This window comes from Apium graveolens, chromosome 5 (assembly GCF_009905375.1).
Source record: "Apium graveolens cultivar Ventura chromosome 5, ASM990537v1, whole genome shotgun sequence".
NCBI classification, from domain to species: domain Eukaryota; kingdom Viridiplantae; phylum Streptophyta; class Magnoliopsida; order Apiales; family Apiaceae; genus Apium; species Apium graveolens.
This window is the reverse complement of record NC_133651.1, coordinates 126349807-126421895: the sequence shown is the minus strand read 5'-3', so window position 1 is coordinate 126421895 and position 72089 is coordinate 126349807. Positions and strand designations below refer to the sequence as shown.

General features: G+C 34.8%; 3 protein-coding genes and 1 pseudogene across 3 annotated transcripts; all 4 read left to right on the top strand.

Annotated features, from left to right (window-relative positions):
- The first annotated feature begins 39938 nt into the window (after positions 1-39938).
- On the top strand, positions 39939-45008 carry LOC141724468 (putative inactive receptor-like protein kinase At3g56050; annotated as a pseudogene).
- On the top strand, positions 44366-44884 carry LOC141660369 (pistil-specific extensin-like protein). Its single transcript, XM_074467348.1, has one exon. It carries the CDS (start codon positions 44366-44368, stop codon positions 44882-44884), a length of 519 nt encoding a protein of 172 aa, XP_074323449.1.
- A 542-nt stretch (positions 45009-45550) lies between the features above and the next one.
- LOC141724467 (uncharacterized) lies at positions 45551-49970 on the top strand. The gene is made up of 4 exons (XM_074526625.1): positions 45551-46124; positions 47150-47638; positions 48312-48821; positions 49575-49970. Exons 1-4 carry the CDS (start codon positions 45645-45647, stop codon positions 49656-49658), a joined length of 1563 nt encoding a protein of 520 aa, XP_074382726.1. The 5' UTR covers positions 45551-45644; the 3' UTR covers positions 49659-49970.
- Positions 49971-50918: 948 nt separating this feature from the next.
- On the top strand, positions 50919-63095 carry LOC141724466 (UTP--glucose-1-phosphate uridylyltransferase 3, chloroplastic). The gene is made up of 17 exons (XM_074526624.1): positions 50919-51692; positions 52768-52948; positions 53036-53185; positions 53294-53455; positions 53575-53747; positions 53839-53905; positions 54726-54892; positions 56242-56400; positions 57562-57653; positions 57758-57852; positions 58410-58487; positions 58690-58785; positions 59261-59335; positions 59430-59521; positions 59634-59796; positions 61723-61783; positions 62689-63095. The coding sequence occupies exons 1-17, from the start codon at positions 51022-51024 to the stop codon at positions 62799-62801; spliced, it is 2595 nt and encodes an 864-aa protein (XP_074382725.1). The 5' UTR covers positions 50919-51021; the 3' UTR covers positions 62802-63095.
- The last annotated feature ends 8994 nt before the right edge of the window (positions 63096-72089 follow it).

The window sequence follows — 72089 nt, the reverse complement described above, 5'->3', positions numbered from 1 at the left end:
TTGAAGCTCCATCGGAACTTCACTTCATTCAGGATTTTCTCGCTAATTCTGATATTGGGTACGCTCTGACCCAACCTGATGCAGTCTCTGGAACTCAAGTGCCGGAGTTCTGGAGAAGTGGAGTATATAATGATGGTGGTGCTCAAGGGTCCCCAAGTATTATCTTTTCATCAGGGAAGGATGAGCATGTCGTGACATTGGCCACGGTTCGACAAGCACTGCAGCTGCCTGAGAACTGCATTTACTCTACTGTTGAGGAGCCAATTCTTCAAAATATGATGGCCAGTCTGGGGTATGAAAAGACATTGGCAAAGCCGGGTCAATTGAAGAGACCTTACATAATGAGGGAATGGAGTTTCTTCTTTGACTGCATTACCAAGGCTTTTGCAAACAAATGTTCTAACTTCGATGCAATCCCCATATTCAGTCAACAAATCGGTTATGCTCTCATTAATTAAACTAATTTTGATTACGCAAGTGTTGTTTTAGGTTTCATTGGGGATAGGATGACAGAAGACAAAGATATTGTTTATTTTGCTAGATTCTGTCAGCTTATTTATAGTTTTTGTTGTGAGGATAAGCCTCAATCAGCTAGTGAATTAATTCCATCATTCAGACTAGCTAAAAGAGCTTTTAATGACTTCCTATCTATTGATAATAAGAAGGCTGTGTTAAGATCCCTCCGAGTTCCTTTATCTGTCAAACAAGCCTTAATAATCTATGATCCAGTTAAATACACTGCACTATATCCTGATGTCCAACCATCAGAACCTCAACCATCAGCACCTACCACCTCTACACAAACACATCAGACTTCTCAACCATCAGCACAAACAACCAGACCTTCATCTTCCAAAACTTCTAAGAGGACAAAGTCTGTTCCTCAACCTCCACAAAAGAGAAGGAAGATGATTCTCAGAGATGAGTCTGAGAGTGAAGAGGAAATAATTGAAGCATGAGTTCATGCATCTGAACCTGTGATAATTGAAGCTGAGAATGTTACTTCTCAGAAAGAAAAAGCAGCTCAAAGTTCTGATACTTTGAAAAGGAAATCTGTAAATTCTGATGCTGCTGAAGCAACTCCTTCATTGGCAAGGAGATTGAAGAAAATGAAGGCTAGGAGGTATTTGGCTAAGGCTATATCAGAAGATACTGAAGAAGCTGAGGAAGGGGATCAGGAATCTCTAATCTCACAAGAACCAATTATCATTGAAGCCTTCCAGCTCAAGCCAAAAAAACTGCTAATGACACAGTTGTTACCCCTCCCGTCTCTCCTATTAAAGCTACAGATGATGCTAAAGAACAAACTGATAATTTTGAAAGAGATATTCATAATTTGAATATACCTGAAGTTCTTTATCTGGAAGCTCCATCTACATCTAAGGCACCAGCTCTGGAGATAAATTCTGCTGATCAGAATTTAGATGATGTTATTCCTGAATCTCCAGTTGCTTCACACACTGTTGAGCTATCAGAACAGAATGAGTCTTCCTCAAGTTCTGATGATAGTGTTTCTGTTGAGACTCCAGTACCTACTCTGGGCAAGGAAGAATTGGTGAAGAAAATTGTTGAAAAGGAAGCACCTATTCCTTGGGAGGATACTCACAGAGGTGTTGAGTGGACCAAGAAGTGGAATGAATCATATTTTATTCCATGTTCTAAAATTCTGACAGAGCATATTGTAAAAGCTGATGAGTTGCTCACAAATGCTGATTTCAAGACACAACTCAAGATCACAGCTATGTCTACAAAATATCTTCAAGGTCTACATACTTCTACTCATCAAAAGGTTGATACACTCAGGGAATAAGGTGATAAGTTCAATCTACAGATCAAGCTTGACAAGAACAGGTATATCAGACCTATTTCTGAAAAAGTTGCAACCATTGAGAAAACTCAAGAGAAGCAACAGGCCCAGATTGCTGAGGTTCTGGCTAATCAAGCTTCTCAGAAAGCTCAATTGGATGAAATCCAATCTTCAGTTGAACTTCTTCTTTCTCTCTTATTTTCTGATGATGCCAAAAAGGGGGAGAAGGTAGTTAAGTCCAAGTGCTCACCTACTCAAGAACTGAAGAAAAAGGAGGATAAAGGTGATGACCAGGGAAACTCTGGAAAGAGCAGGGGTCAAAGAAAAGTTCAAGGAAAATCTTCTATTCAGAACAAGACAAGTTCTGATACTGTGAATGCTCAAAGATTGAAGTCAAGTGGTGATAAGCAAAGTCTGATGTCAAGTTCTGATATTCTGATTAAGTCAGGATCTGAAGACTCTCGGAAGTTTTTAGAAACTCTGAAGTTAAAGGGGAAGCAGACTATTGTTTATTACAAAGATCCTAAAATCCGGACACTTGATGAGGAAATAGCAAGAAGATTATTTTTGAAACACAATCCAGGAATGGATTTAGAAACTCTCAAGGAGGAAGAAGCTAGATTTGTTGCTGAGAAGACAAATCCTAAGTCTAAAGCTTTTAATGAAAAGAAACCTCTAAGGCCTAAAGAAAAAGGCATTGTGATCAAGGAAAAGTCAAATTCTGAAACTTCAAAGTTCAAGACTAGATCACAGACTGAGAGTGATCCCAAAGACAAAGGGAAAGGAAAATTTTATGAACCAACCAAGTCACTGGACTTGAAAACTTCTCAAGATCTGATGAAACCAGTGTGTAAAATGGTTCAAGTAACTGATGATAATCTTGTTGAAGATGAAACTATTCAAATTCTGAAAAGAAGAAAGATAATTGAAGATTCTAAAACAACCTTTGACACTGCTCAAGTTGTTATTCAGAATAAAGGATAGGAAGGTACAGAAGAAACAGCAAATTCTGATCAAGCTATCAAGACATCAACTACTGACAATGCTAAAGTTGATTTGGATAAAATGATAATTGCTGATAAGAAGAAGCTGTTATGGAAGAAAGCTACTCCAGTTGAACCAAAATCCAATTTCATGATTAATCAACTTGCTACATTTGGGTTGAAAGCCAAGAAACCTAGAGATAGAGCTGGATTAGGTTCTGACAAAGGGAAGATTCAAACAGGAGTAGAGGTTACTCTAAGAGATCCTTTCATATTGATAGACAAACCATATGAACAAATTAAACAAAGGCACCTTGACAAGGTGTTGTCTGCTCAAGTTGTGATAGATGCTCATGATAAGGAGAATCTAAAAGAGAAATTGATCTTATTTCTCAATGATGGAAGGACTTATAGATTAGTTGATACTAATGTATTAAAGAAGTCTATTAGAGAACTTCAACATATTCACTATCTTCTGGAAGTAAAATCTGATGTTACAAGAAGATGGTCAGAATATATTTTGAAGGCTATAAGAGATCTATTCAGAATCTCTGGTACAAATACTTCTCATTACAGTCCAATGATTACTGAAGGTGATGGAAGAGAAATTCCTATGCTGAAGAATTCTGCTAAAGTGGAAGTTATTCTGAAAGGAAGATGCTTATGTTATAATGAAAACTCTTCACATCCTAAGGTTATCAGACTTGGTGATGGACTTGAAAGAACATCCATTCAAGCTCTCAGAACAGCCATTTATCAAATTGTTGATAGTAAGGAAGAAGAACTAATGCAGATCAAAGCACAATTAGCTGAAGTTTTGAAGAAAGCTGAAGATAATCTAATAAATGATTTTGTTAAGAATCATTATGGATTCAGATTGATTCAGTGATGTTGGTAAAGTTGGATGTTTTGTAAGTTGTAATTAATAGTCTTATTAAACTCTTATTGCATTTAAACTTAAATGTTTTTGACATCATCAAATCTATTAACTTGTATATTCTTGCATAATTTACAAGTTGGGGGAGATTGTTGGATATATTTGAGATGTCATGTCTATTACGTTTCATATTTAGTTTTCAGATCTTAACTAACAGGAAATATCAGTTCTTACTGGAATCAAGACTTACTGGAAGTCAGGATTTAAGGATATCAGGACTTAGATTATTAGAAGATAATATTAGAAGATGGATATCAGAACTTAAGTACTAGAGGACTAACAGTTAAGGAAGGAAGATGATTTACAGGAAAGAAGATCGAGACTAATACAAGAAGAAGATATGCATGGAAAGAGTTAGAGGACTACAAGAATTATATAAGATATCTGGTTGATATATTTTACGAGACAGAATTATATTTCATATCAATTAGAAGTTACCTTGTAACCGTGTGTCTATATAAACACATATATAGGTTTACTCTAAAAGAGTTACGATCATCGAGAAGAAAACAAGCAGCTCTCGTGATATTTGTTCATCACTGAGAGAGAACAGTTCCATTGTAACAGAGTTTATTATATCAAATACATTTGTTTTCTGTTACTTGTGCTTTAAATCGATTTGATTGTATTCTATACTGTATTCAACCCCCTTCTACAGTGTTGTGTGACCTAACAAGTGGTATCAGAGCTTCTCTGATAACACACATACAGTAAAGATCCAAAACAATCATGTCTGAAGAAGCAGAAAATCCAACCAAGCCCACCAAAACTGAAGAAACTCCAAAGACTCAAACCCATTGTCGATATGAGACTATTAGGGTTCCCATGATGAGACCTTATGAGTATCCCATGTGGAAAGTGAAGATGGCTATATTTCTGGAAGCTACAGATCCAGAATATCTTGACAGAATTTATGAAGGACCGCATAAGCCAACCAAGCTCTCTGTTGTAGTTGCAGATCAGCCAGCAAAGACCATACCAAAGGAGAAAACTGAATACGCAGCTAAAGATATCTCATCTATTGCCAAGGATGCAAAGGTAAGGCATTTGCTGCATAGTGCCATTGATAATGTCATGTCAAATAGGGTAATTCAATGCAAGACTGCAAAGGAGATATGGGATGCTTTGGAAACAAGGTGTCAGGGAATTGATGCAATCAAGAAAAGAAAAGAATACAAAACAAAAATAAAATAAAATAAAAAGGAAAAATAAAATAAAGGAAAAAAAATAAACAAATAAACACACGTGTACATGTTGTTCATGTTGTGTAATTTTTAGTTAAGTACATATACATGTACTTGAAGTAAACCTAGTCGCCACAGGCTTCCCCCTGGTCGCCATAGGCCTTTTGTATTAGTTTTGTTTTACTAACTTCTTTACTAATACTACTAGTCGCCACAGAGAAGCTGTACTTGATTGCCACAGAGTGCTTCTCTCCTCAGCCACACATTATTGGATATTAAGTCTACATTTTGCAGCAGAAGGAGCCAGCCATTAATTTTTGAATTAAAATATGTTCATCTTCTCTCCCAAGAGAGTAGTGAAAATGGCAACAAAGATTTACAGAGAAGCTCAAGCTTTTTATATATCCGTTTAACTTCTCACCGGAGTAATGTTATAATGCCCGATTTAATTCTTGTATTTTCATAGGGGCATTATAATCGTTACCCGGTAATTAAATCCTAGTTCAAATAAAAGCTAGATCATTGTATAGGATTTGATTTGTAGATCTTTGTAGAAGCTAGGAACTTTGTTGTTCTTAGATTGTAGCCGGTTAATTTATTTACCGGAGTGTAGCAACACCCTCGAGGATTTATATACGAATATATATTTTCTTGAATATCTTGTGTTCCTTGTTTTTATCATTCCAAACACTATTCCTCTCAAGAACACGCAACCACTAATCGAGCACTAAATCTATATCCGCTAAAGATTCGATTTTTTTTTAATTTAGTGATTATCGTATTCAACACCCCCTTCTATGATAATTAGGGACCTAACAATTGGTATCAGAGATTACTGATTGTTATACAAATCAGGATCCTTAAAAATAATTTATTTTATTAATTTTTCATTTACATAAATTTATTTGGTAAATTTAATGTAGAAAATTTATTTCATAAATTTAATTTAAATAAGTTTATTATGAACTTAATTTAAATAATTTTTTTTATAACTTTAACTAAACTAATTTACTACTTAAATTTTAGTAAATAAAGATTTTTAATTTTAATTTTTTTTATTATTCGAATTGTACCTTATTTTTAAGCTGCCATTTTGCTGCCAATTCAATGATGTTCAAATTACTAACCATTGTGGCTGCCAACTGTGTGCTGTGCGCGAAGGAATTAAAAGAAAAAAAGGTGTACAGGTTCAAATGTGGCACCATTTCTTGGTTTATTTAATTTGGCAGCTCTGGTTGAAATTGCATACACGCGCGGATAAAGAGCGTCAGTGTTGTCCATCTACGCGTGAAAGACACGCGCCTGTATACCTGCAAACACTCACGAGGCATTAACAAAAAAAAAATCGGACAACTTGTTTACTGATCACGCGCAGGAAAAGAATTGTACGCGCATATTTGTTTGTCACCTGCCTGCCAATTACGCGCATGTGGTCACCATACAATTATTTTTAACTAGGTAGTCGGCTGTCTCTTGTCGCCACATAAACTGTATTACTTGCCGCCACACACTCGTCGCCACACACTGTAAAAGACGGCGCACGTTACAGGAAGTCGCCACAGAAATTCTATTGCAATCTGTACTCCCCTGTAGAAAACTGGGTCACTTAAAAAAAAAATTGCCCCTAACTTCTCTTTTCTGATTTATTTATTTTTTCTATAAAATTTAAATTTCTTTAATTTAAATTTTTTCTTAGATAATAATTTACATTTTATTTAATTTTTAAAAAAACTTGAAATTCTTGAAAATTAGATTTTACGTAAATATTTATTTTTGATTAATTTATTTTCTAAGAAAATTAAAAATTATTGGAAATTTAAATCTTTCTCAAATATTAAATTAAGGGTAATCAAAGTATTAGTAGACTCAGGATTCCTCCGGGCTTTTAAAGTGGATTTTAAACTTTTGAAGAAAACGAAGACCATGTGTTATTCAGACGGAAAATTCCCGAACATGGAAATTGTAGATAATGGTTTTCTTACTCCAAAGGAACTGATTTCAAGACCCATAGACGAAAATTGTGGATCTTCCTCAAAGGCTTACTCCATAGGATACCATTGGGTTTTCAGACGCAGGATTTGAATGAAATTTCAACGGGTATAAGTTTTCTCGAAGATTTTAAGACAACTCTAATGATTTCAGATTATACAGTCACACAGTGGTTTGTATCAATGCTACATTTATCCGGGAATCACAAAGATCAGAAAGGCATGAATTGAGGAGGTCAGAGAGAATAGTGGGGACATACAAACATCTCAGTTACATGCAGTATAGTTGGAACCTGAGGACAAAATGTAAGAGTTACTGATAGCTGAATCAGAGGAAGCTCAGGTAGAAGTACTTGAGGGACTAGACGTTAGGGCAGTGTTTCACTTGTCAGGGAAGTTTAGTTGCATCAGATTCACAAGGAGTACATAAGATATATCAAAGTATCAAGCCTATCTATTCTGAAGCAGAGATTCTTACAGATGCAGTTTAAGGGGTGATTACAAGACTGAGAATGGGACATAAACAAGATTTGATAGCTACATGTATGACAAGCAATATGTGTCAAGTAACTATCAAGGGTTTTGCTACAACAAAACAGGAAGCTTGGCAAACAAGGATGAGTAGGGATTCAGTTGAAGAGCTGAGACAAAGGTGGAATGTTTTCTTAGGGAAGCAGCCAGTCAAAACTTATAGTGCACGGGAAAGAGTTGGGATTGATCAGATGACGAGAATCATGAATATCTTGCTTTCATAGCAATCTCTGAAGATGATCCAACTCACATATCTCAGGTTTTAATTTCTTGAACCACTGTAATATTTTTTTTTCAATATTCAATACATGATAAGATCTTAGTGTTTAAATGTTTAACAACTCGCACAAGCATGATAGCATCACACATAGATAATGCTGAACTAGTTCACTAGATTATTTTTCTGGTAACTAGGATTGATGCTTAACTTGTGCATGTTACTTTAGATAATCTTAAATATGTGTTTGAATACTTGTTGAACATGATTAATTGCTTTAGTGAGATATATTTTCCAGTATATAAGACCTTTGTTTATACTTATCTCATGTATCCTATTACAATGTGATTTATTCATTTGATCTGAATTATTTGTTAAGATGTATTAGTTATAATTGGATTGAGATAGCTAGATGAGATTCTTCAACAAGATTGGACTAGATAGAATTACTAATTTATTTGTTAATTCTGTTTGTTCCATATCATGCATGTCTTGTTTAATTCTTATGTGAAATGTTTCTGAATGTATGCCATGTATTCTTGATACAGTGCTTGCTTAATAATAGTAAAGCATCTTTAGGATTACAATAGGGAAAAGGCTGCTAGTCCTCCTTATGTAAGGTTGGAACCATTTTTCCCTAGCCTAGAGACAAATTTGTCAAAGGTATTAAAATGGAGAAAATGGTCAGTCAAAGATAAGAATTAGCATGATAAGGTTGCAGTTGTTGTTATCTCTGTTTATAATAATATCTTTAATCCATATGGACCCAAACTGATAGTTGGGTACCAATAACTGTTAATCCATTTGTGAGTGCAGGACATAACATGTTAATTGGTTCATATGTATTCTTGGTAATTCATACTCAAGGCATATGATCAAAGAAAGAGCTTCACAATCAAATGTGATCAACAGAAGCTCTTCCGTCAGTAATCTTTGGAGATGAAAACAAAGGTTTTCATTACGGGACAAACTATACAGAAAAGGGATGTCATCATGGACTCAACAATTGCTATCACTGATAACAACTAATCATTGGAGTAACTGATAATAGTTGAAGCAACTTCCTTGCTGGAGAATCAAGGCACGAATCCTCTTATCAAACAATTCTGCAACAAAGGACAAAATGTCAATTCAATAAAGGATTTGTGTCTCATCTGAAGCAGGAAGGTTGAGAAGCTTGCTCTTCTTAGAGTAAGGAAAGGATATGCTCGTGGCTATAATATAAGGAAAGGTGAAGTCAATGGTTTCTACTATAAAGCTTCATATGACAAAAGTTTAGCTATGGCATTAGAAGCTCTCACCCTTGAACATCAACTCAAGGAACTCTTTTATGAAAAGGGATTAGTGAGAGGAATGCCTCATCTGGAATTTAGAAATGAAAAATGTGAGGCATGTCAGGAAGAGAAGTCAAAGACAACATCACATCAAAGTAAAGGTATACCTTAGTGATGATTGATGACTACTCTTAACACAAAGTTGTTGTTCGTGCGTTTTCAAGACAAGACATCACATATGGTGATTGATCATATCAAAGAAGATCAAACTGGAAGCAACTGTAAAAGAAATGATCTTGTGGTCAGATAATGGAACTGAATTCAAGAAGCAGTTCTAATTAATATCTGTAACATTAAGAACATTTTGAGACAAATTCAGCACTGGGAGCTCCGTGTCATAATGGAGTGGTACAAAGAAAGAACCGGAACTTGATTAAAGCAACAAGGACAATGTCAAGCTAATCAATACTTTCTAAATACCAAAGGGCTGAAGCAGTCAACACAGTTTACAGCAAGTAAGATCAAGCCTTGATCAGGATGGATACATGAAGACCACTAATGAGTTAATGGCCAATAAAAGCAAACACTGGATAACCTGAAAGTGTTTGGAGAGAATGTTCTACAGAAGCAAACAATAAAAGGTTTTTAGCTGTTTGAAGATCTTGGCATTTGCAGCTAAGACTTGTAAGGATATTCTTCATGGCTACTCAGTGGAGTTTACAACCTACAGGGAATTTGTGGTTGATCAACAGAAGATTATTGAAAGTCTAAATGCATAGTTCAACAACTCCATGCTCTAAGCTGTTACAAGAGAAATTTATGGTACTGATGATTCATATCCAAGCAGTGGAATGGCAGTGTATAACACAACTCATTATTTCAATGAAGCCAGTCAACAAAAGTAAGGATTTCCAGGAAATCCCAGCAACAGCTTAGGGGGAGTAATAGAAGGATCAACTAGTCAGACACTACACCACATTAAATATCAAGAGGACACTACAAGAACATATCTGCTGAGACAAAGGGTTTGATGTCAATATTATTCCCAGAGTCTAGTTCTTAAGTGATTCAAATGGTGGAGTAATGATTAGCAGGGCTACTGAGTATGAATAATTATTTCTCTAGTTTTCTATTTGAAGAAGAAACTAAGAAAGTTACAGAAGCTCTGATAGATCCAGATTGATTGGGTGATTACAAAGCAAGATGAACTCAATCAGTCAACAAGCAGATTGTAGGGAAGCTGGTATTCAAACCAAATGATAATATTGTAATCGGTACAAGGATAACAGAAGTCAAACTGGATGACAATGGCTTTGTTACGAGGGACAAGCCCCAACTGGATGCTAGGTTATTATCAGGAAGCAGTATCTAACAGATAGCACCAGTGACGAGACTTGAGGATATTATGACATATCAGGCACCTGATGCACATTACACTTGGAATTGGACTCTAGTAGATGTGTACAAGTGCACTCCTGGTTGGTGAGTCAAAAGAGGAAGTCAATGTAAAACAGTTCATGGACTTTGCAGTAGTAGATCAATTGGACTCTGTATATCTCTCCTTCACAAGCTCACTTCAGGATGGTATGAACTGGTATCTTACTCAAGAAATAGTCAAGGACATGGTATGGCACTCTAACTGAAGTTACAGTTAAATATGAATTGGTAGAGTCGTTATATTAAACTCTCTTTATCACTAGGAACAAATATAGTGTTATATATGTGTAGTGATATAATGTTCTCAAGATGCCAATATGTAGAAGCTTGGAGTTGAATAAAGTTGTTCTATGAAAAATGTTCTAAGTCGAGATATCAACAAGTCACAGATCAAGTTATATCAATAAGTCATTCAAGAAGTACAGAATGACTTATCGAGAAGTCCAAAATGGCTTATAGAGAAAGTCTCAAAGATGTCGACAAGTCAAATGAAGATATAGAGAACTGGAGATATCGACAAGTCATTCCTGCATGTAGAGAACTCAGAGATATCGACAAGTCAAATAACAATGTGAAAAATTGGAGATATCAACAAATCAATTTCTCATATAGAGATCTCAGATTATCGAAAAGTCATTTCTACATGTAGAGATCTAAGACATATTGGTGAGTCATTTCACATGCAAGGATCCAGAGACCTCGACAAGTCAAGTATACCTATAGAGAACTCAGAGATCTCGATAAGTCATTAAACTTATCGAGATGTCACTTCTCTATAATACAAGCTGGAGATCTCGACATAATTCTCAAACACAGAATGCAGACAAATTCAAGATTCAAAATTATCAGTCAACAAACGATTTATTCACTATATTGAAAAGTCTACAAAGTAGCTGGAAAAATACAAGAACAAGGGCCAAGATTAACTGAATAAAGGGTGGTCACAGACCTGCAAGAGTATGCACATATTTTATAAGTTAGAAATGGAAATAGAAAAAGGTTAGTTTAGAAAGTAGTTTAGTACATTTTAGTGTAAGTCTTGTAAACCTGTGCTGCTAGTCTATAAAGCATGCACGGATCCTTAGTTCACTAGTAACAAACATATCTAGATTTTCTTGTATTCTCTCAAGAAATAAGCTGAGTTCTGATTTTCTTAAGAACACAGAATTTGTAGCCTGACCAACTTAATTAATATAAATTAAGTGAGTTTTGAAAATATTGTGCTTGTTGATTATTTCTGTAAACATAATATCTCTACAATATCTTAACTACTTTGTTCACCTATAATCCAAACAAGTTTAAAAAGGCTAAAAAATTCAATAAACACATTCACCCCATACGTGTTGCATTCAATATCTAATAGTTACAGCCATTATAGCCATTTTTCCTATATTTTACTTTGTTAAAACAAAATATACAATAATATCAAAATTTAAACAATGTGTGTGTAATTTTTTAATATAGGTTAATTCTTAAAAACCAGTTTTATACTTTAATTTATATTCATACAGAATCAGAAGAAAGGTGTTAATTTTTATTTTTACAATTTTTTTTAAAAATACTAGTAATTAATTTAATTTATAAATTGTATTGACATTAACGATTTAAGATAATATCCTGTTAGGTCACATACACTGTAGAAGGGGGTTGAATACAGTGTTTGTCACAATCAAATCGAATATAAGAACTCAAGTAACAGAAAAATAGATTTTATTCAACACAATAAACTTTGTTACAATATGGAACTTTCCTCTCTCAGTGATGAACAAATTATCACGAGAGCTGCTAGGGTTACAATGAATAATATCTTCAATTATGATAACACTTATAGTGTAAACCCTATGCATGTGTTTATATACTACACAGTTACAAGATAATGTTCTAATTGATATGGAATATAATTCTACTTCCTAAAATATATCAACTAGTTATCTTTTCTTCCAAGTATTCTATTCTTCATAGAATTATTTCTTCATGCATATTTCTTTCTGTCTTAGTCTCGATCTTCTTTCCTTTCAATCAGCCGCCTGCCTTATCTAAAAGTCTCCATAAGTCCTGATATTATCTCCTGATAAATAACTTCTGATAACTTAAGTTCTGATAACTTAAGTTCTGTCTTCAGTATAAGTGCTGATTTCCAGTTAAGTACCGATTTGTCCTGTTAAGTAAGATCTGAAAACTAAACACAAATCATATTACACATGACATCATAAATATATCTAACAATCTCCCCCAACTTATAAATTAGCATAATATACAAGTTCAACAGATATTTGATGATGTCAAAAACATTAAGTACAATTGCATGAGAATTTGACTAGATAACTACAACTTACAGTCCTTTTAGCTTTACCATCTTAAGGTTTGATAACAGCTTCAGTCTGTATACACTTCAGAATTTAAGCAGTTGTAGATCTTTGACTTGGCTTCAATTTCTGATCTCTTTGATGTCAGGAGTTGTTCTGAGATAATTCTTCAAATGACATCTCTCAGCATATTCAAGTTCATTGACCATCCTCCTTTTAGCATTTATCAATTCAGCTGTATCTTCACCAGTTTGAAAAATAGCTGCTCTAAGATCATTTATCTTAGCTTTTCTTATCTCCTGATCTAGTCTAATCAGATATGCCTTGTCAGACTTTAAATTGAATTCCACAGCCTTATAACCCAGAAAAGTAGTTATGACCTTAGCAGAGTTAGGCTTCATATCGACAATATCACCTTTGTGATCTCTGAACTTGGGACAGTATGTGTTGTCAGACTTTACAGAATAAAGCTTCTTCTGTCTTTGAATTTGTGACTTTAAATAACCTGCAGGACTATCTGTTAATCTATCTTTCACTTGAAGTAGGAATAGAACATGTTCCAGTTCCTCAAAATACTTCAGTGGTATAGCATTCTGCCTAATACGGTATACCCTTCCATCTGTCATAAAATATAACAAGATATGTTCTTTCGAAAAGGTATGGTAAACCATTTGTACAGATTCAAGTTGATTCAATCTTTCAGGAGTTGCTCCAACACCTGGTTCACTTAAGGAAGTTGGATCATTGGTAGTGTTATGTACTCTTCTTTCATCAGAACTACCCAATCCAGATTTATCTCTCGCTTCCTTTCCTGTAACAACTCTTGCTTCAAAACCACTTGTTACAGTCTTCAAAGATTGAGTCTGTTTAGATTTGGTGAATCCTGGTAGGAGTATCTTTGAAGGTTTAACATGAGCAATGTCAGAGGTTTCCTTTTCCTTAACTTCTGATATCAAGACAACTTGAGCTATGTCAGAGGTTGCTTGCTTCACTGTCATATCAGAACTTACTACATCTTGACTCTGAACAACATGAACCATGTCAGAGGTTGTTTGAAAAATCTTCTTTTGCATCAGTGTAAAACTAGCATCTTCTTCATTATCAGTTATTTCTTCATCCATGACTGGCATATAAACCTTTACAGGTTCATCAACTTTTTCTTTTCCCTTGGACCTTGGATCAATTTCCACTTGTGATTTGGCTTTGGTTGCCTCAGAATTTGTTCTTTCCTTTATCACAATACCCTTAGGCTTTAGAAATTTCTTTTCAACAACAGAAGCTTTAGATTTTGTCTTGATACCTTCTGTTTTGAGTCTAGCTTCTTCTTCCTTTAGACTCTCAAAGTCCATTCCTGGATTTTCTTTAAGAAATAACTCCTTTAAAATTTCTTCATCAAGTTCCAAATATTCACCAGAACTTATCCTTTTACCAGTATCAGAACTTATTCTTCTCCCAGTATCAGAACTTGTTCCTTGACTTGTAATTCTAGCTTTACTTGATGAAAATCCTTTGCCTTGACCTTGACCTCTACCCTTGTTAGAGTTTCCCTGGTCATCATTTCCATCATCCTTTCCCTTCAGTGTATGAATAGATTTGCATTTGGACTTAATCACTTTCTCCCCCTTTTGGCATCAGCAGGTAAAAGAAGAGAGACAAGCAATTTCACTGAGGATTTGATCTCATTGAGTTGATTTTGGTGAGAAGCTTGATTCTTTAAAATTTCTTCAATCTGAGTTTGTTGCTTCTCCTGAGTTTTCTCAATATAGGCAATTTTGTCAAAGGCTGGCTTGAAAAATCTGTTCTTTTCAAGTTTCACATTCATATCTTGTTGGATCAAGGTTTCCTGAATTTTGTTCACCTTGGCATGAGTTGTTGAGTGTTGACCTTGAAGGTGCCTAGTACTCAATGCAGTAACTCTCAGCTGTGCCTTGAAATCATCATTTATCAGCATTTCATCAGCTTTTGCTAGATGCTCAGCAAGAATCTTTTCAGAAGGAACAAAACTAACTGAGTTCCATTCCTTAGTCCACTCCTTTCCTCTAGGAGTTTCACTCCAAGGTATTGGTGCTTCCTTAACAAACTTCTTGATTAGATCAACTATATTAACTGTTTGTTGAGGTGCATGTCCTGATGGACCAGCTGCATCAGTATTTAGATTGGTAGCAGCGTCACCAGTAGTTTCCTCATTGGCAGCATCAGAACTTGCAGATCCTGCAGTATCAGCATCCTCTGATAAAATAGCAGTATGTGAGGCTATAGAGGCTTCAACATCATCCTCTAAATTCTGATCTGCAATCAGGTTCTGATCAACATCCAAAATTGATGTTGTTGGTGGAGTGAGTTGAATTGGTGGAGCTTCAAGTACAAAATCTCAGGCACAATCAAGTTATGAATATCAATTTCAGCAATTGTACCTGGTTCTTCAGCAAGTACTGGATCAACTATAGGTGACATAGGAGGTGTAGGTATTCTTTCTTGAGCAGTTTCTGGTTGTGCAGAAGGAAGTGATTCAATAACAATTGGTTCTGTTGAGATCAGAGATTCTTGATCCCCTTCCTTAGCTGCTTCCACTACATCCTCTGAATCTGACTCAATTATGTCCCTGTGAGCTCTTTGTTTCTTCAATTTCTTCAAAGGTGGAGACACTGTAGGAGCTTTATCATCTGAATTTAACTTTCTAAGCCTTTTGAGGGGCCTATAACTCCCAGTTACAGTATCTTTCTTAGAAGAAACCTTCTCAGCTTCTACAACAACAGGTTCTGGTGTGGAAACCTGTTCCTTAGTTGTTTTCTCAAATCAACAGAATTTAATCAAAACATTCATCACAATATAAAATTAAAAATCGATGAAGTAAAGATTAATAAATTACAATTAAACATGCACAGTCACATAATTTGAGAAACAAGGAACAAATCTTGCAATTAAAGAAAATTTCATTGATATATCAGATGATTACATTTCATGAAATTTATCAATTACATGCAAAAATTACAAGATAGTCCTATTCTTAGAATCCTAACATCAACAGCCTTAGTCTTAAGCTAAGAAGCCTAACAAAGCTGATGGTGAAGAGAAACGGATGGATGACAATTAATTCTTCTTCCTACTTTCAACAAAGAGAACAGCCAGACGAATGATCTGCTCCTGTTGTTTAAGAATACGAAGATGAACTTCTCTTTGGAAAGATAACATATCATTTTAATGGTATCTGGAAGTTGAATCCAGATGACGAATGGAATGTTGTTGATAGGATATGAAGTCGGAATTTCATTTCGAAAGATAGTCACAGTTTATGTGCCATAAGAGTAATACCAACTAAAATGTGCCATTATTTGAGAGAAATGAACATATGTGGTTTTACTGATGAATGATCAGTCATTTAAATAGGCAATATAATACTAAGGGACGCGAGGAATGTGAAACAATTACAAGTAAAAATAATGACCCCTCGACTCCCTAGACTGATGTGTAATAATAACAGTCAGTAAAAGATCTAAAGCCAGAGTTAATAGGAACGGGATATAATAACAATTACTGTGAGCATGCAGGTTTTCAAGACATACACACTAACCACTAACCAATAATAATTATGACTGTTTTATCTCACATTAACCAATATTCTGTAAAAATATTATCGTTCAAGTAATGACAAAAAATAAACCAAGTAAACAAATACTGTCACGTCAGCATCAGAACTTGATTATTGTCACACCCCCAACTTAACAATACATAATATAAAACTATTATAATAGATAAAAGAAAGTAAATACAACTGAATCCAAGATCTTACAGTTTAGGGTTTGGAACATCCCAACACTATTAACTATTACAACTGGTTTTAATATCGAGTCCTCACAGAAAACTATCTTTTATTCTACCTGAGCTCGAACATACGCAACGGCATCACAAGTCTTACGTGTTGTCTGCTTGAATCTAACCATGGCTGATGGCTGTAATATCAGGGTGAAAGCAAGTAGTGAGCCAAATGATCAACAATTGCTAAACAATACGGTACAAAACATAAAACGAGATATAACATTGTGAAGATAGAGCTAATAATCATATGAGATGAACTTTTGGGTGATGGCATCATTTGTTTGTATCAAAACATTTCCAAAATCAATTCTTAATCGAAAACCATTTTATGACGCTACGGATTACAGCCGGTGATCAGCCGCGAAGTAATCCCGAACCTCGCTGGGTTCTAAAACATTAATAGGATCCCTAGGAAACTTTTAAGACTACAATTTATGTGTGGAAAGGACTTGCGTCTCAGTCCAGATCCACTATTTAAAGAAAACATTCATCCCCTTTGGGACTGAAAATCCAAATTTTTAATCATTTCAAAAACTGATGCTGATTGATAATAAATTTCTTAAACAGTAAACATCTTTATCAAGGGTTTATAGATCAACTTTGAAACACTGGAAATATGTTCACTAAATCTCAGGGCCATGATCCACTAGACTTTACTCTATCAGGGTAATTGAAAGGTTTTTATTTACAAGGACTTTGACAAGGAGATTTAGCAAGGCTATCGGATAATATGAAAGAACAAAGCCTTATTAGACTTAAGATAATGGTTCCAGATAAGGTATAGGTATTAAAATATCAAGAAGATAAGTATTACTGGTTTCAGGTATGATATAGGTGTTAAAATACAAAGAAAGTGATCATCAGCTCAAGGTATATCAGGGTATCAAGCTTTAGGGTAAGGATAGGGTTATCAAACAATCATGAACGACTTTAAAGAATAAATGGATTTTAGGTATCAAGATAAAGTTTCTATCGAGGTTCTTACAAGAGTTGAATCAAAGCATCAGGGTGCAATATCAAGATTTCTCAGGAATCAATAGCATGTTAATCAAAAGGATCAATAAAGTATTATAACAAATCGCTATTTTATCATGGCATCACAATTACTTTGGTATACTAGCATGGTATGATTTTGATCTACTTGCAATAAATACTTGAGGGTTCATGGCATTTCTATATAATACGAAGATAGATTTGAGAATCACTTGGTTCAGGATAACAAGATAAATTAGGATACACACATCATATATATAGGAACTAGTTATCACACATTCGCAGTGTAAACTAAAAAGCAGGTTGAATCACTTGCACAATATAAGTTTACAAGGGAAGGACACTTGCCTTGAGAAAGGCTGGACTGGACTGGACTGGCAAGTAACTGGAAGCTTTACTCGACCTTTATGGTAAGTTTACCCTCGTCTCGAGATCCTACACAAATAATAATAACCTCATTATAATATATTCTCACCAACTCAACCTATTTACAACCCGAAATTAAACACAAATGGCACTTAGGCCTATATGCACGCAATTTATAATCACCTTATAAACATAATAGTACACATAGCCACATATGCTCATATACCATATTTAATTAGCCAATAATATCATACCCACCATATTGCAACACTAGGCTTGGATGATCTCACTCCACAACTTAAGTCAATTGATCGCTAAACTAGAAAAAATCTCCAAATTTTGGCCTCGTAACTCGATGTACCTTTACTAAACCATTCAAATCCTATTGACCCTCACTTGGGCCTTTCACTATACTGGCTTTATCCTATCTTGCAACTATAGTGGTCAACCTAGGCCTCACTAAAAATGCTCTAAAATTATGTGGTAAGTGAAAGTACTCATTATGGTAAATTTCAGAATGACATCTAAGGTTTCTTGGGTGCAATTGACACTCTTACACTTCAAATTTACCTCCAAAACTTCTACACTAGACTCTTCTAATCATAAGGCAACTCCCAAACTTGATGTGGCTCAAGGGATTAGCTTGGGCCTCCCTAGGCCTAAGCTTAAAGTCCATGGTTCCCCTATTTTTCTGGGCAGAAAAAGTCCTGACTTGAACTAACTTGTGACACATTATTCTAACTCAAATCCTATGAACTATGGCTGGAAAAACTCCTCTGACACTCCCTCTAACTAAGGCCCAACAGGGCCTAATGAGGGTCTACCCATGACATGGTCAAAACTTCCCATTTCTAAGTTGCAACAAAACTGTCCCTTGCTGGACAGATTTTGTGATTCCAGTCGTGCACCTAACCAAACGTCTTACAAACCTCCAACAAACACCTAAAACCTATTGTATACTCCTAGTGCTAGCTTCTGGTGGCTTGGGCCTCAAAGTGCACAACAAATGCCCAACTCAAAACTTCCCCACAAACTAGTGCAACAATCTGGAAAAATACAAACACTAACCAAACCATTTGCACCTTAACTCCCACTTATTAACCAAGAATCCAACATTTACCAAAGCAAACCTAGTGAATCAACATCCTAAAATAGTTCCTCAACAGGAGTGGAGATCATCCATACCCTAGAACACCGACATGCAAATAAAAAAATAACAACATGCAACTCATGGAAAACACTTAACAAGATTTCGGCTAAACATAGAGTTTAAATTCTTGCAAATTCGACTTGAACCTATTACCCAACCTTAATAATCATGAAATGTATCTTCTCTTAACTATTATTAAGCAATATATCATGGAAACAATCTATTTCGAGCACAAATAATTCGAATTTATAGACTTTTAAACATGAAAACATGATTTCGAGAAGAGTAGCATACACAACATGGTTGATCATCATTTTTACATCTTAAAACTAGCATGCATGGATAAACATGATTATATAGTGAAATTTTAGAAGTATGCAAAGGTTTTTTTTAAAGCATGGTTTCTCCATAAAATACTTGGTTAAAACATATATGAAATGTATCTCATAGAGAGCTCTTAAATTCACAAGAATCAAGAGTTTCTCTTTGGAGATCAGACAAAAGCTACACATGCAACCATGAAACTTCATCTCTCATTCACAAAACTCTTGGGAAGTATATAAAATAAATGTAGATAGGAGAATTACACTAGGGTAGATGAGAAATGGGATGGAAAAATGGAAGGGAGGGGGGAAATGGGGGTCTCGGCCGAGAGCAAGGAGAGGGAAGGGGAGGAGAGAAAAAAAAGAGAGATGAGTTGGAGTGAAGTGAATGTGATTGAGTGTGAGTTTGATTGAAGTTATTTTATTACACTTATGCAAATTGGTGAGTGGAGTGTGCTTTTACCACTATCTCCCTTCTCTTATTGAAAGTAAAAATGCATGTAAGGGTGTTTTGGTAAAGTGGCCTTGGTAGAAGTGGTTAGTGGGATGGTTATTGACTCTAGTGCCCTTGAGTTGAATTAGAAGTGATTTGCATGCATGGGAAAAAGAGTAAAATGCAAATTAAATAAATAATTAGTTGCAAAGAATAATTTTTATAAATAAAATTAATAATTCGAAAATTATAAAAGTTGTACCATAAAATAACTTGGATTTTAAAAAAAATTATGAGATCACTTTTGAAATTTATGAATGAAATAATTTCTAAAAGAAAATTTTTCAAAGTATAGAATATTCCTTATAAATCAAAAATAAAGGCAAATAATAAAACTCTTGCTTTGAAAAATTTATAATCTACTTAAAGCAACTTATAACGCAGCAAATTCCATTCACACTAACGTACAATCACTAAGTATATTTATAATCCGCTCTAATATTATACAAAGTTCACAAATAATATTACACAAAATGTCGGTCGTAACATCCTCTCCCCCTTAAGGGATTCTGTCCCCAGAATCTAAGAGAACAGATGAGGATACCGGGAACGCATATCAGACTCTAACTCCCAGGTTGATTCTTCGACCTTGGGGTTCCTCCAAAGTACTTTCACTAACTTTACCGACTTATTCCTAAGACTCTTTACTTGTCAGTCGAGTAATTTGACAGGTTGCTCCATAAATGACAAGTCTGCCTGAATTTCTACAGGTTCATATTCTATCAAATGGTTGGCATCAGGATTGTACTTCTTAAGCAATGACATATGGAACACATTATGCATATGCTGATACTGAGGTGGTAAGGCTAACTCGTAAGCCACATTCCCCACTTGACTCAAAATTTCAAAAGGACCTATATATCTAGGTGCTAGCTTCCCTTTCTTGCCAAATCTAGACAACCCTTTCCTTGGTGACACCTTCAGCAAAACGGCTTCGCTACTTGGAATCTAACATCCTTACGCGCTGGATTCACATGCTTTCTCTGTCTATCTTGAGCAGCAAGCAACCTTTTCTGAATTAATTTGACTATCTCATACAACTGTTGTACCAATTCGGAGCCTAGAATCTTTCCTTCTCCTACTTCATCCCAACTTGTCGGTGATCTACATTTCCTTCTGTATAAAGCTTCGTATGGTGGCATGCCAATACTGAAGTGATAGCTGTTGTTATAGGAGAATTCTACTAATGGCAAATGGTCATCCCAACTTCCTGCAAAATCGATTGCACAACTGCGCAACATGTCTTCGATTGTTTGAATTGTCCTTTCACTCTGACCATCAGTCTGCGGATGATATGTCATACTCGTGTTCAACTTCGTACCAAGACTCTCTTGAAATTGCCTCCAGAATCTCGAGTTAAATCGGGGATCTCTGTCTGAAACTACCGATACGGGTACTCCATGTCTTAGTATGATTTCACGCAAATACAGATGAACCAATCTGTCCAATGATGACTTCTCATTAATTGAAAGAAAATGCGCCGACTTCGTAAGGCCATCAACTATAAGCCATATAACGTCATGTCCGAATTTCGTTCGCGGTAGTCCCACTATAAAGTCTATGGCAATATTTTCCTATTTCCATTCTGGAATCTTCAGGGGCTGAATTAATCCGCTTGGTTGTTGATGTTTTGCCTTCACTTTCTGACAAGTATAACACTTCACAACCCATTCTGCCACTTCTCGCTTCATATTTGGCCACCAAAAGTTCTGCTTCAAGTCTTGATACATCTTGGTGCTGCCCGGATGGATTGAAAATCTTGAATTATGGGCTTCTTGCAAAATCTCATTCTTCAACTCAGGTACATGAGGAATCCAAATTCTTGAGGAAAACCTTAGTATACCTTGCTCATCCTTTTGAGTACCAACCTCTTCTCCAGTAAGCTGATTTTTCTCTTTCTTCATTACTTCTTCCTGACATTTCCTTATCTTTTCCAATAATGTTGGCTGAAAAGTCATTGCACGACAAACTTCTTCAACTATTCCACAATCACAAAGTTCCAATTCAAATCTCTCAATCTCTTCAGATAATTCCTTGGTGTTGCTATCGTATTCAATCTTTCCTTCCTACTCAAAGCATCGGCTACAATATTTGCCTTTCCCGGATGATAATTTATCGAACAATTATAATCCTTAATTAGTTCCAACCATCTCCTTTTCCTCATATTGAGCTCCTTCTGAGTGAAAATATACTTTAAACTCTTGTGATCCGTGTAGATCTCACACTTTTCTCCGTAGAGGTAATGTCTCCAAATCCTAAGTGCGAATACTATAGCGGCTAGTTCCAAGTCATGCATAGGGTACTTCAATTCATGTGGTTTTAACTGTCTTGACGCATACGCGATCACCTTATTGTGTTGCATCAGCACACAGCCCAATCCTTTATGTGAAGCATCACTGAAAATCACAAAGTTTCCTTGGTCGTCTAGTAGTACTAACACCAGAGTTGTTACCAACCTCTGCTTCAACTCTTGAAAGCTATTCTCACATTCTGCATTCCATTCGAACTTCTGATTCTTCCTGGTTAACTTAGTCAATGGCGTGGCGATTTTCGAAAAATCCTTGACAAATCTTCTATAATATCCTGCCAATCCTAGAAAACTTCGCACTTCCGTAGATGTCTTTGGCCTATCCCAACTCATAATCGCCTCAATCTTTGTTGGATCTACTTTAACTCCTTCATCTCCAATGACGTGTCCCAAAAATTGAACTTCCTTTAACCAAAACTCACATTTAGAAAACTTGGCATACAACTTCTCTTGTTGGAGTATCTCCAATGTTATCCATAGATGCTGCTTATGTCCTTCTTCCGACTTCGAATAAATAAAGATGTTATCAATAAACACCACTACGAACTTATCTAAATACTTTTTAAATACCCGATTCATCAGATCCATAAATGCTGCCGGGGCGTTAGTCAATCCAAAAGGCATTACTAAGAATTCATAATGTCCGTATCTGGTCCTGAATGCTGTCTTTGGAATATCTTCTTCTTTGATCTTTAATTGATGGTATCCTGATCTCAAGTCAATCTTTGAAAAGCACTTTGCTCCTTTCAGTTGATCAAATAGGTTATCTATTCTTGGTGGTGGGTAACGGTTCTTAATCATCACCTTATTCAACTCCCGATAATCTATACATAACCGCATACTTCCATCTTTCTTCTTTACAAATAGAACAGGTGCTCCCCATGGCGACGTACTTGGCCGTATCACTCCTTTTTCCAGCAATTCTTGTAGCTGATTCGCCAACTCTTTCATTTCTGCTGGTGCCATCCTATATGGGGCCTTCGAAACTGGTTCCGTGCCCGGAGCAAGGTTGATCTCGAACTCGATTTATCGATCTGGCGGTAAGCCTGGTAGTTCGTCTGGTAACACATCTGGGAATTCGTTGACTACGGGAATATCTTCTATGCTGGGGTTTCCTTTTCTGAATCCACTATATAAGCTAGGAACGACTCGCAACCTTTCCTAAGTAACTTCTTAGCCTGAACAATTGTAAGATACAGTTGCTCTTGCCTCTGTCCCTTAAATACTACTTTCTCTCCACTCTTCGTCTTTAAATACACCTTCTTGGACTTACAATTAATCTGGGCATTATTCTTCCCTAACCAATCCATGCCTAAAATTATATCGAACTCTCCCAACTTGAAGAGTATCAAGTCGGCTGAAAATTTATACCCCGAAATATCAATCTCGCACTTTGGACAGAGTTGACTCACATGAATCTTCTCTTGGTTCGTAATTACCAAATTTACTACCTCATTCATAACCATTTTATCACATTGAAGTTTATCAACAAAAGTTTCTGATATAAAGGATCTCGCCGCTCCCGAATCAATCAATATTTTAGCTTCGACATTATTTAGTAAAAGTGTACCTGCTATCACCTCAGAATTCTGAACAGCGTCCTTCATTTTTAAATCAAATGTCCTTGTTGTTGCTTGCGGAGTTGTTGTAGGTGGTGGAGGTAAGGCCAATACCTCAGCTGGCACGCTTGCACTGGTACTTGCCACGTTCATCAGAGCTTTGACTGGTCCGGTTGACTTGCACTCCCTAGCTATGTGTCCAGTCTTTCGACACTTGTAGCATTAACTCCCGGCTTCGGCATCTTACACTCTTTTGCCAAATGTCCCTTCTGGTTGCACCTATAGCATGTCATGCTCAGCTTATTAAACACTCTGGGGTGCCTTCTTTCACAATGCTTGCATTCTGGTCTCTGAAATCTATTTTCTCCAACTTGTCCTTGGCTTGCCTGGTTGTTCCCCTTTGATTCTTGCCTTTTTCTCAAATTTCCCTTCTTTTGAAAATTTCCGCCTTTATGGAATCCAATCCTCTTCATATTCCTGTCTTGTGAGTTTTCGGCTTCAGACTTTTCTCCATAGAATGGAACCTTTCTCTTCTTGTTATCTCTTTCTTTCCTTGACTGCATCCCACTACTTTCAATTAGAGCAGCCTTCTGTACTACGCCTGTATAAGTATCAAGCTCAAACATAGCCACTCTATCTCTGATCCAAGACTCTAATCCTTGTTGAAATCTCTTTGCTTTTTCCTCCTCACTGCTGGTATACTTTGTCACAAACCTTGACAACTCTGTAAACTTCTTCTCATACTCCAGTACATACATACTCCCTTGCTTCAGTTCAAGAAATTTAAGCTCCGTCTGATTCTGCATGTACTTAGGGTAATACTTTTCCAGAAATAACTTCTTAAATCTTTACCAAGAAACTTGTTGATTTGCTTCCATTGCTTTTACTGAATCCCACCAATAGATGACTTCACCCTTCAGGAAGTAAGTAGCATATGGTGTCTTCTGATCGTCCCCTAACTGTACCAATTCAAAAGCTCTTTCCATTTCCTTAATCCATGTGTTTGCTATTATTGGATCAGTGGTATCATAAAATGCAGGTGGATTCACATTCTGAAAAGCCTTGAAAGTAACAACTTGTCGAGGTGGTACTGGTGGATCAGGTGGTTGGTGTGGTTCACGGTTATCTTGGTTTTCAAATTATTGTTGAAGAGTTAGTTGTTGTTGAGCTATAGCGTTTGTTTGTTGTTGTAGGGTTTCCAGTAATCGAAGAATATTTGGATCTGTAGTGGATGTGGTTGTTGGGTTCTTCTTTTTGGGGGGCATGATCCTGAAATAAGAGTTACGTCAAAACAGGGGTGAATAATGAAATAATTTGAGGGTGTCGCATGGCATTCTTATTCACATATGAGGTCAAGTTTCAAATTAAACAAATAGGGTGATGCATATAAAGGCGTAAAATAAACAATTGAAAGCAAACGGAACGATAGTGCATTGAAATTTAAGGTCACAATACATCAAGATTAGAATAAGGTCTGAATTTAGGAATAACATGCTTATTTAAAGGAACAACAGAGAGTTCTACATAGTCCGATAATACAACAACATGAAAGGTAGATAATGGAAAGAACTAAGGCTCCACTCCATCGGAACGGGGTTTGGTAGTCTTCTCCTCTCAAAGCGTTTTCACAATACTCTCAAAGCGTCTTCACAATACTCTGGAGCTTATCCGCCACCATCTGGATGATATACTGGCTGGTACGGTCTCGGTGCGATGGCATCTCCTCAAGCTTAGTGTTGACGTACTGAACCAAAGTCTCAAGTCTCGCAGTCATCTGCTCCTTAGGCTTCCCTTCATAGTTTCGGCTATCCGGATACACGTTCTTCAATCGGTCTATTAGACGGTCGTACTTTCCCTGAAGCATGTCAAACTCGCGCCTCAACTCAGCATACACGGAGAAAGCAATAGTGTCGTCCGACCCAGAGGATGATAAGGAGTGCGCCCTTTGCTGACAAACTATACATAGATATATAATATGAGTATTACTAATAAATTTACTTAACCTACTCTCTCGCATAATATCTATAACTTATACATATATCCTATAACCTATTTGGGCTGTCCAGGGACTCTTAACCGTAGCTCTGATACCAAAACCTGTCACACCCCCAACTTAACAATACAAAATATAAAACTATTACAATAGATAAAAGAAAGTAAATACAACCGAATCCAAGATCTTACAGTTTAGGGTTTGGAACAGCCCAACACTATTAACTATTACAACTGGTTTTAATATCGAGTCCTCATACAAAACTATCTCTTATTCTACCTGAGCTCGAACATACGCATCGACATCACAAGTCTTACGTGTTGTCTCCTTGAATCTAACCATAGCTGCTGGCTGTAATATCAGGGTGAAAGCAAGTAGTGAGCCAAATGCTCAACAAGTGCTAAACAATACAGTACAAAACATAAAACGAGATATAACATTGTGAAGATAGAGCTAATTATCCAAAGAGATGAACTTTTGGGTGATGGCATCATTTGTTTGTATCAAAACATTTCCAAAATCAATTCTTAATCGAAAACCATTTTATGACGCTACGGATTATAGCCGGTGATCAGCCGCGAAGTAATCCCGAACCTCGCTGGGTTCTAAAACATTAATGGGATCCCTAGGCAACTTTTAAGCCTACAATTTAAGTGTGGAAAGGACTTGCATCTCAGTCCAGATCCACTATTTAAAGAAAACATTTATCCCCTTTTGGGACTGAAAATCCAAATTTTTAATCATTTTAAAAACTAATGCTGATTGATAATAAATTTCTTAAACAGTAAACAACCTTATCAAGGGATTATAGATCAACTTTGAAACACTGGAAATATGTTCACTAAATCTCAGGGCCGTGATCCACTAGACTTTACTCTATCAGGGTAATTGAAAGGTTTTTATTTACAAGGACTTTGACAAGGAGATTTAGCAAGGCTATCGGATAATATAAAAGAACAAAGCCTTATTAGGCTTAAGGTAATGGTTCCAGATAAGGTATAGGTATTAAAATATCAAGAAGATAAGCATTACTGGTTTCAGGTATGATATAGGTGTTAAAATACAAAGAAAGTGATCATCAGCTCAAGGTATATCAGGGTATCAAGCTTTAGGGTAAGGATAGGGTTATCAAACAATCATGAACGACTTTAAAGAATAACTGGCTTTTAGGTATCAAGATAAAGATTCTATCGAGGTTCGTACAAGAGTTGAATCAAAGCATCAAGGTGCAATATCAAGATTTCTCAGGAATTAATAGTATGTTAATCAAAAGGATCAATAAAGTATTATAACAAATCTATATTTTATCATGGCATCACAATTACTTTGGTATACTAGCATGGTATGACTTTTGATCTACTTGCAATAAATACTTGAGGGTTCATGGAATTTTTATATAATACGAAGATAGATTTGAGAATCACTTGGTTCAGGTATAACAAGATAAATTAGGATACTCGCATCATATATATAGGAACTAGTTATCACACATTCGCAGTGTAAATTAAAAAGCAGGTTGAATCACTTGCACAATATAAGCTTACAAGGGAAGGACATTTGCCTTGAGAAAGGCTGGACTGGACTGGATTGGCAAGTAGGAGAAACTGGAAGCTTTACTCGATCTTTATGGAAAGTTTACCCTCATCTCGAGATCCTACACAAATAATAATAACCTCATTATAATATATTCTCACCAACTCAACCTATTTACAACCCGAAATTAAACACAAATGGCACTTAGGCCTTATAAATATAATAGTACACATAGAAACATATGCTCACATACCATATTTAAGTACCAAATAATAACATACACACCATATTGCAACACTAGGCTTGGATGATCTCGCTCCACAACTTAAGTCACTTGATCTCTAAACTAGACAAAATCTCCAAATTTTGGCCTCCTAACTCGATGTGCCTTTACTAAACCATCCAAATCCTATTGACCCTCACTTGGGCCTTTCACTCTACTGGCTTTATGCTATCTTGCAAATATAGTGGTCAACCTAGGCCTCACTCATAAGTGCTCTAAAACTATGTGGTAAGTGAAAGTGCTCATTATGGTAAATTTCAGAATGACATCTAAGGTTTCTTGGGTGCAATTGACACTCTTACACTTCAAGTTTACCTCCAAAACTTCTACACTAGACTCTTCTGATCATAAGGCAACTCCCAAACTTGATGTGGCTCAAGGGCTTAGCTTGGGCCTACCTAGGCCTAAGCTTAAAGTCCATGGTTCCCCTATTTTTCTGGGCAGAAAAGGTCCTGACTTGAACTAAGTTGTGACACATTATTCTAACTCAAATCCTATGAACTATGGCTGGAAAAACTCCTCTGACACTCCCTCTAACTAAGGCCCAACAGGGCCTAATGAGGGCCTACCCATGACATGGTCAAAACTTCCCATTTCTAAGTTGCAACAAAACTGTCCCCTGCTGGACAGATTTTGTGATTCCACTCGTGCACCTAACCAAACGTATTACAAACCTCCAAAAAACACCTAAAACCTATTGTATACTTATAGTGCTAGCTTCTGGTGGCTTGGGCCTCAAATTGCACAACAAATACCCAATCAAAACTTCCCCACAAACTAGTGCAACAATCTAGAAAAATGCAAACACTAACCAAACCCTTTCCACCTTAACTCCCACTTATTAACCAAGCATCCAACCTTTACCAAAGCAAACCTAGTGCATCAACATCCTAAAATAGTGCCTCAACAGGAGTGGAGATCATCCATACCCTAGAACACCGACATGCAAATAAAAAAAATACAACATGCAACTCATGGAAAACACTTAACAAGGTTTCGGCTAAATATAGAGTTTAAATTCTTGCAAAGTCGACTTGAACCTATTACCCAACCTTAATAATCATGAAATGTATCTTTTCTTAACTATTATTAAGCAATATATCATGGGAAATATCTATTTCGAGCACAAATAATTTGAATTTATAGACTTTTGAACATGAAAACATGATTTCGAGAAGAGTAGCATACACAACATGGTTGATCATCATTTTTACATCTTAAAACTAGCATGCATGGCTAAACATGATTATATAGTGAAATTTCAGAAGTATGCAAAGGTTTTTTTTTAAATCATGGTTTCTCCATAAAATACTTGGTTATAACATATATGAAATGTATCTCATAGAGAGCTCTTAAATTCACAAGAATCAAGAGTTTCTCTTTGGAGATCACACAAAAGCTACACATGCAACCATGAAACTTCATCTCCCATTCACAAAACTCTTGGGAAGTATATAAAATAAATGTAGGTAGGAGAATTCACTAGGGAAGATGAGAAATGGGATGGAAAAATGGAAGGGAGTAGGGAAATGGGGGTCTCGGCCGAGAGCAAGGAGAGGGAAGGGGAGGAGAGAAAAAAAAGAGAGAGATGAGTTGGAGTGAAGTGAATGTGGTTGAGTGTGAGTTTGATTGAAGTTATATCATTACACTTATGCAAATTGGTGAGTGGAGTGTGCTTTTACCACTATCTCCCTTCTCTTATTGAAAGTAAAAATGCATGCAAGGGTGTTTTGGTAAAGTGGCCTTGGTAGAAGTGGTTAGTGGGTGGTTATTGACTCTAGTGCCCTTGAGTTGAATTAGAAGTGATTTGCATGCATGGGAAAAAGAGTAAAATGCAAATTAAATAAACAATTAGTTGCAAAGAATAATTTTTATAAATAAAATTAATAATTCAAAAATTATAAAAGTTGTATCATAAAATAACTTGGATTTTTAAAAATGTTATGAGATCACTTTTGAAATTTATGAATGAAATAATTTCTAAAAGAAAATTTTCCAAAGTATAGAATATTCTTTATAAATCAAAAATAAAGGCAAATAATAAAACTCTTGCTTTGAAAAATTTATAATCTACTTAAAGCAACTTATAACGCAGCAAATTCCATTCACACTAACGTACAATCACTAAGTATATTTATAATCGGCTCTAATATTATACAAAGTTCACAAAGAATATTACACAAAATGCCGGTCGTAGCAATTATTATCAAAATTTAAAAGTCATCAGAATATGGCTCCTTAACTCGAAAAGTGAATGATTATTCCTGTAATTCTTCACACAAATACTGATATGGTTTCATCAGAACTTAATCATCAGAACTTCCATCAGAACTTGTCCTCAAAATTTATGCAATCTGTCACATAAACTGTTCATCTAAAACAACATTTATTACCACAGTAAATAGGGATTTTAGAAAATTCTAACCCATAATCCAGTAACTGATTCTACATCCAAAGAATCAGTGCACAACAGCTTCCTGCAGCAATGTATTATGCTTCTGCAGTTGATGTGAAAATTGACTTCTGTTTCTTGCTAAACCAAGAAACCAATCTGCCTCCAAGAAATTGGCAGCTACCACTTGTGCTTTTCCAGTCAATTTTGCATCCTACAAAATCTGCATCTGAGTAACCTATTAGCTTAAAGTCTGATTCTCTAGGATATCACAATCCCAGATCAGCTATACCCTTAAGGTACTTGAAAATTCTTTTCACATCTATTAAGTGAGGTTCTCTTGGATCTGCTTGAAATCTTGCACAAAGACAGGTAGCATACATGATATCAGGTCTACTTGCAGTTAGATAGAGTAGAGAGCCAATCATACCTCTGTAATCAGTAATATTTACTGATTTACCAGTATATTTATCCAACTTTGTTGCAGTGGTCATGGGAGTGGATGTACTTGAACAATCTTGCATTCCAAATTTCTTCAACAAATTTCTGGTGTACTTAGATTGACAAAAAAAAGTTCCTTCTTCATTCTGCTTGACTTGAAGGCCCAAAAAATAGTTAAGTTCTCCCATCATACTCATTTGATATCTTGACTGCATCAGCTTGGTAAACTTCTTATAAAGTCTGTCATTTGTAGAACCAAAAATGATATCATCAACATATATTTGCACCAAAAGTGAGTCCTTGTAATTTGAGTCCCTGTAGACATGATTGGGAAATTTGGGATCTACAAAGCCTGGAGATTGTTCAACATATACCTCTTCTTCCAATTCTCCATTGAGAAAAGCACTTTTCATATCCATTTGAAAGACTTTAAACTTCTTGTGAGCAGCATAAGCCAAAAATATCCTTATGGCTTCCAATCTAGCAACTGGTGCAAATGTTTCATCATAATCAATTCCCTCTTGTTGAGAGTATCCTTTTGCAACCAGCCTTGCTTTATTCCTTGTAATTATTCCATCACTGTCAGTTTTGTTTCTGAACACCCACTTTGTACCAACAACAGACCTGTTCTTTGGTCTTGGCACTAGGGTCCAGACTTTATTTCTTTCAAATTTATTTAACTCTTCCTGCATTGCTTGCACCCAATCAGCATCTTGAAGAGCTTCTTCCACTTTCTTTGGTTCAGTCTGAGAAAGAAAAGAATGATAGAGACATTCATTTGATGTAGTTGTTCTAGTTCTGACACCTGCATCAGGATTTCCAATAATTAAGTCAGGTGCATGTGCTTTAGTCCACTTCCTTGCAGAAGGAAGGTTATTTCTAGAACTGGATGCTCCCCCATGATCCATGCTGTCTCCATCAACATTTTTTGATGCTCCCCCTGAAATTATGCTCTCTGAGTTGGATCCTTCAGAATTTGAGTTTCCAGAAATATCAGAACATGAGTTTCCAGAATTATCAGAACTTGGCCCATCAGAACTTGAGGAGCCTGTTGTAGGTCCTGATGCTTCTTGAGATATGGTTGTATCTTCAGTATGCTCCCCCTGCACAGGTGCATCTTCTTTTGGCGTAGTCACCACAGTTTCAATAAAATTAGAGTTTAATCCATCAGAGTTTATAGTAACAGGATTTAGACTGTCAGGATTTACAGAATCAGAATTTAAACTTCATTTTTGAATCTCAGCTGATCATGATCATTGAAACCTTCAAGTCCAATAATCTGCTTATCCTCAAAAGAGATATTGATAGATTCCATGACAACCCTTGTGGAAAGTGGAAAGAGATCATGTTCTTAAATTGTAGACTCTGAAGGTTTTTGTGGAAAGTGGATATCCAACAAAAATTCCTTCATCAGCTTTTAGATCAAATTTGGATAGCTGTTCGGGATGAGTCTTAAGAACAAAACACTTGCATCCAAATACTTGAAAATACTTAAGATTTGGCTTCTTTTTCTTCACCATCTCATATGGTGTTTTTCCATGCTTGTTAATGAGTGTAGCATTCTGAGTAAAACAAGCAGTATGCACAGCTTCAGCCTAAAAGTAGGTTGGCAACTTTGCTTCATCAAGCATAGTTCGTGCAGCTTCAATAAGAGTTATATTCTTTCTTTCAACAACTCCATTTTGCTGTGGAGTTCCCGGAGCAGAGAATTCCTGCTTTATTCCATGGTTTTTCCAGAAATCTTCCTTAATCAAATTCTTGAACTCGGTGCCATTATCACTCCTTATGATGATGTTTGACATGATCAATTAAGATAGATGAAGTTTCACTTTTTGTGTACAAGAAATACACTCATGTGTATCTGGTGAACTCATCCACTATGACCATAACATATTTTTTCTTTGCAATAGACATGACATTCACTTGACCAAATAGATCAACATGCAGTAGGTGATAAGGCTCAAGAATTGATGATTCAGTCTTGCTCTTGAATGAAGATTTTCTTTATTTTGCCTTCTGACATGAATCACAAAGGCCATCAGGAGCAAATACTGATTTCGGCAGTCCTCTCACAAGATCTTTCTTGACTAGTTCATTTATATTTTTGAAATTTAATGAGAGAGTTTCTTGTGCCAATTCCAGCTTTCTTCAATTGATGCTCTACTCAACAGAAAGATTGCAGAACCATCAGTACTTGTTGAAAGCTTGGCTTCATAAATGTTACCATGCCTGTATCCCTTCAGAATAACTTTGCTTGTAGATTTGCTTACAACTTCACAGTATTCTTCAAAGAAATCCATATGATAACCTCTGTAACAGATTTGACTAACACTCAGCAAATTGTGTTTAAGTCCTGAGACCAGAGCTACTTTTTCAATGATGACATTCCAAAGATTGATATTGCCATATCCCAGAGTTTTTCTCATGTTGCCATCTCCATAAGAAACACCTGGGCCAGCTTTCTCCACAAAGTCTGATAGCAGGGCTTTATTTCCAATCATATGTCCTGAACATCCACTGTCCAGAACTAGGATGTTCTTCCTGTTGCCAAGTATAAATGGAATTCCATAAACTACCACAATAAAAACAAGGATTTTGTGGCTTATATCTAACAGACTGACTCTTAACTCCTGATTATGAAGGTAAGGAGTTTATGTTCTTATTCTTCCTTTAAGTCAGCAGTATCAGAACTGCTATCAGCATTTTCCATCAAGGCATAGTTTTCCTCATCCTCAGAATCTGAAGCATCTGACCAGATTTTCTTCTTTGTGACAAGAGCCTTGCCTTTGTCACTCTTCCCTTTTCTGTAATCAGGATATATGTGGCCTTTCTCACCACAGTTGTAGTGAGTAATCTCCCCTGTCAGACTTTCCTCCTTTGCCTTCAGATTTTCTGAAACCTTTCTTATCAGAACTTGCACCTTTCCTGGAAAACTTCTTTCCTCTCCTGAATTTTCTGTATGCAATCTTTGTGATTCCTTTCACCATAAGAGCACACAGCTTCATCATCTCTTCATCAGGGCCCATCTCAGGTATATTTTCAGTTTCTGAGTCATCATCACTATCAGAACTTGATGACTCAGTATCAGACTTTGTGATGAGAGCTTTTTCCTTGCCTTTCTTTGAGGCAGCAACTTTGGGACTTTCCTCCTCAGCCACAAAGGTAACTGTCCTTGACTTTCTTCCATTCCTCTTGCTTCTTTGTTCCATCTCAAGTTCATGAGTCTTGAGCATCCCATAAATTTCATCAAGAGTTGTTTCATCAAGATTATAGTTGTCTCTTATTATTGTGGTCTTCAAATCCCATCTTTCAGGAAGAGCTAACAGGAATTTAAGATTTGAATCTTCAATATCATACTCTTTGTCAACTAGTGACAAATCATTCAAGAGTTTGACAAATCTGTCATATAAATCAGTTAATGACTCATCAGGCTTTGAGTCAAAGTGCTCATACTCTTGAGTGAGTATAGTCTTCCTGTTCTTCTTGATTGAATCAGTTCCCCGACACCTTGTTTCCAAAGCATCCTATATCTCTTTTGCAGTCTTGCATTGAATTACCATGTTTGACATAACATTATCAATGACACTATGCAGCAAGTGTCTTACCTTTGCATCCTTTGCAATCGATGAGATATCTTCAGCAGTGTAATCACTTTTCTCCTTTGGTACAGACTTTGTTGGCTAACCTGCAACTTCCACAGAGAGTTTGGTTGGCATATGTGGTCCTTCATTAATCCTATCGAGATATTCTGGATCTGTAGCTTCCAGAAATATAGCCATCTTCACTTTCCATATGGAATACTCAGAAGGTTTCAACATGGGAACTCTTATAGTCTCATATCGACTATGGGTTATGGTTTTTGGAGGTTCTTCAGTTTTGGTGGGCTTGGTTGGAGTTTCTGTTTCAGACATAATTGTTTTTGGATCTTAAACTATTTGTGTGTTAACAGATCTGCTCTGATATCACTTGTTAGGTCACACACACTGTAGAAGGGGGTTGAATACAGTGTTTGTCACAATCAAATCGAATATAAGAACCCAAGTAACAGAAAAACAGATTCTACTCAACACAATAAACTCTGTTACAATATGGAACTGTCCTCTCTCAGTGATAAACAAATTATCACGAGAGCTACTAGGGTTACAATGAATAATATCTTCGATTATGATAACACTTATAGTGTAAACCCTATGCCTGTATTTATATACTACACAGTTACAAGATAATGTTCTAATTGATATAGAATATAATTCTGCTTCCTAAAATATATCAACTAGTTATCTTTTCTTCCAAGTATTCTATTCTTCATATAATTCTTTCTTCGTGCATATTTCTTTCTATCTTAGTCTCGATCTTCTTTCCTTTCAATCAGCCGTCTGCCTTATCTGAAAATCTCCTTAAGTCCTGATATTATCTCCTGATAAATATCTTCTGATAACTTAAGTTCTGATAACTTAAGTTCTGTCTTCAATATAAGTGTTGATTTCCAGTTAAGTACTGATTTGTCCTGTTAAGTAAGATCTGAAAACTAAACATAAATCATATTACACATGACATCACAAATATATCTAACATATCCTAATTTAAAAATGTAAATTACATATTATTTCATATAATTAAAATTACATAAGGATTTAAAAGTTTTGAATAAAACACCGAACCTTTTTGCAATTGTTTAATTTGCTAGGTAACTATTTAATGTTATTATATAATTATTTTTATATTTGAAACTATAATATATGAATGAAACTTATATACACATGCTAAAATTTATGATTGAATTCGTCATTTCATGTTAAAATTGAAAAATAATTATATCGATCACAGAAATTATCGTATTATTTCTTTCATAATAACATTAAAATATTAAAAATTTAAGTAAAAATATTTTTATGAATATTTTATTATATTTTGAAAACTATGCACGAGAAGCTAATACATATATTTATATATAATTTCTGAATTTGCATTTGAAAAAAAGGTTGAAATAATTGACAAAAAAAAGTGACAATGATTAAAGTAACAGTATAATAGTCTATATTCTAAACAACAATATGCACTCTTACGCCAAACCTACCACACACATTAGCATATCTCATGTATATATTGGACTTTCAAAAAAAATATTGCCTTTCAAAAACAAAAAAAAATATTTGCATATTTGCCTTTATATATTTGTCCCTTTATATATTTGCCTTTCAAAAAAGAATAGCAGATATACATATATTTGTTAACTAAATATTGCCACAAATAATTTAATAATATTATACTGAAACTTGAACACAAGAAATTTGTGAATTGTACTAATATATCTTCTACATCATATGCAACAAATTTTCGTCATCTTATACTCATATATATTGAAATTATGTAAATTATGATAAACAACATATTTAACTTAGAAATCACGTACAAAAATATTAGTATTTGTTATTACCAGAATCATTAAGTATGAAAAAATAAGAAGAATAATTGTAACACAATAGATGATCATTTAAGAGTCTAAATTTATTGAATAGAAACTACTTTTATTGCTACATTTTGTAATTGTAACTAAATTATTAGGGACTCTATTTTTTACTTTTTAATTGCAAAAAATTGAAAATTTAAAACTTTATAAGACGAATTTCAATATATTATTAAAAAACAACCTACACACTTGGAAGTTAAAACTCCTCATATCACGGACTTAAAAAAGGATTATTTTAAAAAAGCCATTTTTTGTATTTGTATTTTTGGGTTTTTTTTTTAATTTTTCAAATATAAATTTTTATTATATTTAATTGCAAAAATACAAAATTCTAAACAATTATTACGTGATGCAACTTAGTCAAACCTCGTATGTAACAAAAAATAACTAATTATTCTTCAAAATAATCTAAAATAAGTTGTATTTTTTTATAAATCGAAATTCTTTGTAAACATGTCATATTATAATAAAATTGCAAGAAAACCTAAAATAATGTAGCATTCTTGATAATCGATAGGGAATAAAAAATACATTAAAAGTGCACTTAATATCGTATCAATAACATCGCGATCGATTTAAAATGAAGTCCAATAATTAAGACCAAAATCCCGGTTACTTATTATTTTGTAATTAACAAAGAAAAAAATATCTATACTATATTATAATAGACGAAATATTAAAAGTTTGGTAGTCGGTCGGTCGGTATTTGTTGAAATTACTTAAGTGCCCTTATTTAATTGTTCCAATTCTAATTATTGGGTCGATCAATTCTAATTGTAATTGATATTGAAGTCAACTTCCTCTATTATTTTATCAATTTCAATTCTATTTTATATCAAACTCTATATCACTATAATTTATATTAAATTCAACTTCTTCTACCAATTTAAATTTTAATTTATATTGAGTTCTATATAATTCTAATTTGTTACTTCGGACCAAATTAAATTTAAACAAACTAAATATAATTCTTAAGATTTGGTTGATATATAATGTGACTCGAGTTAAGATAAAATAATTATACTATCAATTCTCCTAAAAAATTATACCAATGAATTTGGATAAATAAATATATTATACAATTGATTCAGACTAATACAAAATTAAAATAAAAATACAATTCGACCAATAAAAAAATATATATATATATACTAATTATTTAGTCTAAAACAAAATTATGTTATTGATCCGGAATTAAAAAAATATTAAACTAAAATAATTAGTTTGATTTAGTTGGTGTATTTGGCATTAAGCTAAAATAAAATAATGTAAATAACTGATCCGAGATAAATCAAATTAATACTAGAGTAAGTATAATTCGTATCCTATCCATGTGAAATAAAGCATCAACTTTTATTTAAAACATAATTTTTTTAAATACAGTTAGAATTATCAATAAAACTATATCGTTCAATCAATAATATTGTTTTTTTCAAATATTTTTTATAGAGTTATAGTTAATCGATTAAGTAATCAACATGCTAAAATAATAGTTTTTTAAGGTACCAACATAATAGAGACGTTATATTTTTACCCTCAATAAAATAATAATTTCATTATAATAATATTTTCCCCTAACCAATGTTATCACTTCAAAGAAGTTTAAATATTCTAAAAATTTATTAACATATACGTTTACTTATATAATTACCATGAAATCATATCATTTAAAGTTTTAAATAAACAAAATTAAGATTGAATTCAAGTATTTTTTTTTAAATTATGTAATATTTTAAAAAAAATCCGTGGAGTCCGTGCATCGCACGGGTTTTAAGCTAGTAACTAGTAAAACCAATTTCAAAACAAAGGCTCACATAAAAGGGCGTACCTAGATATGCACAAAAAATCCGAATTTGAAAAGTTCGTCCGATGTGATCCGGAAAAAATCCGATCCGAAAAAAGCCCAGCCCGGCCCGGCCCACGGGCCTTAACGGGCCACATATTTTTCGTAAAAAACCGGCCCGACCCGATCCGGTAAAAAGTCGGATTTAAGCCCAATCCGGATTCCGACTTGATCCGGTTCAAAGCCCGGCCCGATCCGGACAAAAGTCTGGTCCGGCCCAATTCGGTCTTATAAAATCCCGGATTTTATGATAATTTATTATTGAATATTCGAATAAAACTTTGAAAAATTATATTTTATCCAAGTTTATTTTATAATTGAATATAATTTTGAACTGAAGGTTTAAATTTCTAATATAATTTTGATTCAAAGTCATAAATTTAATATATTTAGATCAAATTACCGAGATGTAAATTTTAAATTATAAACTAATCTAAAGTATAACATGAAAAAAGTGTTCCAAATTTTAATCAAGAGTGTGTACATGTAAATAAAAACCTAACTTTGTAAATATAATATAAAAAAATACAAAAAGTATTTGTTATTACTAAAAAGAATTAATATTATTAATAATAAATTATTTTAAAAAATATGGTGGCCCGGACGGTCCGATTCGCGGGACTAAATGGGCCTAATTATTTTGAATGAAATCCGGCCCAATCCAGTTTGATTTTTAAAAACCCAACCCGATTATAAAAAATCTGAATTTATCAAAACCCGGGCCGAATCAGCGTAATCCGGTTTTTGTGCGTATCTAAGCGGACCATCTCATTTCGAAATAGTACGTGTTTGGAAAAAAGCTTCACGAGTCATCACCTGGCTCAGAAGATTTTATCCCCACATTTAAATCACTACGTGTAATAGGTTTTAAATTAACGTACTCACAGATATTTGATCAATTAAAATGCTATCAAGTATTATGAAATTATCGTAAAAGTATAAGGAAAAGAATAAGAAATTACGTTTGATTGTGTATGTAATTACAAAATTATTTTGATATTTTCATAATATGTATGATAAATTATTTTAGTTTATGCACTGTTTTGCACCCACTTTTATACTAGTTTTGTCTTAAAACATCAAATACATATAAACGTTTATTTAGAATATTTACATATTACATAAATTTATAATAAATTATATTTTTTATGAGAAGTATATAAATTAATACTTTGGAAGTCCGAATATATCAATGGAAATATAAGTCAAAGATAGTAATTTTCTACTCTTCAATTGAACCATAAAAAGGAAGAAAAATATTAGATAACTCGAATCCATACAAATTTCTCAAATGACGTGTGAATTATTGAAGAATTTTAGAATAAAAATAAATTTTGACTTACGTAGCGTGACCCAAAAAAAGAATTCATTTACCTTTTCACACAAAAATGAAAGATAAAATCGAAACCAAAAATTAAATCATAATCGAATAAAATTAATAAAATTGACAAAATATTTGGGATAAAAAATCCTAACCGGAATCGAAACAAAAAAAATACAGTAGCAACATTATGAAAACCAAAATGAGAGAGTAGATAATTGGGAGGTTGGGTCCTATTTTTTTTTACCAACAAAATTTTTTTGGACAAACCCTCAAACTGACAACTACAACCTGAATGTGAAAGAAAAACCGATCTAAACAAATAGCCGTTTTGTTTTCAGATTACTTAATAGATAGAATATAAATATTTTTGATAATAAAAATGATTACAAAAGTTTCTTGAGCAATTCAGTCGACATCACTATCACTGAAAATAGTAGAATCACATTTGACATGCGCACATAAAAAACCGGTGATAGACCAGTATTCATATCCATCAGTTGCACCAACTGAGGTCGGGGTACAGATGTCCCATATATTGAACAATTCTTTGTTGTGCGAGGTGAGCTCTCGCGATAAGTACCACAATTCCAGATTTGAAGCGGGTTGCCCAGATCTCCCAATACACCGTATAAATCATTTTTAATGCAACATGACAACGAATCAAAAACGCAATAAGACATATACCCAAAGATTGGGGACAATCAACAACCCAAAAAGATGGGTACGGTAACAAGATCACACCCAAAATGATTTAGTTCTCGATTTTATTGAAAACTATTATAATAGAAATTAAAGATTTAGAAATGGAGGAAATAGGATGAGAGGATGGATGAGACAGATTTGAATTTGATGGAAGGAGCAGATGGTAAGGATGAATGAAAGTTATGAATAACGGCAGAGTCTCGCTAGGGTTTTGGGATGTTGGGTCCTACTTGATTGCTCGTAGTTGTCTCGTAGTGTAATGACTTAACGTTTACTATTCAATTAATTATACAATGCACATACACACTCAACTACCGCATGGACTCTTCAACACCCCACCTTACTACTATCATCAAACCAAACAGAATCTACTTCACCCCCTTTTTACATCGCCGACAATTCGCTTTAATTTCGCATCACGCATCTTAATCCCCCCAATTAACACAACACACTCCCTATACTTACACTTCACACTATCTATATATATATATATATTTCCTTGTCACATTCAACGTTTTTGTAGTTAGTCAACTCGATGGTGTTCTTGGTTTTGGTTGGTTGAGTTGGAGAGATCTTTTTTTTTGGGATTATTATTCTCTTTTTGATGATGGGGTTGTTTAGTTTTCGTCAAAATCATAGCTTGGCTGTGCTTATGCTGTTCACTTGTTTGATGTATCACAATTTGAATTTGTGTTGCTCACTTAATCAAGAAGGTATTGTGCTTCTATGTATGTTTGTGCATTCACATGTGAGTTTAGTTGAAGGAGTGTAAAGTGTTCGTTTTGTTTCAGGTTTGGCTTTGTTGAAATTTAAGGAGAGAGTGGTGAGTGATCCATTTGGGGCTTTGTTGAATTGGACTGAAAAAGTTGGAGTTGTTGATCCGTGTTTGTGGTTCGGTGTTGAGTGTGCAAATGGAAATGTTGTGGCTCTGTAAGTATTTTTTTTATCCTGATTGCTGAATTTTGGTTTGATATGGTTTTACTGTGAATGTTTGCTGCATCTATTTGAGATCGGTGCTTTTTTTTTACAAGCTTAATTATTCATGTTATTGATGAGGAGATCCTTACGAAAGTTAATTTTTTCATTGGATGAGCTTATATAATCTGCTAATCTTAGTAATTAATATTGCTAGAGGGTATCACATTGTATACAAAATGTATATGCACATGAAGATCTTTAAACATCTTGTCTTACTATCAAAATTTTAGTTATGTTTGAGGTTCCTATAAAAGTCTAGATTATGGCTTTCTTTTTAATTGTTTAAGTCGTTTGAAATTTTTAGGAACCTGAAGAATCTTCGTCTTGGAGGAACAATAGCTCCTGATCTCTAGAACTTATTTCATCTAAAGTCAATGTAAGGGGATAAATAAGTACATTCGTGATTAGGATGCTTGACATTTCACGCTTATGTGAGATGGAATTGATTAGTACTTCTATTAAAAAAGTTAATAAATTTTATCCTCATTTCTTCACAGTATTCTATGCAACAATTTGTTTTCGGGAATTATTCCCAAAGAGATTAGAGAGCTCAAGAAGTTGGAGGTTCTAGATCTGGGGCACAATAGTTTTAGCGGAGCACTTCCGTCTGACCTCAATAGTAATCTACAACTGTCAGTTCTGTAAGTCAAGATACCTAAATGGCTACAGCTTAACAGACTGCAATCTGCATGGCTTCGCATTAAAGCTCACTTTACCTTATTTCTTAATTATCGCAGTTTACTGGACAATAATAAGTTTACTGTTAGCATACCCTCTAAAATTGATGAGATAAAGCTGCTTTCTGAAGTTCAAAGAAATGAGAACCTGCTGTCAATTGGAAGACTGGCCTCATGGTATCGCGGTGCTCTGCCTTTAAATGCGTGCTTTCTGTCTTAATATTGTATTTTTACATCATAACATATTTGCATCAGAACAATAATCTGGATCTCGGTGTTTACATGTAGCCTATAGAACAGATGAAGTATAGTTGATATTATACTGAGCTGGTTGTAATCTGCCTAAATGATAATTGAAGAAAATTGCATCCATATATTTGAAAATTTTATTTCTTGTAACAATTAGTATTTCTGAACTTTGTTCTTGATCAAACATTCAATCAGCACCTACCATGTAACCAGGATATTTTATTTGTATTTGAAGCCTTCTAATAGTTGATTAGCTGCTTTAATTGGTTTCAGGTCAACTGCCATGGATAGACACATTACTCAAAGAAGGCTGCTAGCCTCTCAGCCGATTTTTTTCAGGTTGTTCAAACAGTCATCGTCATTAGAGTCTTCGCCGCCTTCATAGTCACCCTCCCCGTTGCTCTCTCCTTTATCTTCCCCGTCACCATCTCCTGCACCTGCAGCTGTTACAGATACAAGACCGACTTTTCCTAGTGTATCTGCATCTCCGCCTTCAGTTGTAGAATCAGAAGATTCCCCTGCTAAAAGCCGAACTATGTCACACGGTAGTTCAAGTTCCAATCGGCCCAGATTCTTAATACTATTTGCAGTTGTCGGCGGTTCTGCATCTTTAATCCTTTTGGCTATTGTAATATATTTTTGTCGAAGCAAAGTATCTGTTGTCAAACCTTGGGCCACTGGATTAAGTGGCCACCTGCAGAAAGCATTTGTAACTGGTAATTACTATTACTTTGAATTACCAAGTATGCAATTGTATAAAGATCTACTAATAGGCGTGCTACTCGATTGTCCCTCTATATTAGGCCTTGTATATTTACTTGCGCCTGCTTTTGAAATTTTGTTGTTACATCTTAGGTGTGCCAAAGCTTAAAAGGTCGGAGCTTAACGCAACTTGTGAAGATTTCAGCAATGTAATTGGTTCTTCCTCAATGGGAACAGTGTATAAAGGAACACTGTCCAGTGGTGTTGAAATAGCTGTGACATCTCTTTTAGTAGCATCTACCAAGAATTGGCCAAAGAATTTGGAATCACAGTTCAGGAAGAAAGTAAGTGCAGTACTAGTTCCGAGTAAATAAATAAGTGTCTCACTCCATGTTTCTAAATCTTGTGGTTCACTTTTTTGTTATTTCAGGTCGCTCAACTATCGAAAGTAAATCACAAGAATTTTGTTAACCTTATTGGATATTGTGAGGAAGAGGAGCCCTTTACAAGAATGATGGTTTTTGAGTATGCTCCTAATGGGACCTTATTCGAGCACTTGCACAGTAAGTATTACAACTGCTTCCTAGATGTCGTGCTGTTAAAGTTATATACTTGAACTATTTCCCTTCTTCTCTGTATTTATTTCCCACACACATTTGTACTTGAAAATAAATGGTTTAATTAACTAGATCTTGTTGGTCCTGCAGTAAGCGAAGCCGAGCACTTGGACTGGGGGATGCGGATGAGGATTGCAATGGGTATGGCATACTGTCTTGACCATATGCACCAACTAAAGCCACCAATAGTTCACAGAAATTTAAACTCTTCAGCTGTAAATCTCAGTGAAGATTATGCAGCGAAAATATCCGATTTTGGTCTGTGGACGAAATCTGCTACAGCAACCGTGATGCAATCAAATCGAGAATCAAACGTGTATAGCTTCGGTGTAATATTGTTTAAACTGATAACTGGTAAGCTCCCTTATGTAGTAAACAGTTTATCACTCGAGGACTGGGCCTCAGATTATTTAAGAGGACAACAATCACTTGGAGAAATAGTGAATCCAATTTTGACTGACTTCAACGCGGAGCAGCTTGAAAAGTTTGATGAATTAATAAAATGGTGCTGCCGTCCCAACCCAAAACAAAGACCTACAATGCGGGAAGTCACTGTACGACTCAAAGAGATAACATGAATAGGTAATGATGGAGCTGTTCCAAAGCTTTCACCACTTTGGTGGGCGGAGCTAGAGATAATGTCCAACGAAGCAATTTAATGGATGAAGTCGATACCGTAAGTGACAAATATAACCCTTTTTTTGCCATGTCCTGGTAACTGGTTTGGTTTCCGTTAGAGATGGGCTCTGTACATATTCTTGAAGATAGGAATATACTGCTATTCGAAATTTAGCAATGACGAAGGAAAGCAAAGTAAATAATATAAATTTTCAAGGATTTGGGGTAGCCTAGCGGCCACAACGTTATGTTTTTGAATTTTACCCCACAAAAAAGAAACCAAGAACTATCACATACTCCACTTTATGTTTTTGTGTATATATTTCCCACTTCCCATCATCTTGTGGCCCTGTTGTGGTATTTTTGTTTGAAGTATAATCATCTTGAGGGCGTTTGGATTGTTAAATGAAAATGAAATTGAAAATAGGGATCCCACGGGTCATGCAAGAGATGAATTATACGGTTTCAGGAAAACGTAATCAAATATGCTAGGAGTTTAGTTTAGTAAGTTGGGTGATGATAGTCTAAAACAAATATAAGTTGAGTCTTGACATGGAAATGGATATGATTTGTGTCTGCTGGCAGATGCATTGTTATGGAGGATATTGACCTGACACGAATCCCATTCAGCTATCAACATAATTTATTTAGACAAACTTTAAAATGACACTGCCATGATTTTTGATTAAGCTGAGATAGTCTACAATGATGTGACATGATTAAAATCAACATGACCCGTTTAGTTAGTAGCTCCCACGTTAATGACATAGTTTGACCAGGTTCCCCCTGTAGTGCTAGCGAATATATAGTACCAGGTCTTTCATTTAACAACCCAATCTTAGTGTATATACTCTTTTTCTCCTTGGATAACATGGCAAGAATGATCCAACTAGCCTTTCTTGCCACACTCCTGGTCTCCGCCCCCTTCCCATTCATATCAGCAGCTTCTAAACAAATCCTAAACGAATCATCAGTGGTCAACGTAATTGTGGAGGGAATGGTGTACTGCCAGAGCTGTAACAAGTTCGGATCATGGTCTCTTACTGGAAGCCAGCCTATTTCTGGAGCACAAGTTAGTGTAATCTGCGAAAGCTACAAGAACCGTGTCAGTTATCATAAGACATTTCAAACAGATACACAAGGCTATTTCTATGCTGAGCTAGATGGATATAAGATGAATCACATGTTCTTGGATCATCCTCTTCAGTCCTGCTTTGTAAAACTTGTTTCATCACCTACTGAAAGCTGCAACATCCTCACAAATGTTAATTATGGAATCAATGGCGCCACCCTTGGTTTCCAAAATAAGAGGCTGCTTTCTGAGAATAAGCATGAAACTCTGATTTATGCTGCCGCTCCACTGGCTTTCCGCCCGCCTCAATGCACCTAACTCTGGACCATTTTTTAAGTAGCATTTCACTTTATTTGAATTATTAACTTTGTTAATTTTCCTTTACTCATGGATCACAGTGACATTACAAGTTAAATAGATACGAGGACAAAATCAACATCCACGATAACCACTTTTTTTTTCATGAATAATCATTTAAACATTATTAATTTCCTCCTATTAATATAATTGCTAGTGATTCGAATATTATTGAGATGACAGCTCCCATTTTCTTTATATTTTGTTTGTTATTGTCGTGGTGACATCTCTCATTTTTCTTTTTTTTTAATGTTCCAAATTCCTAATCATTTATTTATTAACAAGACAAACAATTACAGTTTAATCTCGATAAAATAATAATTAATAAAATAATAATTTTGTTAAAATAAAATTGTTCTCCGATTCCACTATAATATATACACGATATATTTTTATTCTTGATAAAATAATAAACTCGTTAAAATAATATTTTTTCGATTCCGGCCGTATTACTTTAAAAATAAAAATATTTTTAACTGTATAAACTTACTAGAGCTGTAACATTTTACTGTTAAAAAGAAATATATTTACTATCAGGTCAAAAGATTTTAAATTGCCTGCAGAAATATTAAAAAAAAAGTTAAAAAAATATAAGGGCGTATTTATGAAAATAAAATTTACAAAAGATCACAAATCCCAATTTCCCCTAGCTTCCCAAAAAACAGATACAGATATAGAAGCTACACTACCCACAACTACTATTCTTCTATTCCGGCGAATAATGTCACTCTCCGGCGAAGAATCAGAGGAGGAGCACCACAATCCGTCATTAGAAATCGACGACGAAGATGACGATGAAGAAGAATATTACGACGATGACGAAGAAGACGACGATGATGACGAAACACTCCCCGACGAATCATTCACACAGTCCAGAACGGAGACTCTGTTCCGGAAAATCTACTCCTCGAATGCTCCGTTACGAGTTAACAAAATTGTAATTAACGGCAATTGTAAAACTAATGAGTCGTTGATCAAATTGGAATTCAAAGCCCTGGAAACTGCAACTTCACTCCAGGAATTGTATAAGGCGGCTAGTGTTGCCAAGGATCGGATGAGGCAGCTTGAATTGTTTGATTCGGTTAATATTACTTTCGATTCAGGTCCGGCCGAGTTGAGTGGAACTACTGATGTCATTGTGGATGTTGTTGAGGATCCCAAACGGCTTTCCTGTGATTTCCGACGTTTCTCCGAGCCTGAGGTACATGCTTTCGAATAACCTGTGAATTAATTTTGACGAAATTGATTGCTGATTTTAAGAGGGAACACTTTATGTAATCAGTAATAGATGAATAACAGTAAATTTAATAGATGAATAACAATAAAGTTAAGCTTGGTAGTTAGTATTAATTACCGATCAGCATTAGGTTTTTTTCCCTTTAACTGTAGGATAATAATAGTATTCAGAATTATAGTATTCAGATATTTCCAAATAAGTCTTTGGTTGCTATCAATAGTTCGAAGCGTATTTGGAGCATCCATTTACTTTAAATTTGATCAAAGGCGTTAGTCGGTACACTACATCGTAGTTTTGTTGAGGACTAGTTATTATTGCTAAGAAATAATGCTTATGGTTATGGCCGTATGAAACTAAAAATAAATGATCTTCTTAGAGCTGATATGTGGTATTGGGGCCTAATTTATGCTTGTGTATGTAAGTTGGCTTGTAATGATGTAATGCTCATCTGTATCTTTATTCACTTGAACTGGTAATCACATGCTCAGTTTTTGTTTACTGTCTATCTGGCATACAGAATTACAATTGTTTTATAGAAAAGGCTTAGACTAGTGTACAGCTGAGGTTCACGTTATAAGGATCTTTTAAGAGGCAAGTGGAAACTACCTCGGTATTTCTTTTGTTATTAAATATTAGTAATCAGAGTGTTTGCATTGTGAATTGTGAAAATGTTTAACCTAAAAACTATAAGGTCTGGACTCTGGACATTTTATAGGCGAGGAAAACCAATATCTCTTAGATATGAGTGGTTCACAAGTAATTAACACTAATAATAAGCCATGGAAGCGATATCGTTGCAGATCTTGCTAACTTTGTCAATCTTGGTAATTTTCGTATGTATTTAAAAATACCCCCTCCCTCCATATGTGTCCTGAATTGACTAAATTTGGACGTTACATAATCTTGTTATTGGCCTTAAGTCCATCCTTATGATTAAAAAACAGTTTGGTAACCCTTGTCTGCAATATATATATCAAATACTTTTGCAGGCTAAATCATGGCTGCCACTTGAAGGATCACTGAAGCTGAGAAACTTGTTTGGGTATGGGGATCTTTGGGATGGTTCCCTGACTTATGGTTGTGACCAAATGCCAGAGGTTTCTGCTGGTCTATTTCTACCCAGATTCATAGGATTATTTACTCCTTTAAAGGCTAGAGTATCCCTGCTTTCCCAAGATTCCCTAAAGTTCTCTTCTTTCAAGGAGCAATCAGTAGGCCTATCTCTTGGCCTTTTATCTAATAATAATCACGATTTGGCATGCAATTTCTCTTTGCATGGCTTAATAGATCCGTCAGAAATGTCATCTGCATCAGTAAGAAGGCAGCTCGAACGTGGTTTGAACTCTTCTTTGAGGTACACATTAAAAGTTGACAAGAGAAATTCACCTTCGCGGCCAACCCGAGGGTTTGCTTTTGTATCTGCTTCTCAATTTGGTGGCATTGTTCCTGATTACAAGAGGTCACGTTATTTCCGCCAGGTTCATTTACATCGCAACTCTTCTATTGATATACAGTGTACTTGGTCAATTATCCGCTTCAAAATATAAATGACCATGGCTTGAGTAACTTTTTTCAAGTCAGTCCAGAAGTTTTGTATGACTTTCTTATCCTATTTTTTAATTCTTATTTTACTGATTTTTGCTATTTATGATACTAATAGAACTTATGGTACCTGTAATAGTCTAATCATCGGTCTGGTTTAGCCTTAGAATATGAGGAATGGTATCAAGGCAGTTGAGTCCGTGTACTACCTTATAGAAGGGATTTCTTCCTAAAGGGTGACTTAAATTTCTGTTAGTTTAATAGTCGGTCGTCGTGGCTAAAGCTAAAGCATGGTTATAAATTATCATGATGGGTAGGACAATCTGGGGGAAATACTACTAAGATCTGTACTTACGAATTTAGAAATCTGAATTCAGCTGTCTGTTATATATGTCGATTTTCCTATACTAAAAATTATAGATCAGCTTTTAATTATGTTTAATCTTGCCAGGATTGTATTAGTTATTCCTGTTATTCAATATCTTAAAAGTTACTATGATTGTTCATATGTATGTTGCAGCTGTTATGCTTAGGTACTTGCATTTTGATGTATTTTTACTGTTAACTTCTCTGCATGAATTGTAATATCTAATTGTCGCTTCCCTGCAGGAGTTTGATCTTCGATGTGCTGTTCCTCTGGGTTTTTACAATGCTGCACTCAACTTTGGAATTGCTAGCGGTGTTCTTTTTTCTCCGGGAAATGGATTTCTTAATTCACCTTCGTATTTGCCTGATAGATATTACTTAGGTGGCAATTCTTCCCCAGTTTGCTCTTTTGGAGGCCCAGCATCTTTGTTGGCTTTCAAGTCGAGGGGGCTGGGCTCTACAGGGCCAAAGACGGAGGCGAGGGCTGATGATGGAACTATTGAAAATTCTTCTGGAAGAGATTATCTCGGAGCTGACCTGGCATTTACCGCCTTTGCTGACTTTTCTTTTGATCTACCCCTGCGATTTTTCAGGGAGAAAGGTATATACGGGCATGCATTTGCTCGTGCTGGGAGCCTTAATAAAGTGACAGAGCAAGCATTTCGAGATATGACTTCTAAAAAATTCCTCAAATTATTCCAAAACTCTGTAGGATTAGGAATTATTGTACCAACTAGACTATTCCGCATGGAGGTTAGTCACTATCTTGCAATATATATATATATCATAACTTTTTTTCTATATTTTATCCTCAATTCTGATTTTTGAATATTTCCTACTGTCACTTAAAAATTTGGTACAGTCCTTCTAATACCATCTTGAGCATGTCAATAGGGCATGAGATATTTTGATTTGGTGTATAAGTTTGTGAATCAGTTGTGTTCTGTGGTAACTCATTTGTGTTCATAATCAGATAGCCTGCACATACTGGTGATAAAGTAAAATATAGAAATAGTTGTGCTAAAAAGGGTGAAACGTGCTTATAAGTTGTATATATATGTAAATTTTGAATGTTTACAACGTAAGAAAGAGTGTACTGTGGATCGCTGTCTCTAATAGAAACCTGTGCAGATTGAGTCTGTTTACTAGAAAAGAAAGTCAGGTGTTTATCTCAGTCTGTACAGAGTGCTACGAAGCACTTATGTGTCAGGATTCGATGATATGCCACATACTTCATGGTGCTGGAGAAAAAATTAATGTCTTGTTACATAAAATTTTAGTTGCGAATCTGACGACGCTAAGAACTTGAAGATACACTCTGACTTCAACTGGTTTCAGAGTTGGTCTTGTACTGCTGTTTAGCTAGTAAAAAAGTTTCATTATGTTAAGTTTGTTCATTTGCACGAGTATGCACTCTTCTCTTCCGTGAAAAAAAAAGACTCTCTGGCCTTTCTTTTCTGTTCATGATTTTTGTAACTGAATTTGTTTTGGTTTAAACTGTAACAGGTCAACTATTGCCAAATACTGAAAAAGCACGAAAATGATCCAGTGAAAGCTGGTCTGCAGTTCAGCTTCTCTTCACCATTGTAACCTTTTTTTATGTTCAAATGTTGGGTTGGCACTCAAGCAGGAGAATTTATTGTGCTGATCAGCCTGATCTTGTATGTATGGCGGCTCTCATGTTTTAAATACTGAATGTATTCCGAAATTATGAATACAGAGGGTAACAAGATCTTTTTAACACATTGAAATGTGCAGTACCTATGTAGCTCAAAAATAGGGTTTAAAGCCAGATTGTTGTTTTAACAACTGTATTTTGTAAAAAATAACATGACCATTGTGTTTTTAGATATTTTTCCAGGCTAAAACAACAATGTTTGATTATTCAAATGCTTCTTTGTATTTTACGAGTTTATCATCTGTCATTCTAGGTACTGGGTTCGATCCTTGCTCACCCGAGAATTTATGAGAACAGATACTTTGTAAGACTATAAGCCATATTTGTAAAAAAAAAAGTTGGTGGGGAAAATTGGATATGTACATCCTTGTGAGCCTTCCTATCATAAATATACGACACGAAATGATACTAAAAAAATATGAGTTTTAATTTTTGGTACACGAAACACGAATGTACATGAACACGAAATTACATGATAGATTTAGTGTCGGATATGAGTTTTAATTTAAGTATACGAAAGTACACGAAATTATAAGAGATAAATATATTTATAAATTAATATATATAACACATGCATATATATATGTATATAAAATAAATATAATATAAATATTTACAAGTTTTTATAGAATACTGTGTAAATATATATACATATATATATATATTTATAGGAGCTACTCTAATAGAAACAATTTAAAATAGAAACTAGAGATCAAATAATTTTTTTTTAAATTAATTCAAAATATAACACATATAATTTACAAATCGATATCGATGCTTATACAACGAGCATGACGGACAAGTAATTATTACCACAAGTAATTATTACCATTTAAGTTGTCTCATCGTAAAGATCATGTTGACTGCCCATATTTGAAGCACACACAATTGAGGATGTTTTATGTTCACCAACACTAGGAAAGTGATGATGTAAATTCAGAAGAAAATGCTGAAAACGAATCATGCAAAACTAAAGAAATCATTATAAAATAGCATTGAGTATCACGTTTTTCATTATTAGGGTAACTTAAGGAACCTTTGAAAGAATAAACCTTTTCCCTAATTCACAAAAAAGGGCATACGGCGTACACAAAGCAAACAAAATGCCACGCAAGCACAGAAAGAAATATAGAGAACCAATAGAATAAAAAAACAGAAGATGAGAAGATTGATTCCCATTTGAATCTGTTTTCTATTCCCCCGGCATATTCCCATTCCCTCCCTCCATTTCTATTCCCCTCTCTTCAATTCAATTCAAGTCCATTCCAATCAACAATGGCATCAACATCATCACTTCACAATACTCACCTTCTCTTCATTCCCCAACCTAAACCCTCCTCATTCTTCCCCAAAAATACACACACCTCCACTTACTCCTATACTTACAACAACAACATCTTCGCATCATCTTTCATTACCAAGCCTTCTCTCACTTCTCTCTCCTCCTCTTCTTCTCATATCTCACGCGTCTCCACTGCGCCTGTCGAGCACGCGCCGTCGCCTTCCGACTTTAATTTCCACAAGGAAATCGCTCAATTAAAAACCCTACGGTCATGCCTCTCTAACTTAACTAACTTAAATGAGAAAGTTAAAGTAATTGACCGTGATGATAGAGTTAAAAGCTTTTTCCGTACACTTAGTACCACTGTTTTTGGTGTTTTAGAGGAAGCTGAGCTGTATTTGATTAAGTGTGTTGTGGCAGCGGGGCAGGAGCACTTGCTTAAGTCGGATGAGTTCGAGTTCGAGTTCGAGTCCAAGAGGAGTTCGTTGAAGACTGCTTTGTATGGATTGGCGGAGATGATCGAGAATTGGGATACCAATAAGGGAATTGTGAAGAGTGTTGATGTTGAGAGGATTGATGATGAAGAAATTAAGGCGTTGCGATTGTTAGTTAAGAATTTGGGGGAGGTTGAACAGTTTTATGACTGCATTGGCGGAATTATTGGGTTAGTTCTCTGTTCTCTCACACTTTCGAATTGAAACAAAAATTTAAAATGGAAACTAAAAACTTTCACAGCCAACTGTTTTGAGCGGTTTGCATATTGCATTGATATGGCTTAATTGCTCTGCTTAATATGTTTTAAGTGATTTGTGATACTTTTAAGTAGTGAGTTGTATTTCAGTGACCGGCCATTTGGACAACTGTAATCGGTGATTTATATCTCATTTTGAGGACACATCATTTTTTAGTGGACCTTGACTTTCTTTCCTAATTAGGAGGGTTAAGATTGATGCATTCTGAAATAGTTAAATGATTTTTTAATGTTTAACTGAGCTATATGCGTCTCGTTGTACTGTCCAAATCTACATAGTAAAGAAGAAAAGCTACATTAAAAACGATAAGGTGGCAACTAATTTATCATCTGTCATGTGCACTTAGATTGGATATGTCTAGTTATTTACTGTATTTACAAAGGAGGCAATGAAAAATATAAAAAAAAATCATGCCCCCGTGAAGTATTTACTTGTCTTGACGTTAGCCCCCATTGTTTTCCTAAACTGATACTACCTCCGTCCCATTCATTTCTATACGTTTTTTTTATCAGTGTTCGACACGCATTTTAAGGTGAATATGAAGTATACTTCCATAATTTATTTTTAAAATTTTCTTTCTCTGAGTTAAACTTTAAACATCAAATTTTTATTTAGAAGAAAAAAATAATTAATGAAACTATGTTTTAAACGAGCGTTAAAATGCGTGTCAAGTCCCCGTCCCCCAGTGTATACATCCTAAAGGGACAGAGGGAGTATAGTTTTAGATATGAACTGATGTTTGCTGTTACAATCTTACAGATGAATTTATTCTTAATTTTGGAACATTTGTTGGTGAAGAGTGTTACAAGTAATGAACCATTTGGTTTATATTTTTGCGTTTATCTTATCTAGCTTCCATTTCGCAGTTGTTCTAGGTTCCCAGTGAAACTAATATTGTAAATGTTTTGTTTTTTTATTCTTAGTATGAACTCAAATCTATGTGAAGTTAAAATTTAATTTACCTTGTGCTCAAAACCATTTTTTTAGATATCAGATCATGGTACTGGAGCTTCTTGTTCAATCAACTTACGTAGAGCAAGGACTAAGTTTTACCCATATGAAAAGTAACTTAATGGAATCACAAGTTATTGAAATTCACCCTCCCAATGTACTCGACCTTTGTGAAGATACAGAATATGCATTTCAAGCAGCTCTGTGGGGAATCGAGGTTCACACATTACATTTCGTATTTGTTTAAACAGAAAGCATGTCGCATAAAAAATATAATGATATAAACATTTTTATTTGGTTTCAGGGCCTTCCAGACCTAGGAGAAATTTATCCTTTGGGAGGCTCTGCAGACAGGCTTGGTTTGGTTGATCCTGTTACAGGTGAATGTCTTCCGGCTGCAATGCTTCCGTATTGTGGACGGACATTATTGGAAGGTCTTATAAGAGATCTTCAGGTATAACATCTGTATATGTCAAGCTTTCAAGTTGGTATGTTCTCATTAATGTTGTGAATATTGTAGATCTGGGACACGAGTTTTACATTGTTGTAATTTTTTTGTAAGGCTAGAGAGTTCTTGTACTTCAAATTGTATGCAAAACAGTGTGTGAGCCCTGTTGCAATCATGACTAGCTCAGCAAAAAACAACCATAAACACATCACATCGTTGTGTGAAAAGATGAGATGGTTTGGAAGAGGCCGGTCCAGATTTAAACTTTTTGAACAGGTTCGAGATTGAGTACTGTCTGTTGCAGTTCTTTTCCCCTGATTTATTGGTCTGTTGCATGTCTATATACAAGTTTAATTGTACACTTTCATAATTTATAATATGTTGCCAAATAGCAGCCTCTTGTTCCTGCTGTTAGTGCAGAAGATGGTCAGTGGCTGGTGGCTGGAAAATTCTTTCCTGTATGCAGGCCTGGTGGTCATGGTGCGATATGGAAACTTGCCCATGATAAAGGCGTTTTCCAGCATTTTCGTGATTATGGAAGAAAAGGTGCAACAGTCCGACAAGTCAGGTTGTGGTCAAATATTTCATTGACCCTATTGGCTCTCTATAGAATTTTTTTAAAAAAATTTGAAGATTTATTGTCGTTGATGATTTTGCAGTAATGTTGTGGCTGCTACCGACCTCACTATCTTGGCACTAGCAGGAATTGGATTGCGTCATAACAAAGTAGGTCATAGTTTTGTTGCTATATACACAATATGATTTCTTTATATTTTAATCTGGATTTGACGATCAATGAAATTTTAAATAGCTAATTGAACATAGTATAGTAGAGAGTATTTTTACATGCTAACAGACCAACTATCCAAAGAATGGAAAGCTGGAACCTGAATGTAATATAGCACACATTGAGTATGCACTTTCTTTAAAAAATTGCTTCGAATAAAGCCACCTGAGACTTCTTGTCCCTGTTTAGAACTTTAAAACAGCTTATTGTATTGTAAACAGGCTATTGCCTTCAAACACAACCACAATATTGATCGATTTCAAAATTGCACTGTAAAAAGATTTAACTGAATCTCTTTTCCTCTAAATCTTATATGCTCATATATACTATTGAAGTTTAGTTTTGGCCGAGTTCCATGTAAAAAATAAGAATTTAAATTAGATTCCGCTCTATGAATACGCCTGTTTTTTAAGATGCTGTTTGCCTAACTGTATTAAAGTCCTAAATAACATTTTGTGCACTATAATTGATTAACTTTGAACCAAATCCATACACAATTGGTATCAAGGAAGCATGCCTCTCCTACTGATGATCAGTACTGCATCTAATAAAGGGCTTCAAGAAAAATGTCAGAAGCAAGAGCTGATATTTAAATCCATGTATGTGGAGTCTCAGTAATGAGACCCTTTTTTTCCTCTCTGAAGTTGAAACTGAGATCGTGTAAAATCAAGACATTAATACATATAGACGACCGAAAGCTTGAAAGCGTCCAAACAAACTTGTCTCATATGCTTTAATTGTCAAATGCTGATCTTACAGAAATTGGGATTCGCATCATGTGAACGGAATTCAGGGGCTACTGAAGGCATAAATGTTTTACTTGAGAAAAAGAACCGTGACGGAATGTGGGCATATGGCTTTTCATGCATTGAGTATACAGAGTTTGACAAGTTTGGAATAAGTAATGGACCTCTTTCTAAGCATAGGTATTATTGATTTCATTAATCCTTTGACAAGAGAAGTGATAAAGTTGCTTATTTATATTTTGATTGATTGTGATGTATCCAATATATATATATACATACATAAATACATACATACATACATACATACATACATACATACATATATATATACATACATACATACATACATACATACATATACATATATATATATATATATATAGAGAGAGAGAGAGAGAGAGAGAGAGAGAGAGAGAGAGAGAGAGAGAAACTTTTAACTTTAATAATATTAATATACAGGTGTTTGAACTTTTTAATGATGTTAACTGTAGTAATGTATTTATAATAATTTAATGTACATGCTCCATTCAAGTATTTTTATGAAATTTTTCTATGTTATAATATAATAGTTATGTATTTAAATATAAACATATAAAAACTTGGTTTAATAATACCATAAATAAGCATGTCGAATTCTTTAGAATATACCAATAGCTAAGAAGTAGTAAACATTGTGAGAATTATTAATAATTAGTAGTGTGGTTTCAAGGACAATCTAAGTTAGTCTACAAAGCATAAATCAGTTGAATCATATACAGGTTTCTGGTGTAAATATGCCTACTTTACTTTTTGTGTTCATATTCTTGTATGTATCTTATTCGTATATTTAACGAATTCTATAGAACTATTTAGTGAATCTTGCAGGGTTGTAGAATTTTGTGAACTTGAGCTTCAATATTTTACGTATATGTTTCTGCTTTAAAATAGTAACCACGTCCGTCAATCGTATTTGACAATAATATTGTAATAGGTAAATTTTGAGTATGGCTATTGGCTGATAAAATGATTTTTGATGTATATTGTGATGAAATATTTTGGCATGGGTGCGAGTATAGAGGGAATATCTCATCCAGAAGTTCTACTTAGTGCATAAACTACCCCCTTCTTACTTGCTGAAAATGTTTTTTAGTTGTAGCAGCTCGTTTGCTAACATATTTCGGACTGAAATTTACTTTCCAAAAAGTTACATTAGACATCAAGCGGCCGTCCAGACTCCAGAGTTATCAAATAAAATCTTAAGTTCGCATACAACAGCCGTAATAACTACTATTAGGCTTCTAATATTAGGCAGATTTTAGATTTACAGTTTTAAATTGTGGTACATTATGCATTCTACTGAATCTAAGTAGAAAATTCTCCGCATATAGTGCATTAAAAGAATAATTTAGTATATTATATTATGGAATATTAGCCATATGTGAGCATTTACAATCATTCTAGTTTCATAATTGCCATGTTAGTCTGAATCTATTTTCGAGTGCAATAGTATTTATTATCTTCTCCATAATCAATCTCTGCATTGTGATAAGTTTGCAGGCAGAGTTTCCTGCCAATACAAACATTCTGTATGTGGACTTGCATTCTGCAGAGCTCATTGGATCGAGTAATAATGAAACAAGTTTGCCAGGCATGGTGCTTAATGTAAAGAAGCCAATCACGTACATGGACCAGTGTGGTATCCATCATCGGTACATAACTTAAATTCTCTTGTTTTGTTATTTAATTATCGATATTTTGGATAGATGGCCGCTGCAAGAATATCTGCCACCACAAATTTTTGAGAGAATAAAGGAGAGTCTGGACATAAGGACAAGGATAGTCATAATTCCCCTAGTGGTTTCAAAAATATTAATTGGGACTGATTGGCTGAATTTGTAAATAAAGGATGCAGCCCTTTTAAGTCAGGTTATTGAGTAAATGTCTAATAAATTAAACCCCTGTTTGGTGAATCTTACGAAAGTATTAACTAGATTTTTTGTATAATTTGTAAGATGTGAAATAGAACATGGTACTAAGCCCAAAACCAGACTGCAAGTACACTACGCCAGAAAACTTATTTATATGAAATAATTTATGAGTTGCAAGTTGCAATTGTAACTCGCACAAGGTCCTTTGGTAACTTTGGTTGTCTTGCTTTGCTCTTTACCTACTCTTACCAAACACAACTTTATTCTGCTTCTTTATTTCTTCATCAAAACCTTTTTTTTTTTGACTAATTTTGGCTTATAGCCTTACAAATGAGTATCTGTTCTCAACAATTCTCGGGGTGAGCCAGGATCGAACCCAGGATCTGGGACAACAGAGGATAAGCCCTTTACCACTTGAGCTATCCAACCGTGCTCTCATCAAAACCTTTTAAATTACAGGCTAGCAAAGGACAGTAAGAGACCAACACCCTCTGCTTCATGTTTTGCCATCATTGATTTTATATTTCTGTTCTTCAAGTTCCACTTAAACTTCTAAGCTAAATTACTAAAATTAATTCAACTAAAAATTGACCGGGCTTGGTTTATTCTAGATAAAAAAAATGATAATTAGTTTCTAAGATCCTTACGACAACATTCCATATTTCTCTGCTTCCTGACAATGCAGCCTTCACATTATTTCTGCACCTGTCTTGTCATAGTCTTGTTGATAAATCTCCTATGAACCACTTCAGATTTGAACATGGATAATTTTTAATCAAACAAGGGAACTAAGGATCACTTTGCATTAAAATAATCAAGTAATTTGAGAATCTGTATTGATCTTGTATGCTTAAAAACATTTTCGCATATGAAACTAAGAATCTCTATCTGATAATTTGTTTGGATATTTTCCTGGTTCTAATCATTATTTCTTTTGAGTAGTGTTTCTGGTGGACGTCTGGAATGCACTATGCAAAATATTGCAGATAGTTTTGTAAACACGTATCCTTCTCGATGTTACAAAGGTGTAGAAGGTAATACAGTTTTATTTTCTTATTAAATGTTACTATATGAAAATCCACAAAATTTGTGTTTATGTCAAATATGCATTTACCCACGCACGTTAATTTGATTGCAGATTTGTTAGATACATTTATAGTGTACAATGACCGAAGGAAGGTTACGTCATCTGCTAAGAAGAAACGAAAACATGCCGACAAGTCTCTACATCAGGTCCATCTTTGTTTTTGTTTTTTTTGAAAATATTTCTCTGACTCCTAAGATTAGATGCTTAGTATCATCTACAAGATATGTGCATATTCCAGATTCCTCCAAGTCGTATTAGTTATCGTTTCCCGGATGTCTTTATAACTCTGTTATACAAATGTCCAAATTTTGTTTTTGAACCCTGAAAAATAAGTTGGAAATAAAAAGATATTATTTAATTGTGTTCAAATATCCGACATGTCCCATCACTGACTCGAACCTGAATTAATTTACAGAGACAAAACATGAAAATGGCACGACTTCATTAATTCGTTTAGACGTGGAATGACTTATTTATCTTCAGTTTTATCAATTTCAGTAAGTTTTGCAACGATGTAAAATTGACACGTTTACAAACACGAGCATATTGCCCCAAAATAACCCCAAAATCTTCTGACATCCCTTATCTCCATATAGTAACCTGATATAGAACTTATGTCAGTGGATTACTATATATATTTTTGTTTAATCATATGCATAAATGAACCTGATGACGGCTTATAATTTAAATAGTTCATGTGCAGACTCCTGATGGATCATTGTTAGACATCATACGCAATTCCTATGATCTTCTCTCTCGGTGTGATATAAAAATTCCGGAGGTAAAGATTGAAGCTTTGTGATTCTTCTCTGAACATGCTATATTTGATAAATTTGACTAGAATCGTCTTTTAGTCAGCTACTTAACTATATGTTATAATGAGTAGTTAGCAAAAAGGAAAACTATTCATAATTTTAACAGTGTGTATGTCAGACATTCTTGATATTTTTTATTAAAAACCATATTTTTCCTTTATGAATTAGATTGGCGGAAATGACAAATATGCTGATTCTGGACCTCCTTATCTAATATTTCTTCATCCTGCTCTTGGTCCACTCTGGGAAGTCACCAGACAAAAGGTAAAACATGATTACACATATTTTATGCCAAATGATTGTAATGATTTCTAGTTCCGTTATCCTCTTATCACTTTTCGTTGCAATCGTAAAAGTCTATCTATTTCTTTTCAATTATCGTAACCTATTGCTCTGCTTAAGGGATTTCCAAATCCTAGAAAATGGAACCATATGAGTTTGTCTACCAGAGTACCAGTGATAATTGGAAACCTTCTAGTGATAATCCTCGTCGAACATCCTGTCTTTGCTATACACATTTCAATAACTTTTGGAAGCAATTGATGCTTTGCCTCTGTTTTTTGCTATATAGAATAGTTACCTCCATTAATATCTAATTGCTGCTTATATACTATTCATAGACAAAGAAGAGCTCCTCTATTATAAGATTGGATCCGGAACATATGTATAGTGCTACATTAAGTTTCCCCTCGATAACCAAAAAGCAAACTGTAACTTCTTTGTCATTAATACTTATCAGTTCAGCGGTGGTTCTATTACTAAGGGTTCGGAGTTACAAATCGAGGTGGCTGAATTTTTGTGGAAGGATGTCCAGGTTAAACTTCTCGCATCTTATTATGATATCTTACTTTATGTGTAGCTCTTGGCTGATCTTCTCCTGCCTACTTTGCTTTGATCATCTTTTACAGCTTGATGGTAGTCTGATTGTTATAGCTGAGAATGTCATGGGCTCAACTATAATTGATCAAGACGGCGAGTCCATACTACAGTATGGGCATAGGTAATAAATTCTACCATTCAATTAAAATTGAAATAATAAATTTTGAATAGTTTTGAAAGATTTAGGAAAAGTTGCTGAGGTACTTAATATAGACTCAACCTCATTCTTGCAGGTGTGGAAGATGTAAGTTAGAGAATGTTAAAATAGTAAATGACGGAATTGACTGGAACTCAAGTGATAACATCTACTGGAAGCATGAAGTCCAGCGGTTCGAGGTCGTCAAGGTCATACTGCATGGAAATGCAGAATTTGAAGCTGTGGATGTAATTCTGCAGGTTAGAATGACTTCTGGATAATTGATAATTGAATGTGGTTAAACCTGAAATCTTAGGTTCACGAAGCAAAGATTGCTTGATGAGGGCATCATTTAATTTGTTGCACATCTAGTCTGGCACCTTAACAATCAGTTTAATGCCATTTCACTCGTAGTCAAAAAAATAAACTTATCATCTTTAGGTACTCATATATACACTATAACTTTGCCTACAGTATTCTATAAATCCTTTATTCGAAGTACTTACCAGTATGTATTCTTCATATAGATGCACTGATTATTCATTTTATGGTAAGATATTCACATTATAAATATCAAAGCTATTTGCTGGGAATTATACTCTTCTACACAAGATAATTACTAGTAACATGTGATATTAACTATTAAGCAGAAAATAGAAAAGTAATTTCACTCATTGAAAAGCTGCTATCAGTGAAAAATTAATATAAGATGAATTACAGTATAGCCAACACTCGAGAGGTTGGTACTCTCCTACTTTGTGATGTAGGAAAAGGGTGGGAAAAGGGTAAAAAAGAGGTAAATTACCTATCTCCGCAGAGAATAGGCGGAGTCACAAATGAATCATAAAATTTATCCAATAAAATCATTACATATTCATCTCTGTTCAGTAAAGAAGATTACAATTGCTTAAATAAAACTCCTAAGACTTGGTGAACAAGTAACTTGGAGGCTAAGTAAAATCAAAGATATAAGGAAACATCCTTTTAGTTTTATCTCATACCTATTACTGTAATTATCTACCACCATATATCTAATTATTAAATTTATTGTCTATGATATTCCTAACTAGATAATATAATTATAACTACAAAAATATTTATATCTGAAAAATTGTTTTATGCTCCACATCACTGTCACTACTTCTTACAAATCTCAATGAATTTCTCCCTCATGCTTCCTCCCTTCACTAATATTGAACCCACCCAAAGCTGCTAATCAAATTTATGTTTAATTACCAAAATACCCTTCTATTTCTAATTAATTAATTTCCTTTTGGTTCACTGCCTTTGCACTTTTAGAGGTAGAGTGCACAGGTGGCATATGTTGATTCCTTGCACAATTACTAAGTCTGCTTAGTATGAAAGCTAAGAGCATGTCCAATGACATGCTAAACATGGCCCTACATCTATATTTTGACACAAAAAAACAAAATATAAATCCAACGGTGTGCTGTGCTAAGAGCAAAGCTAATGGTTTTTCTAAAATAGATGGAGCTAAGAGCAACATGACTCCAATGATTTTTGGTGCTTATATAGCACCATGTTTCCATTGCATAACTCTAAATATAACTAAACTTGTTTCGAATTTAACTAACTTGTCTCCAATAGCCAATGATGTTCCTCTTTTATTTATTTCTCCTTCTTTTTGAACTTTTTCGGTGATGTGGCAAATATAGTACCACCTATATTTTTCTTTATACATAGAACCAACTTCCAACATTTTGCTATTATGGCACCATGTTTAGCACACCATTGAATTGATAATTGTTTTTGTGTCAAATTATAGATAAAGCACCATATTTAGCACAAAGTGCTCTAGTAGAGCACAAATGTTGTAGTTGGTGCTATATATAAAACAAAATATAAATGGTCCTATACTTGCCAAAATAACTGAAAAAAGAGAGGGAAATAGATAAAGTGAACAAAATTTGTAGTCATAAGGGTGAGGCATTTAAATAAGTTAGTTAAATTTAGAATTATGCGTTGAAATCATGTTTCAGTTTTAGCACAAAAAATTGTTGGAGTCATTTTGCTATTTCAGCATCAAAAACCACTTTTTGATGCTGGAAATCCAGCAGTAGATCTGTCTATTTTAGCAGAGCCATTGGCTTTGCTCTAAGGCATATACTTTGATTCCAAAAACAGAAATTTTAAAATTTACTAGTATGCTCTTTTAATTCGTGCAGGGTAATCATACCTTTGATGTCCCAAGCGGCTATAGCATGAAGGTTTCATCAGCAAACTCAGGTTATTAAATAACTATATCAGTAAATGTTGTGTCTGTGTCTTTGTTTTAAAGTACAGTTTGCTTGCACATGTAGCATTATGTTAGTATAATTTGTGTTAAATTGGAATGAAGTGAAATTTTTTCTTGTTCCATTCACTTAAATTATGCTCTATAGTGCATAATGATTAACTGGATATATAAATATATATATATATATATATCTCATAGGGCTACTCTAATAAAACCAATTTTAGAATGAAAACTAGAAACCATATAATTTTTTTTTAAAATTACTTCGAAATATAACACATAAGGTATGCAAATCGATCGTTGAGAGATGGAGAAAAATACAATGAAGTTGGATTTAAAAAAAACTTACTGTTTGACGGGAAAAATCAAATTAAAAACCGAGGGAAAAAGTTGAGATTCTGCGAAGGAGGGTGCAGATTAGTTGGGCGTGGTGCTTTCAGGGGGGCATTAGATTAGATTGATCTAATGGTTTAGATTAGTTTCTAGTTTACATTTTAATTTAATTTCTATTTGATCATTTGCCTATACACACACACACATGCATACATACATACATACATACATACAAACATATATCCTTAGGTAGTATGAGACAGACGGAGTGTTCTTGTTTTTCTCTGCCCTCTGCCTTTGTGCACGTTTTTGTGATGGGCCATTCAACTTTAAGATTAATGATATCGATCAATTGAATTCATAAGCATCAGGTAGTCTACCTCTGCCTCCTATATTTAGATTGATCATTGCTTAATGTCCGGCATATAAATTTGCGTAGATTACTGGGAGCATTACTTTCTACATACTAATTCGTTGTTTCCCAGTTAAATTTGTTTTTTCCTTGTTCTTTTTGCGGAATTAAATTTGCTTTTTACCTATACTGTTATATATTTCTCATCAGGCTTTGCAGTCCATTTAAAACCTATCAAAAAAGACTTCATGGATAGCGGAAGCTGGTATTGGAAGTACCACATAAAAGGCAGTCACGTGCAATTGGAAATGGTGGAGCGTTAGAAGACTAACCACATACTTGACTTAACTTGTGAATCAAAGTTCACAAAAGGACTCAAAATTCACTCACCAGCCCATCAGATTATATTGGTTAACAGAAGTTAAACCATTTTTATAATAATTTACTTATTTTCCGTAAAATATTATTTATTAGTGTTTGTGTTAGGGCCTTAATTATTGTAGACGGTGACGGTGCAGGTTTCTGCCATCAGAACTTCCCTGTAAATTCTCTGTAAATCAGTTGTCATTTCAACATTTATAAAAGTGTAAATTAAGCTTGTTTTCCCTTCTTCCTCATGAACTTGATTTTTTATGATGATTTTTTTGAATTAGAGTGCAGCAGTGAGCCCTAAATTGAAAATCAAATCATATTGTTGCCAGATTCCTTTCCATTTTTCCCCACCTATTATAGATGCTTACATTGGTCTTGGTGCAAATTTATTATCAGGGTCGTTGATGTGATGTCTAACTTCAATTTGACAACTAATATATTAGTAGATTGCAATTTAAAAATCTATGCATTATCTTATTGTGATTACGGATTTTTATTCATCGGTTTTGGTGTTTCTAAAGCATTTACTTGCTATTAATCACTGTAGATCAAGCGAATCTTGGATCTAGTTTCATCGAAGCCTCAATTCAAGGTAGAGTTGACGTTCATGGTTTTATCTTTTTTTTAAAGGTCTTGCTAGTATTATGGATCTTAGAGCGTCTGTTTAGCCCTATTGTTTCTGGCTTTTGGCTAATGCTGCTTTAAGTCACAGCAGAAAAGTCTCAGGTATAGTCCAGTTACAGTATATAACTGATGTATTGCTTATGTTAAAGTTTAGATCGTATTTATGTTAAAGACTTAGTCAACTAGATTACTGATGTTTCAGTAGCAGTATCATTAGATGAACATGCAAGGTCCAGTGACAGTGTAGCACAAACACAGTTTCCATATATCACACAAGTATCTCCACTTTACATTTCTCTCTTTCCATTTAATTTTCTATTGAAACTTGATTGTATCTCTTATTTAACAGGATTTCAAGATTGGAAGCAATATCGGTTGAGTATTATAAGCAGAGCATCAGCTTTTCTTCGAGCTTTTAATGATCTATCAGCAGCTGCTTTGGAGAGAAGGAATGCTTCTTGGATTCATTAGTAATCTCCTTGCAGCTTCTTAGCCACTATTTTACAGAGGCCTAATAGAAGGGTAACAGAATGCTCCTTGCCTTGGGGGATCCAAATCTCAATAATTCAATTAACAGAGGCACCAATACTCACTTTTTCTGATTTCGTCAAATCTCCCTCGGAGCACCCCAAAGCAGTGCAAGCACTGCTAATGAATCATCAGTTATACCTGCCTTGTCATCCATCAAGAGATCAATAAGCAACGGAATAGCCCCGGAAACCACAATACTAACCCAGTTTTCATTATAAACTGCCAGGTTAAAAACTGCTGTTTCCCTTTTTTAAGCTGTAGTGTCATCTCCAAGGAGTTCCACCAAAGCGGGGATTGTTCTAGGATGTGTGCCAATGGTTACCTTGGAGTCGCTACCATAGACAAAGATTTCTGCGGCAGCGTTTTTTCTTGCCTCCATTGTTTTCCCCGATTGAAGAACACGTATTAAATTTTCAAGTTATCCAGCAGCCATAATTAATGTCTTGTTTTTGTCAAATATTGAAAGGTTTAGCAAAGCAGTGACTGCATCCCACTGGATTCTTGTGTCATGGGAGGCTAGAAGTGTGACCAGAAATGGTATTGCTCCTGCAACCATCCTGCGATTTTCCATACCTGTTTTTGCGAGTAAACGGAGCTGATATGCAGTTTGTCTATGGATGTCTGGTGATCCTGTAGCTAATTTGCCCACTAAGAATCCTGCCGTCATATTTAAATGCCTCACTTGCAGTTTTTGTGGGAGAAATATGACCAACAGGTTTTTCATGTAACTCTCTCTTGCCACTGCTCCGCTCAAGTCCGAAGGAGATATACATTCAGCTATTGTTATAATGTTCTGTTGCCATATACATTCAGCTATTGGTTTTGACTTGTTAGAACAAGGAAAAGCCTAAATGCTTTAAATGCAAGAGTTTTGGACATGTGCAAAAGTATTTTAGAGACAAGACGGAAGAAAGTGTCTATAAGACACAAGTATTTGATGAAGAACTATTTTGATATTGGAGAGAAGTGCTTCAATGTGTATGTTGGTAAGAAGTGCATCAACATGAAACTCTAGAGACAAGTGCTCCCGAATTAAACTATAAAGAGAGGCTCCCGAATGAAATTGTGGAGAGAAGGGCTCCGAAAGAAATTGTGGAGAGAAGTGCTCCAACAACAATGCTGATGGTGGGAAATACAACATCATCGAATTAATTTTAGAATTTTGAATTTTGAATTATGAGGGATTGTTGAGAATAATTCAAAATTATTTAAATTGTTATCTTAAAATTTTGTTAATTTGTTTGTTAGGTGTTTTGAAATAATTAGTAGATAAGATAAATTCTAATTTTTAGGAGTTTTAATTTTTTTAGTGTATAAAACCACATGTTGGTTATCATGAATAATATATAGTATGCATCTCATTTTATTCACTAGTTCTCTGTATTTTTTTCTCTCTTCTTTTATTAGTCTAAACACCAACATCTCCTACTGTCCGAATCTGAACAGTGAAGTAGTCATCTCCTGGTGCGAAGTAATAGAGAATAGATACCTGAATGGTTTTTTAGAAAGATATTTTACAATACAAAAGAAGTGCTAGTTACCGAATGGAAAGTGCTCATCATCCGGAAAAAAACAAACTTATCATTCAAAAGTATATATTGATAGTCATTGAAGAAATATGTACCGGCTACTTTTATTACTAAATGCTTAGTTTTGACTTGATAATGTTGAAGACATCTCCAAATAGAATTGAAACCTGAAAAAAGTGAAATGATCTAGTAAACAACACACTATAGCAGTAATTATCTAAAGTCATGAGTGGTTAACAAAATGGATTACCTTCAAGCAGAGATGGAACTTTGAACTTTGTGGAGGCTTAACTGGGCTTAAGCCCAGGAGGAGTTTAAAAAAAAATAGGAGTTATATATATATATATATATATAGTGACTTATAACAGCCCGTTCATATATTTAGCCCAGTCCAAATTTTTTTGTTTAGCCCATTCAAATCTTACATTCTAAATGGGGATTATTGTTAGATTTGTTGATGAGGGTGGTCTTGTCCAGGAGCGTTCCTTTGAAATTTTAGGAGTTCAGAACACCAATGCATAAATATTATAGAAGGCTATATTTGATGCCTTGACTTAATTGATGAATGGGTAATCGGTGCGTGAAGATTCGCTGAAAAATTGTCAAGCCTACCCCAATCTAAATTCCTGGCTCCGTCCCTTCAAGAGCTTAACATAATAATATTCAGATCGACCTGTTCTTAGACATCGCCATTCCACATAAAGCAACAGGGGAACAGAGATGTCCATCCATGTCTGAGACATTACACGACAATAATGCTTTCAACAAAAAAATTTAGGTGACGAATTGATGAGACGAGGAAAATCACAAGCCATGCGGTTGCCTGCATGGATAAGTACTCCAATCCCTCTGGCATAAGCAATTATAAAAAAAATTGGTATTTTAAAGTATCACATACAAACTTTAACGAGTACGCATTGTTTCTAGATTATATCTGGTTTTGTCAAGTAACCAATCGCTCTAAAATATTAAGGCGTTAGCCCTTTTCAGGTTCTTATACTCTAAAATCTCAAGATATTAGAGAAATGTATTTTCCGGGATCTTATATTAGTATTCAGCACGTTCGAGTCCTATGCCAGGATCTTATATTAGTATTCGGCAGGGGGATTGAACGAAATCGGTCATTCTAAAATCTGAAGATGTCAGAGAAAGAAATTTTTCAGATTTTACATAAGAATATTGGTAGTTAAATGGATTGCAATGGGCAAATCCCTGATAGCATGTAATTAATATACGATTATGTAAGGCCTTTCTTAAATGCCTTTAAGGTTTGGTCATTTTATTAGTTTTTTTTTAATATAAAGGCGATTTTATTAAGTTAAAAAAAATATTTGACACAACTGTCTTCAATATCGACAATGAAGGAGACGAACTAACAATGAAGCTATTAAGTGATATAATCTAAGAATTCTATAAACACATAATTCTCTAAATAGAGATAAGAACCGTAATCATCATATCTAATTATCAAGATTAAACCGAAGGCGGAAGCGTACCTGAATCCATAAGGCAATAATTGTGACGATATCTGAATCTGTATAACGTTCTTGATTATTGTCTTACTCAACCAAGTACTCCTTAGGGTTTCTCAATAACTCCTCTGATGGGTAGAAAATAAGCCGTGTAACATACTTGATATACCGGGGACTATAACCCTTTTTATATACCACCTAATTAAATCTCCCATTATAGTTTAATTGAGCATGGTATTAGGTATCCACTTATTATGTCCATACAATAAATTAAAATCTAATTGGGTTTCTTATTTGATCACTTAATTTAACCCAATATAATAAATAGCAAATATAATTGATATATTTATATGTAGCCCATAAAATAATTATTATCATTAAAATAATTATAACAATCTCCCACTTGGGATTCATATGAATCCAGAATCAGTTATACAAAACTTTAGTGCACAATTTTATGTTATTTATCTTCCTTAGATTTTACCAAAATAATTCGGTCCGTCTACTATGTATGCATGAGATTCTGGCGGCATTCCTCACAAACTTTAAGTGACTAAACTTTTCATGGTCACCACACAGATATATTTAACAACATGAATCAATGCATGGATAAGTGGCATGGAAATTACATATAATGTGATCTATATAATGTCTATTTCCAACTAGTCCTTAGTCAATCTCTAACGAGATTGATTCTAATTTTCTCAACTCAATGTTAAACCACAATAAGAAAATTGAACAAAAGTAGAGTAACATTTAATAAAATTCCATCAAATTTATTCTGCAGAACATAAACAACTCAATATTTATTACATAAAACACCAAAATACAAACTCCCACTAAACCAAAGTATCACATAAGGTAACATTGAGTTCATGGAGTTCATGCCAATTTGTTCTATCGAAATCTGTCCAATCTGAACCTTTTCTTTAAAAATTAGAAACTTAATATCTATATGTTTTGCATCTGTAGTGCTCCTATTGTTGTTTGAATACTCCACTGCTGATTTATTATCAAAAAATATCTTTAATGTTCTTTCAACACCATCAAGGATACGCAAACCAGTGACTAAGTTTCGTAGCTATAAGCTTGATTGGATGCCACAAAATATGCTATATATTCTACAACCATGGTGGATGAAGCTATGAGCGTCTGTTTGGCAAACCTCCATGAAATCGCTCCATCATCCAGTAGATAACATAGCCCGAAGTAGATTTTCTTTCATCTTTGCATCCTCCAAAGTCAAAATCTGAATATCCAATAATTTCTAAATGATCTGATTTCCTGTATATGAGCATATAGTCTTTTGTTTTCTTCAAATATCGTAAGACTCGTTCTACTACTTTCCATTGCTCCATTCCCGGATTACCCAAATATCTTCCCAACATTCCAATAATGAATGCTATGTCAGGATGAGTACAAACTTGAGCATACATTAAGCTTTCTACTGCCGATGCATATGGTATCCTTTGCATTTCCCTTATCTCAAGTTCATTCCTGGGACACTGTTTGAGGGGGTGAGTTCTATGGAGTCCACCTTTTTATCGGAGTCCTCGGAGTCCATCTACGTTCTGCAAATAAAATATATTGTAAAACGTGTTATTTTGCAAAACATGTTACACAAATAGCATAACTTCAACAAAATCATGCAAATCTCATATATTTACGGTACAATATGTATGTTCTGCAATATGTTCTGCAACATGAATATTTATGTTCTGCTAACTAAACATGTTTTGTAGAATATATATTTTTGCAATGTTCTGCTTGTAAAATGTATGCAATCTACAAGATTTTTGATAGAATAGTGATGTTTGTCGAAAAATAATATGTTTTGCAATATTTTAAGCTATATTTTACTTGCAGAACATATATGGACTCCGAGGACTCCAATTAAAGGTGGACTCCATAGAACTTTACTCCACTGTTTGAGACTAAATTTGTCTCCCTTAAACACGGGTGTATCCATTTGTGCACAATCTTTCATGCCACACCTTTCCAGGATCTTTTCGATATAGCTCTTTTGTGACAATCCAAGAATACCTCGAGAGCGATCTCGATGTATCTGAATTCCTAATACAAAAGAGGCATTACCAAGGTCCTTCATCTCAAATTGACTAGTGATAAATTTCTTGGTATCGTGTAATAAGCCTATATCATTAGTAGCAAGTAAGATGTCATCAATGTATTAAAGAAGAAAGATAAATTTGCTCCCACTGAACTTGTGATATACACAATATTCCACCAATTTCACTTCGAAACCATATGATGTGATTACATGATGAAATTTGTGATACCATTCACGAGAAGCCTGCCTGAGACCATAGATGGACTTCTTTAATTTGCAAACCACAGTCTTTGGATCTCCAATGACAAAGTTTTTTGGTTGCACCACATAAATTGTCTCGCCAATATTTTCATTGAGAAACGCCGTCTTTACATCCATCTTATGTAGCTCTAGATCATAATGAGGCACAAGTGACATAAAAATTCTAAATGAGTCTTTCATGAAAACCGGAGAGAAAGTCTCATTATAGTCGATACCTTTCTTTTGAGTGAATCATTTAGCGACTAGACGAGCCTCATATCTTTTGATGTTACCACTCGAATCCCTTTTGGTTTTAAATACCCATTTGCAACCAATAGGTTTTGAGCCTTTCGATAAATCGACAAGATCCCAAACGTCATTGTCATTCATATATTGCATTTTTCATTCATGGCATCAATCCACTTTTGAGAGTTAGGACTCAGCATGGCTTGTTGAAGATTTACAGGATCATCTTCCCCAATGCCAATTCCATCTTCATGTTCTTGTAGAAAAACAACATAATCATCTGGAATTACGCTCTTTCGCTTTCTAGTGGATCTCCTTAGTGGCACTTCTTGTGATTCATGAGGTTGTTGAGTTTGCTCAATTGGTTCCTCATGCGGAATTTCAGTGTTGTCTTGAACCAGAGGGCCTTGAACAATGATAGGTATCATAATTTGATAATTGCTCTCAGCAGAGTCATAAATAGGATCATGACTATCTTATTCAAAGACAATACTTTTACCTATATCTTCCCTACGAAAATCAACATTTTCAAAAAAATCTTGCATTATTAGTCTCAAAGAAAGATTTAGTAGCGGGATCATAAAATTTAAATCTGCGAGTACGTTCCGGATACCCAACAAAATAGCAACTGACCGTCCTAGAGTCCAGTTTCTTTTCATTCGGCCTATATGGCCTTGCCTCAGCTGGACAACTCCAAACATGTAAATGCTTAAGTTTTCTTAGTCCAAAGTTTGTAAGGAGTTTCAACCACTGCTTTAGTTGGAACCTGGTTAAGGATATAAATTGCAGTCTTTAGTGCATCTCCCCAAAGTGACTCAGGCAAGGAAGAACGACTTATCATACTTCTCACCATATCTTTAAGAGTACAATTTTGCCTCTCAACAACACCATTCATATTTGGTTTTCCTGGAATAGTGTACTGAGGGACAATTTCACACTCCTTTAAGAAGTTAGCAAAGGGTCCTGGATGTTGCTCACCTGGTCTATCATATCTACCATAGTATTCACCACCACGATCAGATCTGACAGCTTTAATACTACTGTTTAGCTGAAGTTCAACTTCAGCTTTATACTCTTTAAATACTTCCAGAGCTTGTGACTTCTCATGTATCAAGTATAGATAACCATACCTAGAGTAATCATCTATGAACGTGATAAAATACCGTTGACCGTTCCAAGAGGCCGTAGGGAATGGTCCACATATATCAATATGAATCAGTTCCAAGACACTTATAGCTCTATTGGAACATAATTTTCTTGAGTTTGTTTGTTTTTCCTTAATGCATTCAACACAGACTTGAAAGTCATTTAAATCTAAGGGATCAAGAATTCTATCATTCACAAGCCTTTGAATTCTCTATATAGAGATATGACCTAATCACTTGTGCTACAATATAGAAGAATTCTCAGTTAACTTACGCTTTATACCTCTTGCACTTGAGTGCAAAATTTCATTATTAAAAGCAACAATATCAATCATATAAAGATTATCAATTAAAGAACCGATGGCAACTACATTTGAATTTAAAGAGTTATATACTTTATTATTTCCAAAAGAACAAGTGTATCCACATTTGTGCAAACAGGAAATAGAAATAAGATTCCGTCTAAAAGACGGTGCAAGAAATGTCTCAAATAATTCCAAATAAACACCAATTTTTAATATTAATCTAAATGTTCCAACAGCTTCAACTGAAACTTTATTACCGTCGCCCACATAGATGAACTTTCTGCATCAATTGGCGGTCGGCTCCACAGGAAACCCTGCATAGATACACTTATGTGAGTAGTAGCACCAGAATCTAACCACCAAGTATCCTTAGGTACAAAAGCCAAATTAACTTTAGAACAAACAAAGACATAAGTCTTACCCTTCTTCACACGCCAATCAGCGCCAATCAACATATTTAGAACACTCTTTCTTCATTTGTCCAGCCTTCATACAAAAGTACCAGGTTGTTCCCTTATCCTGCTTCTCTTGCAACTGATGCTTGGGTTTTCCACTTGCAATATCCATACCTCCCTTTCTCTTCTTATCATGAGAGCTTGATGCCAAGTGAGCACTCTCAGTCTTCTCTCGCAAAACCCTCTCTTCCACTTGCACACAGTATGAAATGAGCTCATTAAGAGTCCATTTTTTCCTTTTGAGTATTATAACTCACCACAAAGTGTCCAAACTGAGGAGGTAGAGAAATAAGAACCAAGTGAACAAGTAATTCATCCGAAAGTTCTAACTTGAGTTCCTTGAGTTTTCCATCAAGATTAGACATCCCAATGATGTACTCCCTTATGTTCCCCTTTCCTTTATACTTCATGGTCACGAGTTTTGACAAAAGATTACTCATTTTTGCTTTCTCATTTTTGGAAAAATATTGCTCAATCTCGGAGAGGAACTTCTTGGCACTTGTGCTCTTAGCAATAGAGCCCCTAAAGCCAGTTGGAATCGTTCACTTCATGATTGCCATTCAACTGCGATTAGAGCGTTACCATTTCTCAATTTGATCCATTTTCGGATCATATGTAGTGGGA

What these genes read in the sequence shown, in the direction of transcription:
- LOC141660369 (XM_074467348.1), top strand. Translation starts at nt 44,366, where the DNA reads ATGGCAAGAATGATCCAACTAGCCTTTCTTGCCACACTCCTGGTCTCC.
- LOC141724467 (XM_074526625.1), top strand. Translation starts at nt 45,645, where the DNA reads ATGTCACTCTCCGGCGAAGAATCAGAGGAGGAGCACCACAATCCGTCA. An exon ending in GACGTTTCTCCGAGCCTGAG is followed by an intron (nt 46,125 to 47,149) that starts GTACATGCTTTC and finishes ATACTTTTGCAG; the next exon opens with GCTAAATCATGGCTGCCACT. An exon ending in GGTCACGTTATTTCCGCCAG is followed by an intron (nt 47,639 to 48,311) that starts GTTCATTTACAT and finishes GCTTCCCTGCAG; the next exon opens with GAGTTTGATCTTCGATGTGC.
- LOC141724466 (XM_074526624.1), top strand. Translation starts at nt 51,022, where the DNA reads ATGGCATCAACATCATCACTTCACAATACTCACCTTCTCTTCATTCCC. An exon ending in TTTTGTGGAAGGATGTCCAG is followed by an intron (nt 59,336 to 59,429) that starts GTTAAACTTCTC and finishes CATCTTTTACAG; the next exon opens with CTTGATGGTAGTCTGATTGT. An exon ending in GGTTTCATCAGCAAACTCAG is followed by an intron (nt 61,784 to 62,688) that starts GTTATTAAATAA and finishes ATTTCTCATCAG; the next exon opens with GCTTTGCAGTCCATTTAAAA.